Below are 52,394 nucleotides of genomic sequence, written 5' to 3' on the forward strand. Positions count from 1 at the left end.
GGAAGTAGGCATTAGTTGTGTTCCTAGAAGCTCACGAACCAGAGAATGGTCGGGGGACAGGCTGTTCCCCTGTTGCTTTGTTACTCTGGAGACAGACCCCATGGCAATGGTATCCGTCTCCAGGCTGCTGTGACACAGTTCCTGGGGAGGCGGAAGCAGTGTCCACTGTGAGACACGCCACAGGGTGTCTCCTCTCCGCCACCACTGTGCTCCTCACGCTGCTGACAAAGGGTGAGAGCTTCTAGAAACACTCGCCAGCATCAGATACAAGAAAAATGCCCCTAGAGTAGTATTTACGCATTAGACACATCCATGACGCCACATTGTTCAGTCCTACTCCAGAAGGGTAGCTAACTCTCCAAAATGCTTTATTTAAGAAAACTGGAACATTTGATGGTAACCTAATACACAGACTCAAGACGTCCAGGGAGCTTTGCTTCTCTCTGGCAGGTGGAGGAAGCACCTGCCTCTCCTGTGTCCTGACTCAAGTGGCAAGTTCAAGCTTCTGCTCAGGCCAGGGCTGTCAGGGTCTGAGGTGTCCCTCTGTCCCGTCACTACTGCCCAGGCCCGAGAAGGGCTTCGGCACCATTCTGGTCACCTCTGCCCCCAGATCCACACAGTACCTGAGAAGGCTGGGACAGTGAAACCCTGGAGAGCCCTGGTTCGGTAAGATTCCTCCTCCTGCCTGTAGCTCCTGCCCTCCACCCACGGGGGAGGGGGGGGACTGTGGGGTCCATAAGAGATACTTCCTTAAGAAACAGGGCTAGGGGCCTGACGGGGCTGATCATCCCGGACTGCCCTGCAACCCAGCCACTGGAGGAAGAGAGCAGGCAGCCCTGGGAGACAGCCAGGCCCCCCTGCCCCACCACATCTGGACCACAGGCAGGAGGGAACAGTGCAAGGGAACGCCACGCCCACCCCCGCAAACCTCGGGCTGGTGTTAGTCACCAAGGCCTCCAGACGCTCTGGGCTATGCGGGCAGCGGTCAGGCTGCCCAGGCCCGCTGGCACCAAGTCTGGCCCTTCAGCAGGTGCTCGGGTCAGTTCAGCCTCGGGGGCCTCCTCCAGGTCGGAGCACAGGTCGTCCCCGGGGCCTGGGGGACTGGGCAGAGGGGACCCCAGGACCCCTCCCGTGGGCCAGCCGCTTCGCCCAGGGGCTCCCGGAGGCCCGGCCAGGGCGTCCCCCAGCAGATCCCGGAAGCTGCTGCCCTCGCGCAGAGGCATGGACTCGAGCAGGTGGTTCAGGAGCTCTGCGGCGACGGTGGCATCGATGGCCTGGCACGTGGACACGAACGTGTGCACCTCGTGCATGCACTGGATGTAGCCAGCCGCGAAGCGCTCGCTTGCTTCCGTCTGCAGCTGCTCGCGCTCTGCGCCCAGGAGTGGGAGGGAGAGAGCGGCGCCCCGTCGGGTAAGCAGCCACCGCGGTGGCCAGGCCCGCCCAGCCCGCGGGGACAGGGCTCACCCACGAGACCCGGAGGTCGCCCTCGCCGCCGACAGTGCAGGGGCGCCGGGCGGGGAAGTCCCCAGTCCTCGGCCGGGGGCGGGCTGGGCGAACGCGCCCCGCGCCCCGCCCGCGCGCCCCCCGCCACTCACCGCGCGCCCGGCCCCGCAGCGTGCCCTGCACACGCCGCACCGTCAGCTCCAGCACCTCGGCGTTCTCCAGCTTGGCCTGCACCTGCGCCGGCGGGAGCGCCGGGGGCGTGGGGGGGTCGGTGAGGCCGGGCCGCCCCGGAACCCCGCTCTCCGGCCCAGCGGCCCCAGGGCGCCCGCCAGCTCGCCCGCCGGCCCCGTCTCACCTCGGCGCCCGCCAGCAGCAGCCGCAGCTCCTGAAGGCTCTCGTTGATCCGCGCGCGCCGCTTCTTCTCCACCAGGGGCTTCCGGGCCTGCGGGGAGCGGGCGACTGAGCCCAGGGCCCGGGCCTCCCGCCCGCCTGCCCCCCTGAGGCCCGGCCCGCACCTTGCGGTCCCCCCGAGTCTCCCGGCCGTCCTCATTCTCCCGGCTCGCACGGTCCCGGCCGGGCGCCAGGGGCGGAGCCATGACCCGCACCGCCCAGAGCGAGGCGAGCGCGACGAGCGCGACGAGCGCCCGCGCCCCTTGCCTCGCTCCGCCGGGGCCGCCGCAGCCCTCGCTCGTTCGCGTCTTCCGCCTGCCGCGGCCCCGCCCCTTTTATAGCATCTTATTTGCATCTCAATGCACGGATTGGCCGCGCGGGCCCCGAGCCGCGGCCAATGGGGGCGGCGCGCATTGTCCGGCCCGGTCGCCGGAGTCGGCGGGCAGCTGGTGGGGCGTGGTCGGCGGGCGGGGCCCCCAGCCCGGCCTGCTCGCAACCCCAGCGGCTTGGGCCCCCGAGGGGGCGGTGACCCGGAGAGCGGCGGCCAGGGCTGCGTCTGGTGCCCTCCCTACCTGAGCAAGGCCCCAGGTCTGCTGTGCGTGGGAGCAGCGTTCATTCAGTCACACTTGTCCTAGTTCGCGCAAGGTGCCTCCCGGGAGGAGCGCTTCTGCGCGAGTGTCGGGGTGCTGGATTCTGTAGGGCAGAGCCACAGTCAATGCCGCGGTCTCTGGACCGGGAAAGGTCTACGGGTCCGGCTTGGGACAGCTGCGGAGCCCCGGGGAGATGGGGGCCCACGGGGTAGCGGCGGTGGCAGCGGCCCTATGGCTCCGCTGAGTTTCTTGCGCATCTGTGGGTCGCGACACCGGACTCGACCCTCGACACCGCCCTCCGCCCGCGCGGGGATCCTAGTGGGGCGGGGTCCGCCGGCCCGCCGGCGCCGCCCCTCCTCCAGGCGCTCCTTCTCAGGTCACCCTTCCCCCGCCCGCCCCTTCTTCCCTGGTACCACCCCCCCCACCAGCCGCCCATTCTCTTCTAATCATCCTCGCTGTCTCTCCTGAGCTCCCCATGACCCCAACCCCCTTCGCTCCCTTGTCCCCCTTTGACCTCCCTTTCCCTCCCAGCCACAGCCCCCCCCCCGCCCCTGCTGTACATCCCTGAACCCCTCCCCACCCTTCTCTGGTCCTCCTCCCGCCCACTCTTCCCGGTCCTCCCCACTCCCCCCTCGTCCTTCTGTGGTCCCCACTCCTGTTCATTCGCCCCGGCCAGTCTCCTTCGTCCCCGGTTCCCCGCCCCCGCCCCGTCCTCCCTCGGCTCCCTTTCCCTCCCAGCCCTCCCCTTACCAGATTCGCACAGGCCGCCGTCTGGTCCCCGTAACTTGATGCCCATGACAGTTGGCAGCTGCAGCCGCTTCGGTGGAGAAAAGCGGGGGCCGCGCCAAGAGCGACAGGTGTTGGCCGCGCCTTTGTCTAGGCCCGCTTTGTCCGGCGGCGGATGGCGGGTGAGCCTGTGTCCGCCAGACGACCGCCACCCCCACCGCAGGCCGCCCATCTGCCAGACTGGCCTCCCTGCGGGTGGCGTGAGTGGGCGGGGGGCTGCGCCCTTGGGCAGCACCCTGGGGACCGCCGCCTGTTCCCTGCTCCACTGGCCTAGGTACACTTCACAGCGCAGCCAGGCTGGAATGGCAAGATGGGCTCTGGCCGCCAGGCCTTCGCAAAGACTGAGCCTGCCACCTGGAACCCTCTTCAACACTCCTCCAGATATCTATTTCCTCACTGTTTAGGTCCCAGCTTCCCTATTCCTCTTGCTCTTTTTGGTGGGAGTGCACCTGCCCCGCAGTAGCCCTGCACCCTTACCCAGTCCTGCACTACTCACCAGGGATTGGGATTGTCAGGTTCTGGTCCACATCCCTCCAGACCATAAGCATCTCTTGTCAAGGTACCTACCTAGGACCTCCTATCTACCTCCAGCACAGAGCCTGGCCTCAGCAGAAGCCTGGGTGGGTAGGGAAGGTGAGGGGATGTCCCAAGCCTGGCTGGAAAGCAGTAGGGGAAGGAAACATCCAGGGACTGCAGTGAGGTGGGTGGTAGTACTAGGCCACAAATATGCCCCACCCCAGCCACCTAAGATGGATCTTACTCCCTGTAACTATTTCACTTTGGGCTCCCCACTAGAAGGACCTTTACAGACAGGGTGAGTTTGGTAAGAGGTTTGGCGTTTCCCAAAGTCACCTCACTGACGTCTATCTATAACTACTGGAGAGTTTCTTCTGTCGATTTTCACCTCTCATCACTCAGCCTCTTGTTTGCTTTTCTGTGAGAAGGCTTCTAAGACCTTCCCATTGCTCATCCAGGTAGAAACCTACTCCTTTACTTCAGTCATCCCCTGCTGTTCTCAGTACCCCCTGCATGCCAGAAAGCTCAGGTCTCTTCCTTCCCCCCTCCCCTGGCTGCTCAGAAACCCAACTGCCCTTCTCCCCTTACTCCTAGTGGTGGGGCTGACAGGGGAGGGGGCTCAGTGTGGACCCCATGAGAGCCCATAACTGGTCTGTGACTTTACTCTTCTTCACCACTTAGACATCACTCCAGGGAAGGAGACCCCTAAGTAAGTACAATTAAGTTTCCACTACTTTGAGAATCTGAAATATGAAAAAAGAAACTCTGATATTTCTTGTAGTCTGATGCATATGCCTCCCTTTACCCATTGTATTATTTGAACAAAGCCAAACAGGTATTTTAGAGTGCTCTCCATGAAAGGCAGTTCCTGTTGGAACAGGATGGTCAGTGCCCCGGGGGAGGCCTTTGGGAAAAGATCAATAGAACACTTGATTGGTTGGGCCATGGGTATAGGGAGGAAGGCATGATAAAGGCGAATAGTGCAAGCAAAAAATGAGAGGCAACTAGGAACTCCAGGAAAAACAAAAAACTCCCCCCAAAGAGAAATGTAATCTCAGCACATTGACTGACCTAGAAGCTAACAGTTCTTTCACAGTCACAACAATGTAACACTGTTCATGAGGTTTCAACATTTAGAATCAATCTATAGAGAAGGCAAGGAAGACTTATTATGGTTATGGAACATGATATAAAGTTGACTTTGTAAAAACAAAAGGATAGGTAATAGTTGTCAGGAGAAGGGAGGAGGCTGAAGGGAGGGATAGGGACCTCAAGAGTCTCGTCTTACATGGGAAAGTGGGGTTTGAGGAATGCTGTCTATAGAGTTGAAGGAAGGAGAAATTAAGTGTGAGATAGTGTGACCAAGTACCCCGAGGAAAAAAAGCACAAGGATAGAGCAGGATATTAGGAATCAATAAGATCTTTGGTTGGACCAGAAGTTGCCCAAGGCCCCATCTTTGAAGTGTGCCTCAATTTCCCTTAGTGCATCCATTGGCTGGCTGGGTTGGCCTTTTCTTCCCAGAAGCCTGGTTGTTCCATCTCAGGGCCACCAAGCCCTCTCTCCCTCCTTTGCACGACCTCCCCTAGTGGACCCATTTCCTGCCATTTGTCTCTTGGACTGATCCTACCTTCAAAGGTTGCTTGAGCACAGACTTCCTGAGCATTTGGGCCCTTTGATCCCCCAAGATCCAGGAACAGAGGCCTGCAGAGGCTGGGCAGGGCTGTGGTGGCCACAGGGGGACCAGTTAGCGGCAGGGGTGGCAGGCCATAAATCCCCAGGGAACAAAGGCAGCAGCCAGCCTATGGATGTCCAGGCCCCTTGTAGGCAATCAGCCCAGAAAGCTTGGTGAAGCTCCTTTTGGTCTGGAAATAAAGGGGGGGGTGCCTTTGGGGTTATATGGTAAATAAAAATGCAATTAAGAGTCCCCAATGGCACTCAGTTTGGTGAAACAGCCATATCTGGCCATTTAAGGCCAGTTTGCAGAGGCTTCTATACTCACTGGGAGGACTTTGCCTTTGTCTCCCCACCCCCACCCTGTCCCCCCATCACCACCAGGCCAGGAGGCAGGGAGTCAAGCCCTCCCTCCTGCTCAGGGAGCTTCTGGGAGGCTGGGCACTGGATTCAGGATCCATTCATCTCCTTGCTCGGTTCCCCATGGTACTGGCATGAAAAGTGGGAGGAGGTTGGAAGCAAGAACTCCCGTTTGGACCAGGCCCCGCAAGGCTTCATCAACGTGGCAAGAACTAGGCGTGTGGGGTGGGGGGAATGTGCGGTGCTGCCTCTATGGTCTCTGATGGAGACATGAGGCCTCTCTGGCTGGCATCCTTCTCACCTCAGCCTTCAGCCCCATGGCCAGCACGTTGCCAGCTAGCCCAGGAGGAACAGACAACCTCGGGCCGGGCACAAAGGGAACAGAGTAGGTGCCTGGGGCCACCTCAGAGTGGACAGGAGCTGGGAGCTGAGTCAGGCAGCCCCCCCCCCCGCATCTGCAAGTGAAAAGCCCATGGGAGCACTGGATCACAGGATTAGAGTTTACATTTTGTGACTTTCACATCCTAAGAGTTCACTGGGCAGCTCTGGCAGCGTGTGATGAGGGTGCGCGGAAGAGAGATGCCCACGTGCACGCGCAGGAAGGGACCGGCTGTGCAATGGAAGAGATGAGGGAGCGCTTGGTGACAGACGTGTCCCTCACACAGCATTTCGGAGTTCTTTTTTCTTTTCTTTTTTTTTAATCTTTTGGTAATCTTTGATCTCTATTGTTTTTGCTCTGTGCTACATTAAAAATACATACAATTAACAACAAAAATATACTTGCTTTATTTACCAATTTTCTAAAAAGCAAAAACAGTCATAAAAAGACACAAGCAGTAAACAAACATATTGCACTGGGTGAAGAAAGTTTGGTTTGTGCGTGAACAAACCACTTGTCCGGCAAGGCTTACCAGGTCATTACACAGACTCTGAGAGCTTATTTACATGTCTTTTTAGGAATAGATTAAAAAGAAGGCTCAGTTTAAAATCGAGAAAAAAAGGTTTTATAACCCGTGTAAGCACACATACTAAAGGAAACACGTCTCGATGCGTGGCACCGTGTAAACAATTTCACAAAATGCTCCTATTGTCAACTTCTGAGCACGGGTTAAAGCTATGCACTTAACAATCAATGAGCACAAATCATGTAATAAAATAATGCTGATGGTAAACATTCATAACAGTGGAAAACGTTTTGACAGTTGTATGTTCAGGTGACATACATGTGACCTTGACTAGCATCTAATCCCTTAATGATCGGACTTCAGAGGGAGGAGGCAGGTTCGGAGGCATCTATTCTCCACACAGACGCATAGGTTATCACCTCATTTTGGGCATCTGAAGGTGCTGTTAATTTACAAACAATTAAAAAAAACCGCCAGTATTCTTACATTTCAGCTTATGAGAAATCGGATTAATATCCAAACGTAAGACTGAAAACCAAGCCATTACAAGGAGGCTTTATTTACTCTAGCAGCCGCTTCTCCATCAGAGGACAGGGGGAAGCCCGCTTTCTTTTCGGTTTCTGCAAACTCGACCCGATTTTAAGTCCATTGTTTCACCTGTGGTAACTTTCCATTCACTCCAGGGACCAATATAGCTTTTCCCCAAACAATCTTTAGGATACATGATGCAACATGAGGTTTTGTAAGGAGATGCACAGACTGGCCTCACTCTTCCCCAGGTGTCCCAGTGACCAGACGGTGCTGGTGACGCTAGGACCGTCACTGCAAGGACCGGAAACTGCCCCGAGTGAGGTCAGGCTCATGAAAAGAACGAGGGCCGGCGTCCCAGCCCAGCGTGCGGGGAGAGGCGAGCTCACGGCACCCAGGAAAACACAGACGGGGTCACCAGCTCACAGTGTCAGAGCTCATGTCTGGGAGGCTCCAACCGAAGGACAAACACCAACGGGTCCCAGATGTGGCGGTCAGAGCCTGGTCTGCAAAGGGAAGTCACCACAGAGATAGTCAACACCGTATTGTATCTACCTATGGGTCATGGTCTGAAAAGGATACAAGAATGATGTAGAAATATGCAGAAGGTTCTGGGTGTGTGCTAGGCTGATGGGGTTGGCCACACAAACCACGGGGCCTCTTCTGTCCAGAGTGAGCATCTCTCCTTTGTTCGCCCCAAACACAAGCTGCAGCGGATTGAAACGTCCGCCACTGTAGCAGCCGAAGCAGAAGGTGCTGGTTTGCCGAGTACGCTTCACGCCGATTCACGCGGAACACTTTGACAGAAAATTAGGAGAGGCTGTGATCTCCGTTTGATATGTTTCAAAAACAACTAGTTTGACTAAATGATGACTTAGATGAAGAGCAGCCCCCAGAGGACAGGATCTGATCCGATCCAAACACACCCAGGGCAGCTCCGGAAGGACCAGGGGCCTCCCCGCTGTTTGCCACAGCCTGGAAGATGCCTCTGGACACCCCCGGGGGCCAGTGAGAAGCCTCCTCAAGTCCACGCACCTCCGAGAGCCCTAGGGAAACCTCCCTGCTGCGTGCACAGGGGATTCAGTCTTTCTCAAGTTAAATAATCATGAAATCTGTCCCAAACTCTGTATTTACGTTTTAAATATAAGTCTATTTCCTCCGAAACCCTTCCCACCCTCAACCGTTTTAAATCATTCCTTCAGAAAATTATGGTTTTTTTTCCTAAAACAAAAGAAGCAACATAAGTTTATCTGTCCATTTCATTACAAACAGATGTGAAAATCTTTCATCGCTTCTGAGCACCATCTAATGTAGATCACGGGCTGTCGGGCGCAGGGAGGAGAGTTAGGTCCGTTCTTCAAATTTGTGACTCAAGGGGGATCCATTTTCCTCCTCTTTGGCGTCTGTGGCTTCACTGAGACCCAGAGTTGGAGCATCTTCCTCATACGGTACGCAGATGTCGTCTTGTCCCTTATTCTCACAGTAAATACATTCCTTAAAGGGAAAAATGTAAAGTCAGTAACAAAAATAACATCTTCATTACCAAAAAGTGGTTCTACCTGAGGGAGGTGCAGGTGACCTGGGGTCAGCCGTGTGAGGCTGCTGGAGAGCGGAGAGGGTGGGGAGACTCTGAGGGGCTGCTGCGACCTCGCCTGCTCTGGAGAGAGGTCAGCGCTGCTCCCCAGGGGCCCCACTCCCCACTTCCCCAAGGCCAGGGGAGCGTCCGGGCCCTTATCTGAGAGGCAGCTCCACATGGTGAGGGGACAGCAGAGCCAGTAGGCCCCGGGGTCTGTCCCAGTTCCTCCCTTCTTGCCTGGGGGACCACAATCAAGGTCCAGTTTAACTGCCTTCTCCAACCTCAGTTTTCTAATCCAGAAAATGGGGCATCAAGAATGTACTGGCTCATTCCCTATCTGTTAAGCACCTGTAATGTGCCAGGCAGGTCCTAAGTGCTGGGATTCACCAGTGAACGAAGATGAAAATCCCTGCCCTGGTAGGGGAGGGGACATCCTGGTAAGGGGAGAGGGACAATAATGTCCCCGGTTTATTCAAGATGAAAGCTTAGGTGGACGTGGGACACGGCACACGGACGAGGCCTGCAATCTTACTCTGGACCTTTAGAACAGGCCAGAGAAGGTTCCTGATGGAAGAGGGTTCTGTGACACCCTCCTCTCACAGAGTGGACCCTCACTCCCCTTCCCTGCGGTGTGAGCTGCACTCAGCGATCGCCTCCCACCAAGAGGAGGTGAAGATGTGCTGGAGGGCAGTATGGGACCCCCGAGGCTGGGTCCTAAGAGGCACTGTGGCTCCCTCCTGTCCTCTCTGTGGAGCAGGCTGCCATGCCATGAGGACACCCAGGCAGCCCCACGGAGAGAGGCCCATGTGGGGTGCGTGAGGGAGCCTCCTGGGAAGTAATGTATTCCAGCCTTCAGATGATCACAGACGCCCCGGCCAACACCTTGCTTTCACCTTCAGGACAGACCCTGAGCCAGAACTGCCCGACCAAGCTGCTCTGAAATTCCCAGACCAAAGAAACACTGGGAGATCATAAGTGTTCACTGCTTTAGGCCACTAAGATTTGGGGTTTTTTGCTATGAGGCAATAGACAATCCTGTGGCGTGGGATGAAAACCCCCGAAGGAAGCCAGGAGGAGCTGCATGACTGAGCGAAGGGCTTCCAAGCAGAGGGAAGGGCAGGTGCGAAGGCCGGACGGCAGGGGCCTGCCGGCCGCGTTCAGGGACAGGCGAGAGGCCCGTGTGGCTGCAGAGAGCGTGGGGAGAGAAACAGCAGATGGGGGGGGGCGTGTCAGATTTTTATGGCTTTGTAGCACTTCACTCGGACTGGGCTGGGGCACGGCTGGCAGGGACACGACTGTAGGGACACGGGGGAAGACCTGCAGCGGGGAGGCCGCCGTGAAGACCCCCTGAAGGAGCACGGCGGCTTGGAGCAGCGGGCGGTGCTGGAGGGCACGGGGGTCCTGTCCCGAAGGTGGAGGACAGACATGGCAGTGCGTTCGGCGGCTGAAGGACACGGACACCCTGAAGCCAGTGGCTTCCAGGCTGTGGGGCTGAGGGTGGGTGGGGGGCGGGGCTGGGCTCAGACACGTCCCTGCAAGTCCGAGCGGAGAAGGCGCAGCTGCCAGCCCCTGAGGCCGCTGGGCGTGGTGGCCACCGTTACCTAACGGTCTACGGGGACAGTGGACACGGACGGTCCACGATAGGACAGCTGCTTCCGGTTCTGTTTGCTTTCTCAATTGGAAACAGAATTGAAACAAAGAAACAGCATTCAAATTTCCGTAGGCAATTGAGATGGGATGTTCAGAAGACCTTTTTGGGAACAAGGTTGCAAAGTTCTTTAAAGTAGGCTCAATAGCATCCCTGCATCTTGTCTTCATGACCGAACTGTTTTTGGCTGGAGAGGTTTGAGGCCCGCGGGACAGCGGCAGGGCAGCAAGCAGGGGCCCCCGCACAGCGCCACCAAGGGCGCCGAGCTCACCGCGAGGTCCAGGGCAGCGGGCAGGCGGCCGGCCCGCAGCCACGGGTGCGCGTCCTGCAGCTCCCGGCCCTGGCGCGCGGTGAAGCGGGGCTGCGAGCTCCGCAGTGCTCTCAGCTTCTCCCGGTCCTCCTGCAGCACTGCTTCCAGGGCCCTTCACAGAACAGACAGAGGTAAGCGTCACCGTGTCTTAAGGGGCTTCTGCGGATTCAAAAAAAATACACTCTTTTTCTAGCGACTCTTTCAGGATTAATTAATTTCAGGTGATTTTGTTTAATGCAAGTTTCCTTTTACTTTAAAATAAATTACCCTACTTAAGGCACCTTCATCTCCCTCGCCAATAATCTGTAGTTTTTCTATTAAAATGATAATCCAAGTCACGATCTTGGTTTTATTTTAAATCAGGGGAGCTGGGTACCCAGACGCTTGGTTCTGCACAGGCTGGTTAACTCCGTCAAGGCAGCAGGTGGAATAACCGTCCCTGGCCTCCTGCAAACACTGGGCTGGCTTGAAGCCGCTCTGGAGACGGAGCCCCGGGACCCCCAGGCCTGGCTGTGCTGAGCCTCAGCGTTCCTCCCTCCTTCTTTCCCCAGCTCCCCGCACCGTGGGGGCTGAGCAGCAGGGACCGCGGCGGTCACTGGAACAGCCTGACACAGAGCCACAGTGGCGGAGGCACAGACCCAGTGGCCACAGAGCAGCTGGTGGCCTGGGCTGCTCACCGCCCTTGGCCTTTGGCTCCCGCATCTCTAGGACAGACACGCTCCATTTCGCCCGCAGGGTGAACGGGCAACCGAGCCAAAGGGAATCATTGGCACAAACGCTTCGTGAGCACGGAGCGCAGTGCCCCGGGGGTTGGCGGGGAGCCCGTCCTCCTCACAGCCCTCAGCAGGTCACTCCGCAGGGCCCCGGGGCGCACTGTCCACACAGCAAGGCTCCGCGGGACCACGGAGCCGTCCAGAGTGACCCGGCTTCTCCGTCCGCTGTGCTCCACTCAATCGGAGATGAGGCTCTCAGAGGGAAGTGCCCCCGACTGGGTGGCCTTGCTGCTTGGGGAGCCCCACGTCCCTAGGGGAAGGTGGGGGGTTACCGGGAAGGCATCTGGTAGGTCATCATGACGCTGTCATCTGTGTCGGCCATCAGCAGCCAGACGGGGTCCTGGAGCACGTACTTGATGAAGTGCTCACTTTCCTCCATGTTCGCCTTCGCTTTTGCTTTGTGGTTATTCTCCGAAGAGTCAACGCTTCCGAAGTATTTGCTGGTATGACTCGTGTCGCTGCTGCCTTTAAAAACCCAACACGTGGCGAGTGAGGACCTCTCACATGAAGTTAAACCTCGTGTAACGGCAGTTTTAGGGGGTGAAGAGCTTTACTTGGTCACGAGTGCCTAGGTTGGTAGATTTTCCCTTCTCTTTCCAGGTCTCAAATTATCTGGATAATTCCTGCTAGCACCATGGAGAGGATTCTCTCCCGGGTCAGCCCTGAGAAGTCCAGATGGGGCTGCATCTTAGAAATGCCGCTCCTTTGGGACACCCAGGGGGGCTCCATCAGTTAGGCATCTGACTCTTGATTTTGGCTCAGGTCATGACCTCAGGGTCGTGGGATCGAGCCCCGCATCGAGCTCTGCGTGCTGGGCGTAGAGCCTGCTTAAGATTCTCTCTCCCTCTCCCTCTGCCCCACCTCTGTCCCCCCAGTGGAAATCATGCTCCCTGCTCCTTGACTAGGCCAGGCCATAGAGAAGCTGGTTTTGTAAGCGGGGGGCAGCTGGCCTGGCACACTCTGCCATGAGCCTCCCGCAGGGAGCGAGCCCAGAGAACAGGTGAAGGCGGGGCTCTCAGCCGGCCATTCCAGATCACACCCGAGTGATCCTCCCTGGTAAAGCATACTGCCCACAGCCTAGGTTCACATGAGGGGAGCTAGCTCAGCAAGGGGAACACTACTGGCCCTCCTGGCAGGCCCAGAGAGCCCGAGGGATGGTCCAAGATGGTCCCAAAGGGCCGGCGGGGTGGAAGCCCGCAATGACAGCAATGTCCATAGCGAATTGGTGGAGGGAATGCAGACCGGCAGGGCGGGTGCAGGAGGAAGGAGCCCTCGCCTGCCGGTCCCCACTGTGGCGGGCTCTGGGGAGCCACTTGGAGCACCAGCTGGATGCCCGTGGAGACCTGGTCTGCGCTGGATACTGGGCCCTGAGCACACACAGGCCTGTGGCCTGGGGTGCAGGGAAAGCTGGGGATGCCCAGGGACATGAGGTGACCATCGTGACCAAACAAACGTGAAATCCAGTGACTGAAACATGCCCACGCTCGCAGGATTCGGGTGCTCCCAGCGCCACCAACATACCTGTCCCACTTCTGGATGTATCGCAGCCCAGCGAGCCTGAGCCCAGGAAATCAGAGGTTGCCGAGGCTCCACTCCCAGACGGGGCCGACCCTGTGGCTGAGCACAGATCCTCGTGCAGCAAGAGGTCAAGCAGGCCGCTGGATGTGGAGAGGGCATCGCTGTTCCGGGCGTCTGTGGGTTCCTCACGCTTTGGGAACAGGGAGAAGACAGCAGTCAGGGCTCTGTGTACAGAGCAGGGCTCAGCGCACAGTCAGGGCTCAGTGCACAGAGTGGGGCTCAGCGCACAGAGAGAGGCTCTGCACACAGTCAGGGCTCAGTGCACAGAGTGGGGCTCGGTGCATAGTCAGGGTTCTGAGTACAGAGAGGGGCTTGGTGCACAGAGAGAGGCTCAGCGCACAGAACGGGGCACGGTGCACAGAGCGGGGCTGGGGGGAGCCGCACAGCGCTGTCCGCACAGGGCCGCTCAGGGACAGAGCCAAGTGTGGTCCTCCTTAGGTCACTGGCCCTCCCTTCAGGTGCCAACGAAGAAGGCCAAATGAACACATCCCACGGTTACTGGGACTACAGTAACACCCTTGCTAGTGGTGTCATCTAATAACCGTAATTTTGGGCCAGTCACACCAAAGTCAGTGGTTCTTGGATCCCTGAGAGAAAAGCCTTCGTCCTGATCCCGCACCCCAGCGGCCGCTGCCCCTGGTGCGGTGGGGGTGGGGGGCTCTGGCTTCCCAGAGGGGTCGGCCTTGGTCTGGCAGCATCCTGACCCTCCGACCCTCAGAACCAGAACTGTAGGCCCAGGACCCCAGACACAGGAGTCGGGGGGCCTGGGGCACACAGAGGGCATTCATCTGCGACTGTGAGGTTGCGTTTCCCGTCCCGGGAGCAAGGGCAGGGAGCGCCAACACCCCTCGGCGCTGTCACAACACACAAGTGGTTCATCGGAAGCACAGTCAGTTTCCTGAACCGAACAAGAACTGCACACCAGCGTCCCGTAGGACTTGGGAGGAGGGGCGCAGATGGCCTGGTTTCAGAGCTCCGTCCTCCCCTCCACCCAGGGTGCCCCCACCGCCAGCTTCCCCCTGCTGCCCTCCAAGGGGCCTGCGTTCTGGCATTTAAGCTGACTCTGCTTATCCTTGGAGCTTCAGGTAAAATGTTGGGGCTCGCAACGAGTCATGAAGTCACGTAGGGGTGTTTGGACCCCTGTATTCACCATCAGACACTCCAGCCGGCTTCCTTCCTTTGGATCCCTAAATAATAAAAGGCTCCCACAGGCCTACTCTGATGGGGTCGCTGAACTGGAAGACATTCACGGCCAGCCCGTGTATTTACGTCGCGAGTGGAACCGTCTGGCAGGAGCCGCAAGCGTGTGAGCACCCGCACGAGAGCAGAGCGCGTTTGCCCCCGCTGCCCGCTTTAGAGAAGAAACGGCAGGAAATGCTTACGACTGGCGAGGCCTTTGGCTGCCGGTCCCAGGATGTGGCAGGTCTGCAGTCGGGCCCCGCACCCGCTGTCCCCGCTGTCCCCGAGGCCCCTGTTGCTCCTGCGGCTGCGCTGCTGCCCTCAGGGGCCTCCTCCAGCTGCAGCAGGTTGAGCTGCAGAGGTGAGCTGCCCCGGGACTGGAAGAGCGGAGGAGAGGCTCTGCCCGGGGGCCCAGAGGCGGCCAGCGGGGAGGCCGGGGTGGCTGCACGGGACGCTGCTGGCCCACGCTCCGCCTGAGGACACGTGCATGGCGCTTTGGGGGATGAGGTCCGACCAGGGAGCTCGGGCTGTGAGGCAGGGATCACCTCGGACAGAAAGTTAGCCTGGCCTGGGAAGAAGGCCTGGGGCAGGCTGGGGGTCACCGAAGGGAAGGAGTAGTTGGGTAACACCAACGCCATGACTGGGGCCAAGGGGACAGCGAACGGCGGGTGCTGGACGGCAAATTCGTGCTGGGCATCCATGGGCATGGCGGGCACTGCGAAGCTGGCCTGGGAGGCCAGGGGTGCCGCCACCACCGTCCCTGGTGTGGGCAGGATTCCTGGGGCTGGAAACACGGGCAGGGAGTAAGCAGGCACGGAGGCAGGGAAGAGCGTCCTGGGGCAGCTGGACTGGGACGTGTCCGACGGTGACCAGGCTGTGGTGTTCAGGCCCATCAGTGGGGGCCGGTGGGGCGCAGGCCCCCCAGACCCAGTGCTCTCGGAGGAATGTCGAGGCTTGGCCCGTTTGGACTTCAGTTTTCTGTTCTTCCCGGTTTTTTTCCAAGATGAATCTATTCCAGAGGTATTTCTTAGTCCCGGCACGGCTAAAATAACGGGAAAACACCAGAGTTAAGATATAAACATTTACGTGACTCCTGCTGTGTCCGTTTTCAGACTCGTAGGCTCCCGGAACACAAGGACACCTCCAAGTTCGGCAGTCCTGTGTTTCCAAATGTCAGCCTGAGGCCGCTAGGACCACCATGAGGTGCTCCCTGGCCCTCAGTGAAGTGAGAACAGTCAGGGCAAAATGTTCATAAAACCAGAGTCAACCAATTTTAAGGATTGCCATTAACTGCAAAATCATGTGCCCTGTTTTCCTCTGGTGTTAAAATATCCTTTCTCTTACAAAATAATAGTGATGAAAAGTAGTATTTAAAAGGTCTCATTTGTCCAAAAAGTAAAAAGGCAGGTAAGTCTCTGCTGTTCCCCAACACTGGGTTGTGAAAGCTGAAGGGTTAGACCCCTGATCCCATCTAACCTTATTTTTGAATTTTACAGGCTTCGTCACTACTGTTCCTTAAAGCGCGATGTTTCCTGCTTTGCCTGTCAGATGAAGCCTGGACTCCGGCCTGAGTGGAGGTCAGAGGGTGGAAGGAGCACACACTCTGGGAGCCACCTTCCTTCTCTCTGGTGACCAGTCCTTCTTGAGAGGGCTGGAGGTCTCCACAGGTAGCAGAGGGGACTCTGGGCTTGTGCCCACACCTCCCCTGGACCCGGGCCAGCATGAGCAGTACTTTGGGCTGGGGGGTCATGCCACGCCTGGGATGGGTCCCAGGAACCTCAGTTTCTCCTCTCATGTCACACAGGGTAACTCGGGGCTTCTGCAGCAGGTGTGTGGGGACACCTGTCAGCTGTGCCAAGGGGTGCTCCTTACCTTTGCTCCATGCTGAAGACAAATGGCCAGTCCAAGGCAAAGTGCTAAGTGGGTAGAGGCTTTGTGATTCGGACTCTGTCTGGTATTCTTTCTATAGGAAACCTGTCCTGGTGGGACTAGTGGCTGAAGCACTGGGCTCCTGGGATAGCACATCAGGGTCTAGACAGGGCTGCTGTGGACAGCTGCAGAGTCTGTGCACTGCAAAATCTGCTGGGCCAAAGGGGCAAGAGGGAGCTGGAACTCTGTACTAAGCCAGGCCCACAGGGCGGGTCTGCCCGGGGTAGGAGATGACACCTTTTCCTAATTTCCAAAGAGATTCTCTGTGGCCTGGCGGGTCACCCTAAGTCTGGGGAAGAAGGAGAAAAGGAAAAGACTAGAAAAGACATAATCATTGACAGCATCAGTCTCTTTCACCACTTTGTGGTGTATCTGCCTACAGATGCAGGGGAAGCTGGGTCCTTGTGGTGCATGTGTCTCCTGGGCTCACTAACTCTGATCCCCGTGTCTGGCCTGGGGAGCCCTGGGAAGAGGTGGTGTCTCTGATCAGTCCTGCCCTGTCTATTCTTCTTCACCCCGTGCCCTTCGACCACCTGCTGGCTCTCAGCCTGTAACACTCCCAGGGTCTGTCCTCCAGCCCTGAGGCCGCCCAGCAGGAGGGCACGTCTCCTGGGGAGAAGGGGGCCACTCCCTCCTACGGTGTCCTCAGGAGTCTGACGCCACATGCCCCGTCAGGACCGTGGGCAGGTAGGGCCCCCGGCCCCTCACGGTCACCCAGTGAGAAACGTCTGACGTGGTGGCACTGCGTGCCACGGGGGCCAGCCTGGGACTGTCGCTGCTCTTGATAGCACTGTTCCCCCGGGGACACAGAGGACACCTGTTTCTACTGAAACAGACTGCACGACCGCTAAGTTCCAGCCCGTCTCTAACTGGGGACATTCCACACGTCCACAGGAGCACTGGACTCTGTTCCACCAAGAAGAACGTTTCTAAAATTGGGTTTCGTCACTTACTTCTCTCACTCAACTGCCCCTTGGACTTTTCCTGTAAGTAATAATGGCACCGAGACTGGAAGACATTGAGTTTCCGCATCTCCTTGAACTTGAGCAGGAAGCTCTGCTCCTCCTTCTGGGTGTGGGCGGCCAGCACTTCCTTGGTGAGGCCCAGCGTCCTGAGGGGCTCCTTCTCCGGGCCCAGGACGCACGGCCGGCCGGCCAGAGACTCGGGCCCACTCACAGCGTCTTCCACCAGCTCTGGAACAGAAGACGGGCCCCGGGATTTAAAGCAACGGAAAACCCACACCATGCCTCTGAAGAAGGTAGCCCCTCGCACACGCGTGAGATGCTTCATGCTGCCGCAGCTCGGGGCTGAAATCCGTGCGCGTTCAGGTACCCTCTGAGAAAGTTAACAATCAAGGGCAAAAGACAAGGACAGAAAGCCCCACGGCCTGGGCGGCTCCAGGATCAGTCTTTGAAGCAAACTGAAATGTGGGGTATCTGGGGTTTCAGCCCAACGTTGAAGATGCTGCTCCTGGGCTGTCCTTAGCCTTGAGAGCACGACACACTGCGCTGGCTCAGGGCCCCTGTCCTGGTTCAGGACCCACTGACTCTCTTCCGTGTACTTTCCCCTCACCGTCCCTCTCTTCTCAGCAAAGAACAAATCTGGGTTTCAATCCACCTGTGGGTGTTGTGAAGAACAAGGTAACTCAGGGATGGCACTCTTGGCCGCCCTGCAGGTACGACCTGTCCTGGCTCTTGTCCTCAAACGGGAGGGGGTGGGGACCCTCAGCCCCAAGGAAGGCGGACGCCCAGGACCCCCGCCCGGTCGCCGGGAGGCCCGGTTCAGCACCACCAGGTGGCGCCGGAGCGCGGCGGGGAGGGAGACGGTGCGGCTGCGCCCGCCCCGCTTCTGCGCCCGATCTCTAAGATTCATCGTTAAAAGCAGGCCGCTCCCGACCCGGAGAACAGCGGGCGTACCGAGCTCAGGCTGCGGCTTCTTGTCGCCCACGTGCACGATGGTGCTGCTATAGCTGCACAGGCTGGTGAGGGACGCCACGCTCTCCGCCTTGCCGGGCAGCACCAGCGGCCGCAGGGGCGCGCTAAGCTCCGCGTGGCCGTTCACCCTGGAGGGCGACGCTGTCTCTTTATGGGAGAAAACGGACACAAACACGGAAATGCAATAGAAGCAAACGGCCCGGATAAGAAACACTGCTGTCTGCACGGTGCGCCGAGACCCCGGTGACCCGCTCAGCCTGCTCCCCCAGGCGTGCGACGGCCCCAGGTGTTTAGTCACAGGGGAAGACGGAGAAGACGGAGGCCTGAAATGGACACAAGCATAGTCTCCCAGCCTGCGTCCTCTAAGGGGAGGTGGGCGGCTGGGCAGCTGCAGGCACTCGGGGTCAGCGGCCTCTGACCGGGGCCCGGAGCCCTTCCGCCGGCCCGGGGACAGAGGCCACAGGGCAGCCGGGAGCCCACCCTCTGCTGGGTGCTGGCCAGTGGCTGGCGCCCTCTCCCCGAGGGCCGGGGCAGGGACTGTCCACCACAGCGTTACTGCCCGACGCTAGTGCTCCGTCGACGGCGGGATCCCCGGCTTCTGAGCCCGCTGCTGACCACCGGCAGTACTCACAACGCCTGAGGGGCCCGGGGTGTGAGCTGCCTCGTGGGGTGTGCTAACCTTCAGAGGCCCATGCTCCCCCGAGAGACCACGGAGACAAGACTGCCCAAGAATGACAATGTGAGATGCCCCCAGGCCTCCAGCAACCCCAGCAGGATCCTAGTCTCAAAGTCCCAAACCCCCTTTACCTCTAGCTTGTAAGAAGATTGCTAACTTTTGAGCTACTTTGGTCATTTAAAAACAGCCTACACGCACATACTGTGTCCTTGGAGCTGCTCAGACTTCCTATGGGAGGGGGCAGGGGCTCCGGGCCTTTGATGACACCTGACCCCACAGCGGAGGACCCGAGTTATCGCACGCACGCCGCACAGCTCAAAGCAACAAGACACCTGCGGAATGCAGCCCGGGGCCGGCCACTGCCTGTCGCTTATCGCCGGCCTTCTGCGTCGCCACGCTCACTGGGAACTCACACTTCCTCTTGAGGGTGACCGCCTCACTGCAGCTCTCCAGGTACCTGCGCGGAGGGTCGGAGAGGGCTTCATGGAACACGGGGGCCCCGAGAGGGCGTGAACGAGCCAGGCGGGGGCCGGAAGTGCCCGCACCTGATGACGCTGTCCAGGCAGCTGATCTGCTGGTAGGACCCAGCGGGCGGGTTCCTGCAGCCCAGCTCCTCGGGAGAGCCGCCCGTGGGCAGGCTGGTGCCCGAGCTGTCCTGTTCCACGGGGACAGTTTTCATCTGAGCAGAGGAACTACTTGGTGTTTCTGAAAGAAGGACAAAATAGTTCTTTCAGTTGATGCCTGTTTCCCCCAAAGAGGATTCTCTATTCAGAAAGCATTTTAGTTCCACCTAAACGTCAGGCTGTGATTCTCAGACACAGAAACCCAGTGCCAGCCGGCTCTTCAGGCAGCCCTGCTGGGGCGAGCGCCCCTGTGCCGTCCCCAGAGGGAAGCCGGAGGGCGCTGTCACCAGCTTCCCCCTGGGGCTGTCCCCAGGGTCAGGGACTCAGCACCGGAAAAGGCCAGTTCTTATTGAACTCCTGAAACGTTCGGGGCCAGTAAGATGGCAGATGCTTTACGGTTGATGGATATTCCGTGTCTCGGGGAGGAGAGGACCACCGGAAATGTGAGTCGGCGGTACTAACAATTATGTGTCTCTGGGGCAGCCTGCTGTGGGCACTTCTCTTCCTGCCCTCTGCACACGCACTGCGTGCTATCCCCGAGGGGCCCTTAGGGGCAGAGCCGTGTCCGGCTCCCCAGTGTGTCCCCAAAACCCACACGGACTGCAGCGTGCAGCATGGCCACTGGGGGCAAAGTGCACCCCCACACGTCCCGAAGGCCAAAATTCCTGGTGAAGAAGAGGCTTGGGGCAGCCGCCGGAGGAGGTAAGCCCTGAGTGCAAGGGATGAGCCAGAGCCCACCAGAGGGAGAGGTCGCGGTGAGCCCAGGCACGAGGGTGGCAAGTCACAACGTGGTGAGGCGGGCTCAGGCGGTGGGGGGTGGCGGACAGCCCCCTGTGCCTTTGGCTCCCCAGGAGAGGGGGGCCCATGAGCAAAGCTGGTGCTGTCCACCTGGACACTTCATTCACACGTATGAACGTTGTGGGTTGGCTGGGCAGCCCCCCGAGGTAAGCGTGTGCACGTGCTCACAAGAGTGTAAGCACCAACCCTCCGGCCACTACGCAGAGCAAGAACAGGGGCCGTGGGGGCAGACAGGCACGCCTTGGCCACACCTCAACAGGGGTAGAGGGCGCCGGGTGCGCGCCGGTCAGCGAGACTGACGGACTGGAGGCCCACGCTGCCCCACGTTGTCACAGAGCCGGGCTGCCGAGCAAGGGAGGGGATGCAGCGTGCTTCAAAGGTCAATTTCCTGCCATCCAGAGTGAAAGTCAAACCGGGTCCCTCTAGCCATCTTGCCACACTAACGTTTTCTTACAGAAATGGAGAGAAAGTTTTTACCTGCCGCAGATTTTTCCTTTTGTTCTCCAGATTCCCCAGGATGACTTTTGTTTTTGACGTTGCCACTGTTTTTACAAATTTCCTTGAAGAGAAACAAAGGGACACGTTATTCCCCCTAGGAGGCCCTGCAGTGGTTCAGCCTGTCCCCGCAGTGAGGACAGCCGCAGAAATCCCCGCGACGCAGAAGCAAGTTCTGAAGGAGAAATCTGAGCGAGGCAGGGCTGGAGAAAACGCGTTTGGCCATCTCAAGAACGCAGAGCGACGTGCAAGGTTATGATTTTGTGACGTCTTCACTCTGGCTTGATTGCCTGCTTTAAGTCATTTTCACCCAAACTGTAGCCACAGCTCTTGGCTGCTCCCCCCTTGGAGAGTAGAGGGTAAGGCCCGAGTGAGCAGGGTTCCGAGAGTGGGCGGCCGGGGCTCTGCGGGCTCTGTGGCTCCCGGGCGTCCCCGTCTCCCCGGGACAGGGACAGATAGGGGCAGAAGGTGACTTACGGTCCTCCTCCGGCGGGAGTGCTCGTGACCGTTGCTGTCGCTGGAGGAGGTCTGGCTCATGAGGTGCTCGTGGGACCCGTTGCTGCCCAGGCTCCCGTAGCCACTGGAGCCGCTGTGGGGGACGGGCTGGGGGACAGCAGACAGGGAGGCCTTGGATGGGGTTGGGGGACGCGGCTGGTGCTGCGGGGTCAGTGTCCCCCAACACGCCCATCTCGCAGAGAGGCTGCCCCCTGCCCGGCGAGGACAAGGTGGGGCTGGGCTGGCGCCAGGCTCAGGCTGTGGGGCGCACCCGGGTCCCAGCCACGGGAGACCCCCCGCGAGAGGATTCATTCACCGCTCTCCCTCAGCTCACACGGCGTGGCCAGTCCGGGGTCTACCCAGGGGTTTTAGGAACACAGAAGGCGCACTGTGGTTTTGCCGCAGTCTAAGGAGGAGGAGCAGAGCTGCCCAGCCGGGGGGACTGGTGCTCGTGCTAAGTCTGCTTGAGTGCTGCGTCCCCAGGAACAGAAACAAAGTATCCTCATGCCCCCCAGGTCCCGGCACGGTGACCCCCTCCCACCCAGCACGCCTGTGGGGGCCACGAGTGGGCTGGCAGCAGGGCCTCGGGGGTGGACTCGGGGGCTGGGTGTGGCTTTCAGTCGCTTGCTCAGGGCTACAATTCAGACACAGGCACCCCAAATATGCAAGGGGGGCACTGCTCCCAACTGTGCAAGCCGCAGGCGTGCCCGACGGTCCGGGCCCAGGCCGCGGGCACCAGGGGTGCAGGGTGGAGCTGGACGGAGTGCGATGGCCCCCCCGGCTCTCCGGGCCACTTACACGGGGGGCAGGGGCGTGCAGGCCGTGAATACCCACCTGTAGCAGCAGCCGGTGGATCTGCTCCGTGAGCCCCTGAATGCCGGGGTGCAGGTCCTTCTCCTCCACAGGCGACTGAGCCGAGAACACGTCCTCATTCAAAGGGCCCCTGCGCGGTTTTCACTGGTCTGTTAGTTGGCCCCGTGCTGCACAGCCCGGCCAGGCTTGCCTCCTCCCTGCAGACCCCTGGGCTGCTACCTGCCCACTCACTACCTCCTCCCTTCCGCCCACTGCTCTGCTGCATGAGGTCCCTCCCACCTGGGGGCACAGGTATGTGGCAGGAGCTGGCTTGGGTCCTGGTCACCCTGTCCTGCACCATGCCACCTGCCGGTGGGGAAGCAAGGGTGCCCGAGCTGCGCGGGGCACTGGGAGCACTCACACCCTGACTCTGTGTCTGCCGATGATGAAGGAGATCTTTCTGCTCCACGGGTTGATGAAGCTGGACCAGCTGGTGTCCAGGGTGACGTACTCGCCATTCCGTGCACGGAACCGAATAGGAGAATAGTTGAAAGGCTGCCCACCGGACTGCACAACTGCGAGAGTGGGAGCCACGTGGGCGTGAGGACAAGTGGCTGGTGCTCTCGGCAAGAGGAGAGCTGAGGTGCACTCCATTCTGGAATCAGCTCAGAACTTTCAGAGATGCCAACCTCCTCAACACTATGGCTTTCAACCCCCTGCTTTGCTTTAAATTGCAACAGTGGGCTGTTTCCAGAAGTGCCACCACATATTTCAGGACACACATCTCTGTTAGCCTTGACTGGTCTTCTCCAGGGGATGCTCAGTGTCCCCTGTGTCTGCGAGGCCTGGGCTTGGTGGGGACACGGGTCATCCACTCCCCTGGCCTGGTCAGTGTCTCTGCCACCACAGCGGAACCTGCACCCCCCCCCCCCGCCAGGGAAGCCAACAGTAAGAGCAGGGTGCCAAAGATTCAGGTCCCACAAAGGGACCCGCAGGAGAGGACTACTCTTGACTGACGGAGCTGGGGCTCAGACACAGAGCCAGGGCACCCATCCCCACATGCTGGTAACTGATTTGACCCGTGTACACTGGGTGCTGACCTCAGTATTTACCATGAAAAGGGGACCTACTCTTTTTGTGGATGGTGAGCATCAAAGGCCTGTCACTGGGGTGAAGCTGCACGAGCATGGGGGTCTCGATCAGGTCCTGAGGTAGGTAGCCCAGGAGGGGGACCGCCCTGCAAGGCAAGCAGACACACAGGGGCTCAGCTGCAGCTCCTGCCCAGCCTCAGCCGCACGGCTGCCCTTCGGGACACACTCCAGAATACCGCCTCCTCCAGGCTGGGCAGCAGACCATCTCCAAGAACCTCCTGCTCATTGGGAACAAGAGACAGACTCCAAATTCCCCAAAGATCAAGGTTTGGGAATTAGGCTAACAGAGAACAGTCTTTCAATTAATTAGCAAATAAAAGCCCCCCCCCAGGTCTGTGATAGAAAACTAGGCCCTACCAGGCCTGGCCCAGCAGAGGCTCAGGGCTTAGCTCCTGAAGGAATAAGTCATGATCATGTTTTTGCTGCTCCTCTTTTCAGATCTTTTCTTTCTTCGTGTCATTTGTAAGTTCGGCCAGATGTGGCTGGCAGGGTTTTTTTTTTTTTTTTTTTTTAAGTGTTGCCTGGATTCTGGAAAACTCTGTGTGCCTCCTTTCTAGTTCCAGAGGGTTCCCTTCTCCTATTACTTTGGCCACTGGGTCTAGTCCCGCGGGGTCAACGCAGGCTGGGAGCCTTCGTTCTTCTCCTGCAGCTGCTGGGAGAAGGTTTTGGGGTGAACTTCTGAGTGCCCCTTCTGCCTCTGTGTCGGGCGTCCTCTGCCCACTCAGCCACCGTTCCCTCCTCTGAGCTGCGTCTCAGCCTCCCCCTGGTGGCCAGTCTTCCTGCATCTGAACTGATGCTCCCTCAAACTCTTCTGCTCAAGTGCAAGGACATTCTCCAAGTCTTTAGAGCAAAGCTTGCTCGTTCCCAGTAGAATGGAACTTTCTTGTGGGCCCGGTGTTATTATTTGATTTTCTCCTCCTGGTCCAAAACACACTCCAGGCCTGTGTTTTCCTTTGACAGGACGTACAAAATGTTCCTGGCGCCCTTTCAGGTCAAGGCTTGGTGAGGGTGGGGGGAAGGAGGAGGAAAGAGAAGGAGAGGAGGAGGAAGGGGAGGAGGAGAAAGAGGCAGAAGAGGGGGACAGGAGGAAGAAAGAAAGGGGGAAGGAGGAGGAGGGGGAAGAGGGAGAGAGGAAGGGAAGGTGCAGAAGGGAGGGGAGGAGGAAGGAAGGGGGAGGGTAGGAAGGAGTCCTGGCCACCTGCCCAGCTGCCCTGTGCTCCGTGGGCTGGGCCACCCACAAGGCTTCGCTAAGGAAGGCTCTGCAGACCGTGGGCCCCACACCATGTGCGCCGGCTCACTAAGCTCTGAGCACGACACCTGTGGCGGCTTGCAGGCAGGCGCTCTCAGACTTCCGGAGGAATAAAAAATTATCCTGGGTTTGCTTTCAGAATGCAGCTCCCCTGGAGCGCCTGGGTGGCTCAGTCGTTAAGCGTCTGCCTTCGGCTCAGGTCATGATCCCAGGGTCCTGGGATCGAGCCCCGCATCGGGCTCCCTGCTCTACGGGAAGCCTGCTTCTCCCTCTCCCACTCCCCCTGCTTGTGTTCCCTCTCTAGCGGTCTCTCTCTGTCAAATAAATAAAAAAATCTTAAAAAAAAAAAAAAAAAGAATGCAGCTCCCCGGGCCCACCCTCCAAGACCCTGCTGGAGAGGGCTGGGCGGGGCCCAGGAACCTGTACCTCGAAACCCCGTCTCTCTGGCAGTTCTGCCACAGGTGGTGAGCAGAACACCCCTGAGCGGCCGGAGCAGGAGGCTGATGCTTCCCTGGCTGCCCGGGAGCAGCTCTTTCCCAGGAGGCTCTGTGGCCTGTGTCCAGGGTGGGTACCTGGTGGCCCTGAGCCAGGTGTAGGCAGTGCGGTGGACTGGATCCTCGATAGCATCTATGGAGGCCACCCTGGCCCATCTGAGAAAGGCCAGAGTGCTAGTACGTCTAGGTCCACTTCCAGTGGGTCTTCTGAGGAAAGCTCTTCCCCACCCCTGCCCACAGCCAGCAGCATTTCCTGTTGCATGCAGGGGGAGCTGGGGGAAGGTGCACCACGGGACTTGGCCCAAAGCCGGCCAACCCAGAACGCTCTCAGGACGGCAGTGCTCCCAACTCCAACAAGAACCATCTGCACCAGCTAGAGCTCCTTGGGCGGGAGACCGAGCGACGCTCTGGGCAGGAATGAGGTGACCCCCACCCCCAGCCCTGGGAGCCGTCTGTGGTATACAGGCCGGAGGACGCATCTCTGCTGGGATCCTGCCAATGGCGTCTCCAGCTTCAGTCCTAGCTCTGTCCCAACCACACCGTCCCTGGCTGTACCATCCTTTACTCATGTGCGATTTTGAAATGGGTTTCAATAGGATAATACAGACAGACTCAATGAGAACAATTACCAGCTCCCCAGAATGCCCCATTTACACAATATTCACATCTCAGGAGATTTTTAGTGCAATTCTAGAATTATTTCATTGCCTACAGTTCAACATCGTTGTGGATTATCACCTAAGTAAAACTAACTAACAGCCTTCGCTTTAGCTACGTAGCTTCAATGTCAAAATCATGAACATTCATTGAGCTTTACTTAATGGCCACCAAGTAACCACTAAGATCATGATGAAACGCTAACCAGCATGTGACTAGTCTGCTGAAACAAAGGGTACAGTACTGACTCAAGACAAGCACCATGCAAGAGCGGGGGCCGGCGGACGGGCCAGCGCCACAGCGTGCTTACCGTTCGTCCACGTCCTGGAACAGACAATTTGGTGTATGTGTGGTCGTAAAAATTCTCTTTTCAGGAGGAATTCTAGGGGCTGAAAGAATAGAATTTTATACAAGTTTCTAAGAAATGCACACTTAGCACAGTTCTATTATAGCTACTAGAAAATACCACGTAGATTCGGACGGATGGGCAGCGAAGGAAGAAAATTAACAAGTGGACCCTTTACAACAGAGCCCACTGCACAGGAAACAGACCCTACGCTAGATGACCACCAGCCAGCCTTCTCAACTTCCTTCTGGGTGGGTTTAGTCTAGAAAGCTGAGAATTGCCACATTCACAGAACCATGTGGTGATGCATAAGCTTCTCTCAGCAAAATCATGCTGGAAGGCCAACTTCATGATTTTTAAGATCCAACGAGAGTGAGCTGAACAAATTGTTTTTAAAAAATGAGTTAAGTATTTAGATTCAAAATTCTCAGCAAATACCATTGTACTGGGGACTTCACAGTTTCTAGGGTGGGCAAAGGTGGTAGAGTAATTTGCGTTAAGGGATTCATCTATCCAGAATTTCCCTCAACCACCAAATTCATGGACAAAACACTCAAAATTCCAAAGCTTCATCCTTGAAGGAGACTCAGATCATATTGGGGAGTAACTTGTTGAAATCTAAGTAACCCCTCTAAATCTTTATTGAATATTTGGAAGAGAACATCCGATATGAATGAACTCACCAAACATTTCCATCAGTTTTAAGAAATGACCTCGTTAACCACTGAGACGAGGTTGGGAATACAGTGAAACATGGACCGAACTGGGTGCCCGGGGTTCGGCAGTTACAGACGCTGCCTGCCCTCTGAGAATTCTGACGTCAGTGTGGCTGGGTTGCCAGGCTGAGGAGGGTTCCCTGCCAAGTACAGTGGCCGGTACCGCACGAGGACCACGTCACAATGCCGTTCAGCGGGAGGGGTCGCCGGAAGGATGGAATCAGGGTGGCTGAGTGCCTTGGGGCTCTTTGGGCTTCAGGGAAAGCCCAGATTTGGCAGGTTTTTTGGGAGGAGTGGCCTGAGAAGCTGGTAGGACCGGGGACGGACAGGTGGTGGGATAAGCCTGCTGGGATGACTGGCTTTCTACACATAGAGGAGGGGAGGAGCAGGCAGGAGCAAAGACTGGGAGTCGGGCGGCCAGCCAGCCTGCAGAAGCCAGTGTGTGTGGAGAGGATGGGGAAAGCACTGGAAGGTAGATGGGCCGAGGTGGGGAGGGAGGGGCATGGTTTGGGTTCTGAGCAGGTGGGGGTGCCCCTGCACTCTTCCAGGCATGGGGGTGCATGGGGGTGGGAGGGGCTTGGGGACCTGGTGGTGAGGGCCATTCTCACCAACAGATGGGAGGCAGTGGCTGCGGAAGGGGGCAGGGCACCCAGGTCACAGCAACGGGCTGGTCACAGGTGGGAGATGCCGGCACCTGGACCCGGTAATAGACGCGGGGAGGTGGTTTGGCAGCGGCTATGGGGAGGGCCAGGTGACAGAGGTGGGTGTGCGTCTAGAGGGAGAAGGAGACCCTCCCAAGGCTGGGGTTGAGGCCAGGGCTGGCAGCCTTGCTGACATTAGGTGGGAGCCAGGGGCGTCACCGAGGGACCAGACGGAGCCGGTGCCCACCTGGGCGGGCAGTTACCTTCGTAGCCCGAGTGCACTCTCTCGGCCAGCAGCACGCAGCAGAGCTGGCCCCCGGCGCCCTGCAGGTCCCGCACCTTGACCAGGTAAGGCGTCATGCGGAACGGGTGGTAGCGAATCTCGTTCTCGTGGTTCTTCCCAACACTGCGGAGGAGGGCCCAGGTTTGCAATTATGACAGAAGGAATTGACCTTTTTTGCTAGTCACCTCTCCCTCAGTAGCGGCTGTTTCCAAAGCAGTACAGAAGCCTGTGACAGAGCCAGGCTCCTCGCTCGGGGACCCGGACCTGGGTGTGCTGGCCTGGGCCTGCGATCTGGGCTCCCGCCCCGCTCGCTCAGGGCAGACCGAAGAGTGAACAGCCCTGGGCAGTGGGAGGTCTTCCGGGAGCCCTTCTCTAGAGCATTTCAATCAGGAAAAGGACATTGCTTCACCGGTGAGGCCCCATCTTCTGAGAGCGCCAGGACCTGGCCAGGGGTTACTCCTGACCCTGCAGCTGGACGCTCAAGCAGTCACCTTGTTTCGGGCAAAAAGCCTGCTGCTGGGGAAGCTGTGGGCTCTCCCTGGGAAAATGCACACTTGAACTAAAGGCTGCATGTGCATTTTGGGTCCTCCCTGGGGGACATGCCTTCCCAGGGAGGGGCCCTCGGGCAGCTTCCCAGGTGACGGACACCAAGTCTAGGCTCCCCAGGCTCTTCTTGAGGAGCAGTGAAATCACCCCACTGCTGACCAGGCTGTCTTAACGCCTTGTGCACATTTTAAATCAGCTTATGGAAATGGTGTTTTCACACAGACTTTTTAGGAATATGCATGCTGCCTGGTAGGGGGTGCTCCTGCAGGGCCTCTACCCTGAAGAGCAGGGGTGTAGAGGGGCACGGGGGGTCACAGCCCAGCAGGAACTGGGTGGGGGGGCCACTCCTACATCTCCTCACAAGAGGTGCTCAGGAGAAAATGTTTGTGCCATTACCAGCTTGGGATCACCTGTCCCAGGCTTACCTCACACGGCAGAAGAAAGATTTCTCCTCCATGCATTCTTGAGTAAATGAATCTAAGAGAGAGAGCCCAAAGTCAGCCATCCGAGGGCACAACACAGTACAGAGCGCACTCTACTTCCCCCAAGCTACAGAGAAGCCGCAGAACCCAGAGTCAGGGCGTGAATGCATATTTACGCAAACACAAAGCGAAGCCCTTAGAGATCACTTATTACAGTTCTGACGAAAATCAAACCTATTTCATGAATGCAGCACGTACCAAATTACGGAATGCTAAAAGCTTATTGCCAGAAGTTTACCAGTTTTGGAATGGTTCACAGGCCACCACAAACACACCAACTAATTAACAATTTAACTCTGGGAGACGTACTGACTGATGGGCAGAATTTTTGCATGTAAAGCCCTAAACATTTCAACCTATGTATTTTGGGGGATATTCAGTTCTAATAGAAGCAACTCAGGTAATTTCAAAGTTTACACCAATCTTTTTGCTAAAATATTAACCTATTTCAAAATCTGAAACACCTAGCAAAAGCACGATGTCACTTGGGCGGCGTCATCAGAGATTAGGAAATGGTGTTTTCACAATATATGATTTTTTTAAAAAGAAATCTTAGACGTTGATCTTTCACATAAAGTTTCCTCTGTTCAAAAGAAGAAAGAGAAGTAGGAAATCACTAGTTAGGGAAAATGGTATAAAATTGCCGGCCTGGAAAGGCCTTGAAGAAGTCACCTGGTCCTTCTTTTTCACTCAGACAAAAATTCAGTGGCAGCCATCCCAGGCAGACGGTGCTGGCCTGTCCGAGCCGTAAACCCACGTGCGGAGTGATGTCCCTTCCACGCAGTGACCTACGGGTTCTCGTGACATGCACTGCAAGCTTTAGTGACCTGACTGTGGACAGTCCTCGGCTGGGAATTCTGGGAGAAGGCGGGCGGCTCTATATCCAAAACCAAAAGCGAGCATCTCTTTTCGTGAGTCAGCCCTAAAGCAAACGCCCAGGCTGTTTCAGGAAGGTACAGTCAGGGAACGGTGGTGGTGGCCGTGGGCGGTGGCCGAGTGGCGGCCCAGGCGGCGGCTGACTACAAGCAGGAGGTGGAGCTGACTACACGCGGCGGAGAGGGACCCACGATCAAGGAGGCGGTGGGAGTGGGGGTGAGGTGCATCTGATGTGAGCAGGGATGCGGACCCCTGAGCCAAGGGCAAAACGGGGACCAGTTCTGGATGATGCGGCCTCACGACTGAGGTCACGCCTGTCTGGGGTGACTCCCAGGCCCACTGTTTCCCGTCACCTCTCCTGGCTGCTGAGCGTTTCTGCCCACTCGTTCACCTTCAGCTCCCAGTGACCAGAGCCCAGTGAGGGGCAGGCAGACAGACGCCGCCGGACTCACACGTCAAGAGCGGGCTTCTGCTGGCCGCCCTGCTCTCTGAAAGCATTGGGGGGTGGGTGGCTGCAGGGAAGGCCTGAGCTGGTCTGGTACCTTCTGCCAGGATCCCGCGCAACATTTCTGCTGAGACTCATCTGATCGACCTTCCCTCCTGCTCCTACTTATGGGCAAGGCCTGCACTGGCCACGGTAAGAGCTCCCAGCCTTCCGGACCCCAAGCCTCCCGGTCATGTGGGAGGAGGGGGACAAGGACACGCCGCGGAGAACTGCAAGAGGCCGGCTGCCGCAGCAGGGCGGCCAGGCCGGGCCCAGGAGCCAGACACGAGGCGGGGCACGCAGTGGACGCGCCGCATGGCCTGCGGCCCCGAAGCAGCGGCCGCCGGGCAGATGGGAGCCCGACGCGCCTGGAAAGCTGCTGGTTTGAGCACAGGGACAGGAGGACATCACCGTCTGCCTGCGCGAAGCTGCGCACAGCCAGGGGAGGAGCACTCCCTGGCCACCCCGATGTCAGCGCAGCCGAAGCGGGGCCTGGCCTCCGCCTGCCCGCCTTCCCCGCGCTCCGTGGGCTCACGTCCGACGCCAGCGTCTCACGACAGCCTCGCTTCTAAAATGCCTAACGTTTCTTAAAGTCTTCTGAAACGGGTTTCCCTCTCCGAAATTTGTGAAAAGACTACTCTTCTCAGTTTATCCTGAACAAGCAGCTTTCCGTCTCTGGGCTGGGTCAGCCGTGGGGCAGGGGTGCCGGCCGGGCTCTGGCAGAGGGCAGCTGGGCCGCGCCCCGCACCGGGGGTGGGCCAGCCCGGCCCCCCGCCCTGGGAAGGCAGCAGCCCCCACGTTCCCCCTGCCGCGGGCGCACACGCCCAGGCAGCCCTGCTCGGCCACCGCCCCAGGCCCTCACCTGCTCCTCCGCACACGCTCCAGGGCGGGAGCCTGTAAGGCGTGGTGGAGGCGTGGAACATGCGGACGTCGTGGGGCGCCAGGAACTCCACGAACCTGGCGCCATAGAAGACATCCCTTTTACAGTGAAACACGGAGGCAACTTGGTCAGAGATGTACAGGATTTTCCCGGTGACCAGGGACACGGCGGCCGCAAACATACCCTGGAAGGAAGAAGCAGCTGCGTGAGGACAGCCTGCCCCTCCCCGAGGGGCACAGATTTTGGGGGAGGCCTCTGGGCCCCCTCCTCCAGCCCCCTCCTCTCACCTGGGCCGGCAGCCACAAACCTCTGCCAGCCCATCTCTCTCCCAGGGCGCGCAGGGTGGGGGTGGGGGCTGGGGGGTGCCGCCAGGGTCCTGCCCTGCTAGCTAGCGGCCCGAGCCCTGGCCCAGAGCTCCCAGGGGGTTCAGCTGCAGCGGGGGTGCTGGAGGAAGGAGATGGGAGGGATCAGGGAGTCCCACTCTGCAGACCAGTTTTGCCACGATTCCAGTAGGTCTGGGTCCCCACCTGCCCTGTGTCTGCTCTCTGAGAAGTAGGGGCACAGGGGAAGGGACAACTCGCTTCCCTTCCCCTAGAATCCAAGGGTGCCCCACCCTTATGGGGTGCTTAAAAATGCACAAGCTTTGGAGTCTCACGAGCTGAGTTCAAATCCCAGGCCCCCCGCCCCCCCCCCCAAAGTGAGCCTAAGGTCACCTGGTCACTGCTCGGTCAAGGCGGGGCTCGCTCCTACACACGCAAAGTTTGGGGGTAGATTGGCCATGAGAGAGGGAAGTCTCATGGAAAACAGCAGGAGTCTGCAACACAACTGCTCCGTGTGAATCACGGACTTTACGCTGTTGTTTTAAGGTAGGAGCTTCCGGAAATTCCAAACGCTGTTGCTATAAAGCCACGGGCTGAAGGTGAGCTTTCTGGGGGAAGACGTCACTCCTGTCAGACACTCACTGCGTTCTTCACGATGAACTCGGACGTGACACTCTCAATCTCTTCTATGGTGTAAGAGGGCACGTTGGCTCTGCAGGGGTGGTTCTCACTGGACATGAGCAGCTGGTAATACTCCTCGTTGGCTGCAGGAGAGACCAAGGCGGCGCATGAAAACGGCCCCACCTCCCCATGCTGGGGGCTCTACTCTTGTCATGAGAAAGGGGGCTATGCACACTATCCTCCTGGGACGCCCAGAGAACGGAACAGAGAAATGTGAAGGCCAAGCAAACGGAAGTCTGTTTTAGTTTTCCTGAAAAATCCGAAGACCTTTGATTACAGAACTTTTTAAATGGTAAGTACACATTATTTTAAATAATATGGGCACGGAGTTCCACCTAACCCTCACTTTGCCCACAAGGTCTTTAATCACGACACAACGCTGATGTTTCCTCTTGGGAAACCTGCTCCTCGGGGGTGTGGCGACGCTCCCATCCAGACAGACCCCCTGCTCAAAAACACGAGACGCGAGAAACCACACTGCAGCGGACTGCTCCGACAGAGCCAGTGCCCCTCATCCCTGGACACACAGCTTTTGAGGGCAGACTATCACGGGGCTGCCCACCCAGCACCTAAGGCTGCAGTCCCCAGGGAGGGGTGCTGGCAGACCCGCCCTTCAGGGAACCTCCTCCCCCTGCAGTTTGTGAGCATCCTTGGGTGGGCTGGCCGGGCATGGTGTCTGTTTTTACTGTATTAACCCTCACCAAACAGATACAGCCTTAGACAGGAGCCTGCAGAGAAACCTGGGGCTGCAGAGGGCACCCAGAAGGCCAGAGCACGCCAGCACACAGCAGAGCCCAGCCCTCCATGCTTGGCGCAAGCTCTCCCCACCAGACTACACCGGGCAGGCAAAGTCGCCCTTCTGACAAACGCTGTCCACGCTTCGTATCCATCATTATTAGTGAGAAGCCCTGCCCTGCCTGTAAGCTTGAGAGTAACTGATGATCACAGAATAAAGCCCACTGTTTGACCTTTATCTCAGCCTTCACAACTGTCCTGCTTTTACCCATGTTTCCAGTGTGTGGAGTCCACTGGGACCCCAGTGTGCGTGTAACGCACAAACCCAGGTAAAGTAGGTAGAGCAGGGGTGGGGTTCCCACACCTGCTGGGAAAGGACACCTCCCTCGTCTGCCCTAACGAGATGCTGGCCTGGCTTCTGTCTCTGCTTGCTGGTCAGAAGGGACCAAAACAGCTAAGAAATTCCTCAAAGTGCAGGAGGGGGTGGTTTCCCGTGTAATGAGAAAGGATTCACCTGAGTGTTCGCTGCTGTAAGATCAGGAATGCACATGTGGATACTCCCTCCAAGCTTCCTGCTGCTTCCTCTGACACACTGGAGGAAACTTAAAAACTCTCAAAGCTCACATCCCCATTCCCAGCAACAGACCGAAAGGCAAGGCTGCATGGAACATTCTGACCGCCTAGAGCTAAAGCATCCTGAGATGACCCCAAATGCAGGGGTCACGACCCAAGCCCCCAGGGATGGGTGTCTGCAGAAGAGTTCACCCAGCAGTCACTAGAAATGCTGGTACCTCCTCCACGGCAGTGTGTTCCTACCTGTCCTAGAGTCAGAGGCACCTGCAGTTACCTGAGACCCAGGAGATCGGGAGGGGGGCGCAGAGCACCTGCTCAGCGGAGTCCAGCTGCAGCAGCAAGTGAAGGAAGGAAGACTCGGTGTTGTTGGAAATTATTTAAGGGGCTTGGAGTTTATTGGAATGTCAAGCGTCTGAGCTTGATGATGCAAATATGTTGGAAACTGCAGTGTTTGTTCATAGATTCCTGCACTGCATCTACGAAGACTTCTGCACACGTGTTCTCAGGTGAAAGCCTTAGTCTAGACTACGGACAGTCCTAAAAGCTCTTACATATTCTGTCACCTAATAATAAGGCCCAAGCATGCCCACAAATGGGAACGGAATGTGGCCCGTGGAGGTCTTGCTAGTGATGGAAGTGCCCCAGTGCTGGAAGGAGGCGCTCTGCATGGCTTCCTGGTTGGAAGACAACTTCGATGGAAATTCACACCTTTCTAGACAAACAAGAAACGGACTGCCCAAGGTCTTAAATGCAGGAGCGCTAAAGTATTGTCCTGTAAGGATAAGATCTGGCAACAGTCTCCTTGGTATCTCCTCTTGTTATTTTTCAAAGGAGCGACCAGCCCTCAGCTCAACACTGTGGATGTTTTGCTTAAATTCCGTGCCGAGCTGCTCACACATTTCAGTGAACTCCAGCTCAACTCTGGCCTGAGTCTGGAGGACGCTGGGCTCTCCTGACCATGACCTGACCCCAGCCCAGAGCACAAAACCTTTACGCCATAAATACATTCCTTTTTATCAGCTGGTTTTCTACCCATTTTTTTTTTTTCTCCAGAAGTCAAGTACAGTAGAAAAGTTGTAAAGAATTAAGCCTTCTAGAATTTCCTTCTGCAATTTCTGGGTTGGGTTTTAGAAAGTTGACACAATCCAAGTTATTTCTACAAGTTCGGAACAAATACATAGGCCAACGTACCTTTCACCTGCTTCACACTCCTTAGCGCGTACTTCAAGGTGGCCAGCATGCTGGCTTTCCCCTTGGCCTTCTTGTCTACTGGCAGGTGGACCTTCAGCTCCTTCAGCGTTTTTATCAGCTCCTTGTGCGCATCTGCTTTGGTGGACCGCTCGCTGTTACAGCATTAAAGAAAGAGGCGATCACACGTTAACTTCCTGACTCCTCCTTCCTGCGCCTCTAGTCCTGCTTCTCAACCAGGCCACTAGGACGTCTCGGTTTGTGTGGTTCTCTGTGGAGCACTGTGGGACGTGTAGCATCCTTGGCCTTCTCCCCACCAGAGGCCAGAAGCACCCTCGCCAAGTGTGGCAACCAAAGATGTCTCCTGATGCTGCTACACATCTCCTGTGGGGAGACGGAATGCTCCAGCTGAGAACCACTGCGCTCACCCAACTGAGGGCTGCAGAAGTCCCTCCCCTGGGCTCTCTGCCCCCCAGGCTGGAGCTGGGCTTTGCCCCTCAGGGCTGGGCCTTCCTGCCCTGTGTCAGACAGAAAAGGATCGAGTGATGGAGATGACAGAGGACAGCAAACTGGTTTCCTGTGGCAGGAACGCGAATGAGGAACACGGCAAGACCTCAGACAGGAAAGACTTGTAAGGAGGAGCTCTCAACTTAAGGGTACAGAGATGGGAAGAAGATAAAACAGCTGGGCCCTTCCTGTTTAGAGCAGAGGGTGCAGAAAGAATGCTGGAAATCAGGTGTCAGGATGAGACAGCTAGGTGCCCACGCACCCAGGCCTGAGAGCTGGAGTTTGCTCCTGTGGTGATATGAAAATGTCTGTGGGGGGTGCCTGGGGGGATCAGTCGGTTAAGCATCTGCCTTTGGCTCAGGTCATGATCCCGGGGTCCTGGGATCGAGCCCCGAGTCAGGCTCCCTGGGAGCCTGCTTCTCCCTCTGCCTCTGGCCCTCCCCCTGCTCATGCTCTCTCTCTCCCTCTCAAATAAATAAAATCTTTTTAAAAAAGAGAGAGAAAAAATGTCTGTGGATGTGAAATTAAGGATACCTTTGTTACCAACACCTAAAAAGGGGGAGGAACGTTCCAGATGAACGTGTCTAGGATGCAGAGAAGGCCTGTGCAGACGGGGCTGGAGGGGCTCCAGATCCGGGGCATCATAAGGGGCCCTGAGCAGCTGGCGTCTGAGCGGGCAGGGCCGGCTCACAACCGAGACAGCTGCGCAGACCGATAGGTTCTAGCGGAGGCTTGCAAAATGTCACATCACCCCAAAACTAACCTCCAGTAACAAGTCTCCATTTCTCTGAGACCGTAAATCAAGGGACGTGTGACCGGCCTTACCTGCAGCCGCTTGCAGACATGCTGTGTTCGGACTTGGCCATCATGAGGCCAAAGGCATCGGGACTGTGAGCATGAGAAATAAAGGCCAGACTCAGAGGGCTGCATGCTCCAACCATCCCCTCATCCAACCAGGGACAACAATCCAGATTATCCCACACGTAGTAAGACAATTACGAAAAATATAAGGTTAAGATAAAGCCGGAGCATAAAACTTTCAAGTTTTAGGGACCGGGAGAAGGACTGACAAAGCAGGTTCATTTTCTATAGACCCCGGCTGCTAGCGGGGCCACGGGCTTGTCTGCTCCCGAGATCTTGCTATACTCACTCGGTATCTATCTATCGGCAATCAGAGAGTCAACATCAACAGCGGCATCATTATAGTAAATTTTAGTTCTCAGTTAATGAGATTTTTTTTAAGTGTTGAAAAACAGGGGAATCAAGATTTAAAGACCGCAAAAGCTATCAAACAACGGGATGAGATGCTGAGAAAACAGACAAGCGGCCAGCCTCAGCGGTCCGAGGGCCGCACCTACCCCGGGGGGACGACAGACGGCCCCATCAGCATCCCCAGCTCCTCGCCGCCCCGCGCATCCCGCCCCGGGGAGCGGTTCTCGTTGGTTTCGTTTCCGCTAGAGCCGCCGCTCATGTGCACGTCTTCCTGGAGCGGGGCTCCACGGGGCTCCTCGGGCTCCTCGGGCTCCTCGGCGGGGTGACCGCGGCTGGGCGGGTACTCGGCGTATCTGTTCATGTTGGCTCCACAACGAAGCTGGGAAAGAGAGAAACGTCGTCAGGCCTTGGCGAGTGCAGGGGGTCCCACAGCCACGCGTGGGATGTGTGCCGGGATCTGCTCCCACGTCAGGGTCTGTACCAGTCAGGGTCAATCGCGGTATTCTTTGTTCTTCCTCACTGAGCTCCTAGCTGCCATGAATTAGGAAGGCAGATGAATCCCGCGGCCACAGCCCCCAGGCATCAAGCTGCTGATGGCCTAGTCGGAGGTGACAAGAGCATCAGTGGGCACCTCCCAGCACGTGGGGAGCCTTGGGGAAAACGCAGATTCCCACTGAATGGCTGGCAGGGCCTAGGAACATGCATTTTACAAATCTCCCCAGGTGATGGGGAGGTCTTCCCCCCATCACGAGCTGCAGGAGACCCCAAGCGCAGGCTGTATGCAGGGGGATCCCCAAGACCAGGCTGCGGGCAGGGGAGACTTCAGGGAGAGAGGCGGCTGTGAGGCAGGCATTGCCTATGAAGAGGGCCGAGTGGGTGGGTGCCCTGACAGCAGCATGGGGGGTGCTAGTGGGGAGCGGGGGGTGGGGGCAGCACCAGGCCAGTACCAGATGAATGAACTTTGTTGCATTTGGACAGGTCCTCACCACTGTGCTACGTAGAAACTTTAATTTTGGCGTTTAGGGGCAAGAGGGTGGAGAGGGGCTGAAGTCAGAGCCAGAACAGCCCCAAGGCTTCTGCAATAATTCCGGGAGACAACCATGGGGATAAGCAGACAGGGAGTATGCAAGGTGGGAGGGGTTCACCCAGGAGCCTAAAGATGGGGAGAGAGATGTCCCCGGGAGAAGAGGACCCAGGATGGTGTCTCCTCAGGGTCCCAGCTCGAAGCAAAAGATGTCTGGGCCTGGAAGCTAGGCAGGTGTGGGAGGGGGGAAGCTGTTATTACCCTGGTCCTGGAGGGCAGGAAGAAGGGTTACTGAAACCAAACGAACCCAGACAACCTGCAATTTGGGGGAACAGAGCTGGGGGGACGTAAACCCTTGGCTTCTCTCTCCTCCTGACCTCAGTGGTCAGGAAGCCAGAAAGCAAGGGGACCCACTGGCTCAGTCCTGGAAGGCCAACCTTGGGCACTGAGCAGGGGACAGAAGATCGGAGGGCCCAGCAGCAGTGCCCTGACTGAGCTGTCTCCAGGGGCAGAATGTGCTCCACAGCTTCCGTGTGCTCTGAGAAACAGACCAGACACCTGGTTGATGGCGACAACCACACACACTCACTGTTCCACGTAACCCTTGTGATCACTGACCACTGGACACCACATAGCATACCACTGTCCGCTCTAGCCTGCGAATGAGGAAACAGGTCAGTGGCCACACAAGGCAGGTGACAGCCCTGGATCCTGCGCCCGCCTGCTCCTGAAGATGGGGACCCCTGGAGAATCCAACCACACTACTCTCTGGAAAACAACAGGTCTCAGTAGACCTTGTCTTGTTCATGAGCCAACAAACGGGAAAAAGCCAACACGAGTCCCCTGAAAAGATGTGCAGCAAAGACCAGAGGGACACGCCTGCATGGCATGGGGGACCAGCAGACTTAGGACAGCACTTACTCCGTAGCACAAATAAAAATCGAGAAATGGTGGATTCAAGGAAACAAGTAATGAAGGATGAGCTGAAGCCACAGAGTGAGATGAAAGTGCCACCTTCGAGTAGAGAATCAGGAAGACCAAGTCCAGAGTCAGAAACGAAGAAGATGACCTCAGAAATGCAGAGGACGAGTGCAAGGAACTTTGAGAAGCACCAAGGGAAAGAGCAATGACATCAGAGCTGTGTTTTTACCCGCGGGTAATAGCTCTTTCTGGAAGAGACACCACAACAGTGAAACAGAGACTCTCATGAAAGATACCCACCAAGAAAACCATCCTGGCCAAAGACAGATTTGCAACCGCCAGTCGAAGGACTCCTTGAACAGCACGCAAAGGTACGTGAAGATCCAAGCCTAGAGATGTCCCAATGTAAAATGATATTTTCAAGGGGAAAAAAAACTCTACCCACATCCAAACAGGAAAAACAAACAGGTTACCTACAAAGGATGGGAAGTCACTGAGTCCTGAGCAGAAGATACAGTCCACAGAGGTGATACGCGGAAGACAGTCTCCACAGCTGTGGTCAAAGGGAGCAAATCTCAGTGGAGCATACCTGCTCATCACGGCTTTAGAGAGCAGCATGTTACCAGGGTCCTGACTCACAGAGAACCCAAAGCCCCAGAACAGCAAAACACCTGACCAAAGTCAGGAACAAAACAAGCAAGTCTACTCCTCAGTCTTCATTTTGTTGGATTGCTTGTTTGTTTTTTAACATTTCAGGGATGTTCTAGCTGACTCAGTGAGAGCACGGAAAGTGCTCACTTTTGGAAAGAAAGAGACCAAAGACTAAGAATGCGCTGTTCCCACAAAGGAAAACACCAAAGATCCATAAACCTGGAGAGATGTTCAACCTCATTACTCATGAGGAAAACGCAAAGAATGAGGTCACCAAAAATTAACAGGGCTGATGGCATCCAGTGTCCACAGGGTGGGGGATTCGTGTGTTGTGGTCACTAACGGTCTTTCTGGACAGGACTCTGGGCATGTCCAGGACGATTTAGAATCTTCACCCTTCTCCCTGCTAGGAGGCCCCTCCACTCCCCAGGAACGCCTGTACGTGCGTACAAAGACCCATGAACATGGTGTACGGAGTGACAGAACTACCAAAGGACCATCTGCAGGGAGGCTGCTGGCATCCCATCTCAGGCACCCTATCCACCATGGGCACCCTGGCCCCACCCCAGTCCTCCGCTCCCCCTGGCTCAGAACACAGCCCCAGTCTGCATGAGGGTCTACAGCTCTACGAGGCCTCCCTGGCTGCCTCCTGAGAATCTCCTGCTGTGGCCTGCCTCCTCAGCCCTGACACTGAGCTCCAACCCCAGGGACTTTGCACTTGCTGCGCCGTGGTGCCCACGGGACCCATCCTGCAGACAGCTTGTCCATCCTGCACAAACAGCACTGACTTCTCCCCTACCTGCCCCCACATCCCCCGCCTGGCTTCCTGGCCTCCATGGTGCTGACCGCTGGACTCCACCTGATCTGCTGGAGCTTTAGCTGTCCTCTGCTATATCCCCGGAGCCCAGCACGTATGGTTAACGACATAAAGCCTGGGACATCTGTGCTAGGGGATACTAAGTACCTACTAAAGACAGGGAGACAAGACACATGGATAGAGGGAGCTTCTAGGACACAAAGGATCAAGTTATGGAACAATAAAGAACAACAACAGTGGGACAGACAGCATATAGGCAGGGCTGGACACCGTCTTCTGTTGATTAGCTCACTCCTTCAGCACATGGCGCTTCGGGCTGGTGGACGTCAGAGAATGGGACGGACGTCCTTCCTGCCCTTCTGAGCTTACGTTCCAGTGGGGAAAACAGATCATCCACAAGGGAATGGCATAGACAGTAGAAGAATGCTAAGCGCCACGGGGAAAGCAACAGAGCAGGGGATGAGGAGTGTTGTGCGGGAGAGGCTGAGAGCGCCGCCAGAGAAGGCGAGCGTACGGGCACCATCTGACCTTGCGCCTGAGCCCCCGTGTGTGGTGCTGATTCACAGCCCCTTGACCTCACTCTCCTGCAGGCCTGCGGCCACGGCGGGGTATACGCTCACCTGCTCCTCACAGCTTCACACCTGGGGCAGCCCAGAGGCTCTGGCCGTGCTGGCCACGCGTGGCCTTAGATGAAGCCCGGCACGATGGGGGTGGGCCCTTGCCTCCCCAGCTGCTGCCAAAGGGCCCAGTGAAGCAACTGGCCGGGAGGGAGAACACACTCTCCCGGGGTGAACTCTGGCCGTGGGGGATGGGAGAGAGGACAGGTCAGCAGGTAAATCCACCCCTCCATCCCTCCCTGGGATGGATTTCGGAAGCTCTTCTTTCTATCCTTCCTTCTTTGTCCTTGTCTTTTCTGATGAGCTTTTTGATGAGGCCCCTATGGGCTGAGAGACCACCCTGCATCCCAGCCTTCTCTACTTGCCTATTCCCTCATTCTTGCTGCCTGAGACTGCACCTCCCAGTGAAATGCTAGCCGTAAGTGTCAGCCCAGACTCTGCTTTTAAGAGAACCCAAGCGAAGACAAACTGAAGAGAATGAAAGAGTGGGCCAGGAAGGTGCTGGACGAAGAATATTCTAGGCTGGGCGGGGGGGGGGGGAGGGCAAGAATAAAGGTCCTGAGGCAGGGGCATTTGAGGAAGATGGACCAGTCTGGAGCAGAGTGGGCAAGGCAGAGGAGGGTGATATGGGGCACCTCACAGGGGCAGAGGCAGGACTCTGGCTTTATTCTGAGTGAGATGGGAAACTGAGTTCTGTGCAAGAAGATCTGACTTAAACTCTAACAGGGTTATAGGGTGGACACAAGGTGGAAGCAAGGAGACCTCTTAGGGGTCTCCAGTTGAGTAGAGTTGCCAAGGGGCTGCCCCAAGGGGGGCGAGGGCATTCTCTCCCTCCCCAGTACCCTGCACATCATCCATCTCATCCCACAGCCCTCCCCAGACAAGCAGCCTCTGTGAGTGAGATGTGAAGGCTGAGGGGTTACGTAGCCGCCCTGGATGGTAAGGGCATCAGCGGGTTCCACTGCTTCCTGGCCCTGTGATCTCGGGCAAGTCCCTGAGCCTCCTGTGCCTTGTTTCCTCCTCTAGCGAGGTGGCAGCACCCCTGTCTCTCGGGGGTTGCTGGGAGAGCTCAGTGACAGTGTGTGCCAAGTGTCTGGAATGCAGTCGTGGCCGACAAAGGCTGAGCTTTCATCATCACTGCCAATCACTGCAGGAAAACAGACGGGGTAACAAAATAATTTTTTTAAAGAAAATATTTCACTGCCACCAGAGCTGTCTCTGGCTTGTGTTTAAAGGACAAGGAGCTCAGCTAGCCACCCCCAACTCAGGCAATGAAGACATTCCCTGGAAGGAGGCATCGCACACTTCGCTTCCATGCACGCCCCAGGGGCTTGTCTCTCAGCTCCTCAGAGAACTCCCAGCTTTGCCACCCTCCCGGACCCTGGGAGCAAGTCTGAGTAGGATTCATTGAATAGAAGTCACAAGATTACCTTAGGCAGAAGATAAATCTTTGCAAAGAGGGCCAGACAAGCATGGCAGAAATGTGAAACAACAAACCAACCAAACCACCTGAAACTTCATCATTCCAGAAACTGCATCGCTCAGCACCACTGGCTCTAATGGACCGACCTTATTTTGCCAAGTTGACAAAACCAACTTGCTCATCAAAGCAGGCTTTGCCTCCTGCCTTCCACAAAGGTTTATGGAGCAGCGGCTTGTGCCAGCACTGCCAGGACCCCGGGGATCCCTGGGCAAACCTGTTTCCACCCCCGGGAAGAGGTGCTCATAGTCTGGGGCACCAGGGGCCCCAGAAAGGAAAGGACAGCCAGGCTGAAAAGGGGGCTGCTGGGGAAGCTGGGGTGCACCTGTCCCTAGAGTCCCCTTGCTGCCCCCCGGGGCAGACGTCCGCCCTCTGGCTCTGCCCCAGAGAATGGGCAGACTGAAGGGAGGGAGCTAAGCTTGGACCCCGCTGCTGGTCATGTGACCGCGCCTTACTAGTGAGGGTTGCCTTGACTGGACACAGGAACATTTAGAAAGTACAGTCCACAATGAGATCATAGTCTGGGGTGGGCCTCCCAATGATACGGGAGGGGGAGGAAGTGGGAGGGGGCATGGAAGGAGGGGGGCTGAGAGCCAGCTCGTTAAAGCTGGCTGATGAGTTCATGAGGGTTCATTATGCCATGCTCTCTACTTTCACATGTATTCATAGTTTCCATGATCAATAGTGGAAAACACTGGGAATGAAAGCACAGCCTGGTCCTCAGTTCCACCCTCCACTACCACCGCCAGGACTCCGGGACAGGTGAGGGCTTCTCACGCTCAATGCCCGTGACCCGAAGGGGGATTTACCACATTTCTTTGTGGAAATCAGAAGTCGGTGTATGTGTGGTTCAATCGCTTGAGGTGATCAATTTTTTGAAACAGAAGTATAAGATCCAGAGAAGTCTTCAATCGATCTATGCCCACAAACTGAGTACACTGGTGTACCTAGCACCCAGCTCTGGAGGCAGAACCCTACCAGTCCCCGAGGCCTCTGGTGGCCCTCCAGCCATCATGCACCCCCAGGGTCACCACCAGCCTGACTTCTGACAGGCTGGTGAATTCTGTCTGTTTTCACACTTTACAGAACAGGGCTCCATAGTGTGGACTCTGTGTCTCAGAGCCCATGGTATTTTATAGCCCCAAATATTGTAACGTGTTTGCTCCTTCCTGGTAGGAGCCAATTCCCTGAGGCCAGCCTGCTGTAATCTGGAGAAAATGTTTGTCCTGCTAAATAAACACCCGCGCTCTCCATGGCAACAGCTGGGTAACTGAGGAAAACGCCGTCCAAATATGGAAGGGAAGAAGGCAGGAGAGATGCATGTCTCGGCCTCACTAAGACTCCTTTGGATTCTCTCAACTCTGTTTCCAAAGCCTCAAATACGCATAAGCGTGAGATTTCAAACAGCGATAAGGCAAAAAACGTCAGCTTCCTGGCTTCAGCATCTAGGGAAGGAGCTAGTCTGGGTGCCCATGAACACCTGAGCTGTTCCCACTATTCCCTGTCGCCCGGCAGGAGCCCCCGGAGCCCCCAGGGCCACTCAGGACTGGCACCCCCTCCACGGCTGCCTGCCTTGATAATGCCCGTGACCGGTCCTCGCTGCCCGCTCACCTACTGCTTCTGATTCCCTCTAGACTAGGAAGCACAGTAACAAGCTTGTTACAGACGTGGGGCTTAGAGAGTTCAAACCACAGGCTAAAAAAGTAGCTCAGGGGGCGGAGGCTCCTGTCCAGACCCCCCTGACTCTCTGCTGGATCTGCAGGTGGGCCAGCTTCCCAGGGGGTGGGGGCACAGAGCAGATGCACAGTGGAGGGGTTATGTGTCTCCTCTTAGTTTTGCCCATGAAGGCAGTTTTCAGCGTCCCTCTCTTCTTTTGACTAAATGCCGAGAGGTCCTGCCAGCCACTCAGTGACCCAACAGAGCCTGTGGTTGCTGAGGCCCGGTGAAGTTACATCACCACTTAAAAAAAGAGCCATGCCCACCAGTGTTTTTCTGAAAGTTTAGTGTGTGCATGAGAAACAGCACAAATGAGGGGAACCTTTGCTGCTTCCTTCGAAGCATGGCAGATGTACCTCACAGGGGAACGTCATGTGACCTAAAGTCACATCAGACACCTCTGTCCCCTGCGCAGGGGCCTGAGGAAATCATCCATAGAGTAACCAGAATCCAAAAAGTCCCGGGAGATTGCCCAATCTGAGCCCTGCCGTGCAGATGAGGAAACTGAGGCCCAGAGGGGTGGCTGAGTCACCCCTCTCTGCCCAGCACCCCAGCCTCCACAGAAAGCCAGGCTGCATCAGTTCTGTACTGGTGAATCACACCAAGATGCCGGTGACAGATAACTGTGGACACCCACAGTGCCATCCCGGCGCTGGCATATCACAGAGCTTCCACTTAAGAAAAGAGGAGCCCCTTTCCTCATTCTACTCATACACCTTACAAGAAGTGATTAACCTTGTATGCAAGAACTCAAATTTCCAGTTAAAGCCCTCACATAGAGCCCTGTTCATTCTCAGCCAAACGCAGCCCGGGGCAAGAAACCCCAAATGGGGCTAGAGGGTGGGGTGTCTCCCCTTTGCAGCCAGGGAGAAGGCAGTGGCCCCCAGTATCAGACATGGGAGGTGAGCAGGATTCATCGAGGGGCTTCTACCATGGTGCTGGGGTTCTTGACATTTGGGGGACCTGGGGCTCCTCCCCCAAATTCTAGCCCACTCAGATTCAGCACCCAATTGCAGGCTTTTGCAGAACCTCTGAAGCTCATCCTGACCCAGATCAAGACCCACAGGATGATGGAAGGACCTTGGAGACAACCAGGGCCTGGGCCTGGTCCTGCCATAGTGTATGCCCAGCAGGTATCAGGGGCTCAGTTTCCTAATCTGTCAAGCCAAGGTATTACCCTGGATGATTTCCAGGGTACCTTCTGGCTCTGTTGTGTGAATCAGCTTTCCAAACTGCTTTCTTTTGTGTAGGTTACAGAAACTCTGGCAACCGGGTTCTCATCCCTTACCTGGCCTTCCTGGAGCACTTAAGCAGGCCACTACCCGCCCCTGGTCCATGTCCGGGCCTTGGCAGCCACGGTACACCCTCAAAAGATGGTGTGATTACTGCATCACAAAGTGGGACCCCCTTCTCCTCAGTCTGGGGTGAGGGAATAAATACAGGGAGGTCCAGGGGAGGCAAAGGGGGTGAACCTTGGGTGGGACCTCCCTGCCCACAGGGTTCTAGGCCTGGCTTGGAACAGGAACTTTCTTGTCTCTCTGCTCACCCAGTCCACAGGACCCGTGGGCTGTCCGGGTAACGCTCCTAGACCAGTGCCCATCAATGGCCCTTCCCCAGCCTGAGACTTGGCTCTCTGGCCTCAGAGCAGGAAACCAGCTCCCCAAGGGGTCCTGCCTCTTCCCAGGGACAGTTGCACTGAACCTCAGTTGCCTTAGTCTTCCCGGACCCTCGCCCCATGGGGCGCAGGGAGGAGTGGGAGGGTCCAAAGAAAATCATCTAGAGAAGGACAGCCCCGTGCGGTAGTCACTCAGTAGCTCCATGACCTTACACAAGTTACCTAACCTTTCTGGACCTCAGTTTCTCCATCTGTAAAATGTGGATAACAGTACTCACCCCACCCCACCCCCAGGCCGGTTTTAAGCGGAGAAGGAGTCACATGGCAGAAAACTCTGGGATCACGCCTCAGTGGGCTGCAGGAGCGGCCGCCGCCCGCCGGGAGCCCGGCCGCCGGACCCCAGACCGCCGGGCCCAAGGCCCAGCGGGGCGGTTACGTAACCAGCCAGCCGGGCTGCCGGACCTCAGCCGGCGCCCCAGCCTGGCGCCCGCCGGCCCGACTACCCACCCCGCCCGCCGCGCTGCGCCCTCACCGAGCCGCGTCCCCTCCGGTCCGCGCGTCCGTCCGCGCGTCCGTCCGCGCGTCAGTCCGTCCACCCCGCCGCCGCCGCCAGCCGCCCGTAGCCCGCAGCGCCGCCGCCGCTGTCACATAGTGGAAAACGTGACTGCGCGCGCCGTGCCCGCCCCCGGCTGCCGCTATTGGCCGAAGCGCAGCCTCATCTGCATACTGGGGGGGCCGGACCTGCGAGCACCGCGTGTCCATTGGCTGCAGCGCCCGTCGCTCTCTTTACATAAGACGCACATGGAATTCCATGTTCACCGCGTCGGTTCCTCAATGAAGACGCGAAGCGCTCGTACCCCCTCCTCGTCCTCCCGCGTGGTCCCTTCCACTTCCGGCCTCGGCACCTTCCATTCAAGACTGCCGGCGTCCGCGGGCTTCGGGAGCGCCGAGTGGCGCGTACCACCGCGGGCCCGGGGGAGCTGGGCGCGGGCGGGGACCGGCTCCGGGGCACCTCGGTCCGGCCGGCCGGGCACCGAACGCTCGCTGAGGCCCAGGCCCTGGAAGGCTGCCACGTTCGGCAACGGGCCCGAGGCGCGCCCCCGCGAGAGACTCCCTGCGGACTCTTTCATTCACTCATTACCATTCATTCATTTACTCACTCCCATTCATTCTCCACTGGGCGCTGAAGCTGCCCGGGGACCGAGCCGAGGCCGCGGGGCAGGAGCGCCCGGTGCAAGTCCAGCGGGCCTCCGAGCTCCACGCTCGTTCCACGTCTGCCGGGAGGGACGGTCAGCTTCCAAGTGGCCTTTCTTCTTTTTGAGATCACGTGTCGCAATTTTTGATTCAGCAAATAGGGTCATTTTTACCAGGAGGAGGTACAAAAGAAATAAATGAGGTGCTCCCAACCACGTCATTAGGGAAAAAGGACCGGCTCATTCCTGAAGAGGGAACGTAAATAGTCGTTTGGGCGGTGTGGATCACAGATTAATGAAGGCCAGAGTTATCCGCAGAGGGCCCGCGGAGGACGCGGCGCTTGAAGATGGGCACCGAAAGGCATTTGGAAAAGGAAGGTTTTCAGAAGGCACAAGCCCCAGAGACACACGGGCCAGGGGCGAAGGGCTCTGGGAGACGGTGCTGGATCTGGAGCATCCTGGCTGTGGCCATTTTTCTTTCAGTAAGCATTGTCTGGGGCCGGTCAAGCCCGAGGTTTCTGTTCAAGGCACCAGGAGACAGTGGAACTTCCTCTCAGACCGGCTGGAGGCTTGAGACCTGCTCGTAGGACATGAAACAGCATGCAGCCTCCACGGCAGCTCAGCTGCAGCAGGCTCTGAGAATGCAGGGCCCCAGCAGGGACGGTGGGCTGGCTGGGCTCTGAAGGGCAGAAGGGGCCTCTGGCATCTCCCTCCATTGGTCCTGTTCTTCCTGCGGGCAAACCCACACTCAGGACCTCCTGTGTTGGAGCCACTTCTTTCCTTCTCCTTGACAAGATGTGTATGCAACTTTGTCAGACCCAGATGCAAACTGGGGCAAATAAAGTTCATCAGGACAGCCCTTCCCACAGAAGCCCTGGGAGGCCTGCTGTGCCGCTCACACTCCAAGGTGATAGTGGCCCTCCTCCCGTTTCTCTGACACTGACACCTAGACACCCTTCCCGCCCCCTCCCTAACACACACACACACACACACACACACACACACACACACACACACACACCAAGCAAATCCAGGCCCAGCTGCACCCTGCACACACCCAAAGGCCTTTTGTTTCTTCATGTACATTGACGTCAATGGTGAGCTCCATTGTTCTGGAAACAAGAGTAAACAGACAGCTCATCCACATCACACAGAGATTGTTCTCCTGCTCAGCTTTTCCTTGCTCCTGCTCCATATTCAGTCTGTAGCCTAATGTCACATTTCCTCCCTAAATTTAGCCTTTTCTATTTCTACCCATAAATCTGGTAGAAAGATGTTGAAACCCATTATATAAAAAATTACAAAAAATGGGGCACCTGGGTGGCTCAGTCGGTTAAGTGTCTGCCTTCAGCTCAGGTCATGATCCCAGGATCCTGGGATCGAGCCCCACATCGGGCTCCCTGCTCTGCGGGGAGTCTGCTTCTCCCTCTCTCCCCTGCTCATGCTCTAGCTCTCGCTATCTCTCTCTCTCTCATAAATAAAATCTTTTAAAAAACATAAAATAAAAAATTACAAAACATCATGGACCTCTAGAACCCTTCAGAACCTAACCATACTTTCAGGGTCTTACAAATAGTTTTTTTTTTTTTTTAATTCTTGTTATTGGGAACTTTCATTCACTCCACAAATATTTGTGGAGACCTAAGTGTTGGGGGGTATGCAAAATGTATCTCATTGGCTCATTTGTTTGCAATGTAGAAGAGGTGATCCCTTAGGACCAGGCTAAGCCACGGGGGCGTTCTCACTGAACTGAGAATCCTGAGGGTGTTTGTGTGTGTGTGTGTGTGCGTGCGTGCACATGTTGGAGCACTAAAGTGGTGGTGGGGAATGAATCCTTTCCTGGTCAGCCTACATTGACCTAGTAATGTGTTGGGTTAGCTGTCACCTCTGACACAGAACCCTTGGCCAGGCAAATTGCTGTTAGCACTAAAGGAGGTAGCCTGGGGGCAGGGTGGTAAGCCAGTTTCCCCAGCTGCCCGGGGGATGCTGTTAGTGGAAGGAGTTGGCCTCTGGTGTCAGCCTTCATCCTGCCTCCCAGCCAAAGGCTGCTTTGCCCCTGCGCCCAGTCCAGTTCTACCAACCTGTTTCCGCCAGTGGGCCCGGCCCAAGTCAGCCCTGCCCCTCCATGCCCAGGCCCTGCCTGGAGGGCCCCTCTGCACCTGGGGTTCACCCTTATGTAGAGCCGCTCACCAGCCCTCTCCTCCCCTCACGCACTCAGTCAGCCAGCTGTGTCCTGAGCAACTAGTATGGGACAGACACTGTGTTGGCCAGACGCACCTGCCGTGGTCAGAGTGGACATTCCTGCCCCGTTCCCCATCTGAGGGAGAAAGCGCTCCATGTTTCACCAGGAAGTACGATGTTCGCCTTAGGTGTTTATCTGTTTTATAGATGGCTTTGTCAGAGAGAGAAGGTTTCCTTCTCGTATAGGTCCCTGGGAGGTTTGTGGTGGTTGTTTTAAATCTTACACAGGTACATTGGGATTTTAATCGATAGCAATGATTATTATTTTACAGTAACTCCTCCAAGTTGATCTATTTTTGTGGATCTGCAAATAATTTAAATCACTGTAGCTTTGTCTCTACTAGATAACAACCTGTATAGACTTGCTTACTTCATTATTGTGATTAAAAACAAAAGATAGAAATGAATGAAGGGGTGCCTGGGTGGCTCAGTCGTTAAGCGTCTGCCTTCAGCTCAGGTCATGATCCCAGGGTCCTGGGATCGAGCCCCACATCGGGCTCCCAGCTCAGCGGGAAGCCTGCTTCTCCCTCTCCCTCTCCTCCTGCTGTGTTCCCTCTCTCACTGTGTCTCTCTCTCTCTCTCTGTCAAATAAATAAAATCTTTAAAAAAAAAAGAAATGAATGAAAATATTAGTGCCCAAGATTCTGCTTTTTTTTTTTTTTTAAAGATTTTATTTATTTATTCCTCAGAGACAGAGAGAGAGAGAGAGAGAGAGAAGCAGAGGGAGAAGCAGGCTCCCAAGGAGCAGGGAGCCCGACGCGAGACTCGATCCCAGGACCCTGGGATCATGACCTGAGCCGAAGGCAGACGCTTAACCATCTGAGCCACCCAGGCGCCCGATTCTGCTTTTTTTACGTTGTCAGCTTCTCCTTTATTTCTGTAGGAATCCAGTGATTAGATGTGTACCCAACTGACTTCTCTTATTATTAGCTTTCTAAAGAAAAGACATGGTTTTAACTGAAACCAAAACACTGTTGGCTAGCCTGTCACTTGAGAAAGGACTAAAACTTCAAACTTCCTGGTCATGAGGCCATTAAAAGAAAACCCAAGGACTGAGGTGAGAAGAAAAGTGTCCCCTCTGGGCTGGGAGGTGGGGGCGGCGTGGGCAGGTTGAGGTGTAGCCGGATCTTTGCCTCCGGACCTTGAGGGCTGACTTAGGGGTCAGCTGGTCTCTGGCAGCCTGAGCGCCTCCCCCACCCCCTGAAGGTTCTGGGCCACCAATATCCCTCAGTCTCCTGGTGGGGCCCAAGGAAAGATGGCATTCCGACAAGGCCACTTGTGTACAAGGTGACCCCATGTCCGAGGTGCCTCTGTCTTCAGAGGGTGGAAGTCTCTCTCCTTGGTTGGCAGGCCACGCTACTGGACGGTGCAGGCCCGCCGTGGGGCCCCGAGGCTGTCAGGTCAGTTTGGTTCGGCCAGCGGTGTTGGGGTTGGCTCTCAGGGGTCGCCCGGGAGGCGTCCCCCGACCACGGAGGTCCTGGGGCAGTGTCAGGAATTAGGGGACAAATGAGGCCCCTCCCCAGCAGGGCGTCGGGTCCTTCAGGAGGCTGAGGTCTGGGCTGCATGCTCGTGGGTGGGCACGGGCCTCGGGACGCCCCTCGCCTGCGACAAGCTGTGAGTCAGCACGTGCTTACCGTGTAAGGCACCATGCTGGGCGCTTCACGCGTGTGCTCTTATTTAACCCTCACAACTCCATAAGGACTGTGTCCAGGTCCCCACTGTCCCTTTGCAAAGACACCCTTGATGTCACCATGCACCGAGGAATCGTGTGGAGTCGTCTTACATCACCAAGGAGAGACAACCTTTGTCTATGGAATGATCTCATGGCCACCTGCCCGCCCCGCCCTTGCGGGGTCTGGGAACCAGGTGACCAGAGTCCAAACTCCAATGTCCCTCTGGTCCCCTGAACATCCTCCCCACCCAAAATCTCTCTCTATGACGTGGCTGGCCAGGTGCTGCCTGAACCCTCCTAACTCCTTTTCAAATAGCTAAAGGACTCACAGGTGTAGACAGCTGGGATGCAGGTCTTTCATCGGTTCCTAACACCCACCACATGTCTATGCAGCCATGCTGATTCACAGTGCCCATCCTGGGATGACAGGGCCCTGTGAATTCTGCCTCAGTCTCTGCCTGTAGGTTTTTCCTCCAGTGAAGTCTATCCTGTGCCTCACAGTATGTTACCTGCCATGTTTGCCCTGATTCACTGGCTTCTCCTGGCTGCCCAATGTGGAAAAGATACCACTTGTCCCCAGACCAGAGCTTTTGGGAAGGAACAAAGGGGTTTGACTGGATCACTCTTAGGGTGGGAGCCACCCCCTCTAGGGGTGGTTGGTGGGTCACTGGGCTGAGGTGCAAAGGCAGGAGCCCAGGTGCAAAGGACTGAGCCCAGGTGCAAAGGCAGGAGCCCGGCAGCCTCAGGGCACACAGTGGTCCCGCAGCGAAGGAGAGCTTGGGGAGAGGGCTGCCGCAGGCCCATCTCCTTGCTCCTCAATAAGTCAGGCCCTATGAGGGAGGAGGAGGGGAAAACAGGAGACCCCCACCCCTGTGGCACTATCAAAGCTGCTGTGGCCCCAAGAGACCTTACGGGTGGGAGTATGCAGCTGCTCCGGGGAGAGATGGACTCCCCCTGGCATTGCCACCACCAGCACCCGGGAGCTCTCCGAAAGCCTGTTTGTCCGCAAGATGAGAGGCCATATCAGTTCCGCCAAGCAGAGCGAATGGCAGGTGGTGGGGACCAACCCAGGGCCTCTGCCACAGTCAGTGGTCTGGACCAGCTTGCATTCCTGCCTGCATCTTGGAAGGAGTACTCGAGGGAATTTGGCATACCTGTCCTGGGGCAGTTCCCTCAGGCTGCGGACAGAAACTAGGACACCCCACGGAGGCCATGAGACCCTGAGAGAACTGGTGGGGGTCCAGAGAGACCCCCTGACACCATGCTCTGGACTCAGAAAGCAATGGATGATTTCATTTTGGGCTCTGTTCCTCAGGAGGTGGGCTAGGGATGGGATGGTCCTCCCGGATCTCTGCCTCAGATAGGAAAGGGGAGCAGAGCAGGGAGGACCTGCCCCTCTCCCAAGCTGTGTGCTGTGGCTTGGGAACAAAGTGCTCGGAGAAGGGAAAGGATGGCCTGCCAAGCCCTGGACTCTGGGGGGCTGGCTGACCCAGGGGGGTGGGCTAACAGCAGCAGTAGGTTAGGGGCTGTGGAGGGAGGGGGGATGGTGAAGACGACGGGGAGGGACACGTGGAAGACTGAGGGTCCCTAGGAGATCAGAACCTGTCCTCACCTGTGAGGCCCACCGTGCAAAGCTTTTGCCCCTCTGAAGGACTCAGCAGCTGAAGCAGAAGAGCCAGCCCCCCACAGTCTGACAGGATCAAACTGGGATTCCGGCAGGGAGTGCTGGGGCTTTGGGCCCACCCAGTCCTCGCCCAGCCTCTCTGCTCCCTGGATCAGTCCTGGGAACTGAGCCGAGAATGAGGAATGAGGCCCTGACTCCTCTGCTCCCTTCTGGGGGATCTTGGACAGTGTGCTCCCGTCCACAGTGCCAGAGAGGGGAAGGGTCCCAGACCGTCTGGTGCTTGCCGGACCTCAGAGCCCAGCGAGCTGTCACTGTCACCCAGAAAAGTCACTGTCATAAATGCTATTGGGTTCTTCCCACCTCTCCTCCATGAGCACTGTGGGGCAGGCTTTACCCTTAGCCAGTGAGAGGCAGGAGGCCGCCAGCCCATCCATTCCTGCCCTTTGCCCTCTGGCGGGCAAAGATCCCGGGCATGGTTTCTCACTCAGCCAGACCAGAGAAGTCCCATAGGCCAAGCACGTTAACCTGATGAATGTCTGCTTTGTCCCACGTGGCCATCAGTAAGCAGAGGCCACATGAAAAGTGCCTCCTCTTGGATTTTCCTCCCTTGTCCCTCACTCTCGCTGCCTTGGGATTGCACCTCCAGATTAGAGCATTCATCCTTAAGCCTATCTTGAGGCTCTGCTTTCTAGGGAATCCACACTAATACACAGGATACTGAAAATGGTTCTAGAAAGCAGACTCTCAGGGGTTCATTCTGAGCTTGAACCTGTCTACAAGCCACAGGGGCCCCATTCCTTGTGCTA

General features: G+C 57.0%; 2 protein-coding genes across 6 annotated transcripts; both read right to left on the minus strand.

Annotated features, from left to right (window-relative positions):
- Nucleotides 1-351: 351 nt before the first annotated feature.
- On the minus strand, nt 352-2,169 carry HES6 (hes family bHLH transcription factor 6). Of its 2 annotated transcripts, none has more exons than XM_036086435.2 (4): nt 1,959-2,166; nt 1,799-1,885; nt 1,596-1,677; nt 352-1,369 (listed from the first exon to the last, which is right to left on the minus strand). In XM_036086435.2, exons 1-4 carry the CDS (start codon nt 2,037-2,039, stop codon nt 945-947), a joined length of 675 nt encoding a protein of 224 aa, XP_035942328.1. In that variant the 5' UTR covers nt 2,040-2,166; the 3' UTR covers nt 352-944. The 2 variants fall into 2 exon arrangements, with proteins under 2 accessions (XP_035942328.1, XP_035942329.1); XM_036086436.2 differs by having other exon boundaries at nt 1,096-1,369; nt 1,636-1,677; nt 1,959-2,169.
- A 4,350-nt stretch (nt 2,170-6,519) lies between these two features.
- On the minus strand, nt 6,520-46,123 carry PER2 (period circadian regulator 2). Of its 4 annotated transcripts, none has more exons than XM_036086468.2 (23): nt 46,019-46,122; nt 36,164-36,396; nt 35,631-35,693; nt 34,302-34,453; nt 31,764-31,885; nt 30,784-30,985; nt 28,505-28,556; nt 27,514-27,656; nt 25,858-25,936; nt 23,127-23,233; nt 22,418-22,571; nt 22,039-22,147; nt 21,187-21,312; nt 20,692-20,773; nt 19,339-19,498; nt 19,126-19,250; nt 18,100-18,264; nt 17,137-17,376; nt 14,458-15,296; nt 13,019-13,205; nt 11,770-11,962; nt 10,686-10,836; nt 6,520-8,684 (listed from the first exon to the last, which is right to left on the minus strand). In XM_036086468.2, exons 1-23 carry the CDS (start codon nt 46,022-46,024, stop codon nt 8,535-8,537), a joined length of 3,840 nt encoding a protein of 1,279 aa, XP_035942361.2. In that variant the 5' UTR covers nt 46,025-46,122; the 3' UTR covers nt 6,520-8,534. The 4 variants fall into 4 exon arrangements, 3 of the variants coding, with proteins under 3 accessions (XP_035942361.2, XP_035942362.2, XP_077927664.1); XM_036086469.2 differs by lacking the exon at nt 46,019-46,122 and adding an exon at nt 45,391-45,523; XR_013447441.1 differs by having other exon boundaries at nt 8,545-8,684; nt 10,686-10,883; nt 46,019-46,123.
- Between the last annotated feature and the right edge of the window lie 6,271 nt (nt 46,124-52,394).

Source organism: Halichoerus grypus, chromosome 4 (assembly GCF_964656455.1).
Source record: "Halichoerus grypus chromosome 4, mHalGry1.hap1.1, whole genome shotgun sequence".
Lineage (NCBI taxonomy): Eukaryota > Metazoa > Chordata > Mammalia > Carnivora > Phocidae > Halichoerus > Halichoerus grypus.

What these genes read in the sequence shown, in the direction of transcription:
- HES6 (XM_036086435.2), bottom strand. Translation starts at nt 2,039, where the DNA reads ATGGCTCCGCCCCTGGCGCCCGGCCGGGACCGTGCGAGCCGGGAGAAT. An exon ending in AGACTCGGGGGGACCGCAAG is followed by an intron (nt 1,886 to 1,958) that starts GTGCGGGCCGGG and finishes CGCTCCCCGCAG; the next exon opens with GCCCGGAAGCCCCTGGTGGA. An exon ending in TGCTGCTGGCGGGCGCCGAG is followed by an intron (nt 1,678 to 1,798) that starts GTGAGACGGGGC and finishes CCGCCGGCGCAG; the next exon opens with GTGCAGGCCAAGCTGGAGAA.
- PER2 (XM_036086468.2), bottom strand. An exon ending in GCTCACCATCCACAAAAAGA is followed by an intron (nt 22,572 to 23,126) that starts GTAGGTCCCCTT and finishes CCACTCTCGCAG; the next exon opens with TTGTGCAGTCCGGTGGGCAG. An exon ending in ACCTACCAGATGCCTTCCCG is followed by an intron (nt 10,837 to 11,769) that starts GTAACCCCCCAC and finishes TGTTCTGTGAAG; the next exon opens with GGCCCTGGAAGCAGTGCTGC.